The 56,943-nt window shown below is 30.2% G+C and overlaps 4 protein-coding genes and 1 long non-coding RNA gene across 6 annotated transcripts; 2 read left to right on the top strand and 3 right to left on the bottom strand.

Annotated features, from left to right (window-relative positions):
• Positions 1-16,270: 16,270 nt before the first annotated feature.
• On the top strand, positions 16,271-17,637 carry LOC112740664 (phospholipase A(1) DAD1, chloroplastic-like). The gene has a single exon (XM_025789262.3). The coding sequence runs from the start codon at positions 16,278-16,280 to the stop codon at positions 17,556-17,558; it is 1,281 nt and encodes a 426-aa protein (XP_025645047.2). The 5' UTR covers positions 16,271-16,277; the 3' UTR covers positions 17,559-17,637.
• A 679-nt stretch (positions 17,638-18,316) lies between these two features.
• LOC112743292 (SKP1-like protein 12) lies at positions 18,317-18,787 on the top strand. Its single transcript, XM_025792510.1, has one exon. The coding sequence runs from the start codon at positions 18,317-18,319 to the stop codon at positions 18,785-18,787; it is 471 nt and encodes a 156-aa protein (XP_025648295.1).
• Positions 18,788-27,718: 8,931 nt separating this feature from the next.
• On the bottom strand, positions 27,719-31,838 carry LOC112744399 (serine/threonine-protein kinase D6PKL1). Its single transcript, XM_025794011.3, has 3 exons — positions 31,270-31,838; positions 29,258-30,676; positions 27,719-28,826 (listed from the first exon to the last, which is right to left on the bottom strand). Exons 2-3 carry the CDS (start codon positions 30,619-30,621, stop codon positions 27,902-27,904), a joined length of 2,289 nt encoding a protein of 762 aa, XP_025649796.1. The 5' UTR covers positions 30,622-30,676; positions 31,270-31,838; the 3' UTR covers positions 27,719-27,901.
• An 834-nt stretch (positions 31,839-32,672) lies between these two features.
• Positions 32,673-39,188, bottom strand: LOC112744400 (succinate dehydrogenase [ubiquinone] iron-sulfur subunit 2, mitochondrial). Of its 2 annotated transcripts, XR_011871459.1 has the most exons (4): positions 36,675-37,248; positions 35,028-35,728; positions 34,311-34,428; positions 32,673-33,022 (listed from the first exon to the last, which is right to left on the bottom strand). XR_011871459.1 is itself a non-coding variant. In XM_025794012.2 (3 exons), the coding sequence occupies exons 2-3, from the start codon at positions 35,687-35,689 to the stop codon at positions 32,851-32,853; spliced, it is 834 nt and encodes a 277-aa protein (XP_025649797.1). In that variant the 5' UTR covers positions 35,690-35,728; positions 36,675-39,188; the 3' UTR covers positions 32,673-32,850. The 2 variants fall into 2 exon arrangements, 1 of the variants encoding a protein (XP_025649797.1); XM_025794012.2 differs by lacking the exon at positions 34,311-34,428 and having other exon boundaries at positions 36,675-39,188.
• Positions 39,189-39,399: 211 nt separating this feature from the next.
• Positions 39,400-47,621, bottom strand: LOC114925164 (uncharacterized). Its single transcript, XR_003813794.2, has 3 exons — positions 47,484-47,621; positions 47,047-47,138; positions 39,400-39,529 (listed from the first exon to the last, which is right to left on the bottom strand). It is a non-coding gene; the product is annotated as an uncharacterized lncRNA (long non-coding RNA).
• Between the last annotated feature and the right edge of the window lie 9,322 nt (positions 47,622-56,943).

Below are 56,943 nucleotides of genomic sequence, written 5' to 3' on the forward strand. Positions count from 1 at the left end.
ACTTGAACAACAGCTTGAAAATAATTTTTCCTAAACTTCTAATTATCTGGACTTAACGGGATACGTGACATATAATCCTCTTATATTTGGGTGATTAGGATTTTTGTGGCATATAAACTAGAATTGAACTTCATCCTCTAATTGGAATTAAGTGACCAAGGAATTGGCAGTTGATGAAAGTTAGAGTAGACTAAGAAGGTATAAGGAATTAGGGCTTAGTCATATATAGTTTTCCATGAATTGAATCTTGCATGATTAAAATAGTTAGTAAGAAAAGTCAATCCGGAAGATAGATATCTCTGAAATCTTAACTGTTTTCTCCATTTATATTTTACCTCAATTTACTGCTTGCTTTCTGAATTTTTGAATTTACTATTTATGTTTTTAAACTCTTAAAACATCATTCTCTGCTTGTCTAACTAAGTAAATTAATCAACCATTATTGCTTGGTTCATCAATCCTCGTGGGATCGACCCTCACTCACCTGAGGTATTACTTGGTACGACCCAGTGCACTTGCCGGTTAGTTTGTGGTTATAAATTCCGCACCAATCATCCTCCAGTATGACATAACCAATAGCAAAGAGAGAGTTAATAATGTTACGAATCTAAGCCAAATACTCAGATGCAGAGGCACCTTTCTTGATTGACCTCAATTGGGATTTTAGGGTTTGAACTCATCCATTTGATGCTCCTGTGAAGTAAGTATCAATCTTATCCCAAATTTCATAAAACCAGGCTGAACCAATTACTTTATTCTAAAAATTGACAGTCATCGATGCAACGATCCAAGAAGAGAGTGTTAGATCTTGGAGCTTCCAAGTCTTGAAAGATTCTGATTCAGCTTCTGTCTTCTTGGCTGGATGTGTAATGAATTGTTCTGGAACTTTGTCAGTATAGAGATGATCCTCCATGCTTATACTCTGAATAGTGAGAAGAGCCTGATATCTCCATGTTGTGTAGTCATTCTCGTTGAGCTTATCTAGGATAGGAGAAAATGCTTTCTTGTTGTTGGAATCTGATAAAGAAATTTTCATGATGGAAGAGAAAGAAATAGTGGTGATGGTGTGGGATGAAGGGAGGGATGAATTAGCCTTTAGATACCATATTAGATCTTGAAAGATCTATCACTATAAGAAAAATGCTGAGTACCATCGGATTTACCGTCAGACATTAGCAACGAGTTTTTCGTCGAATTTACCATCAGATTTGGCAATAAATTTGTCACCTTAAAATATTACTGTCAGAACAACAATTCCAACGGTAACGTCGACGGTAATATTTGGAGAAAAAAAAGAATTTTTGGCGCGCTTATTACCATTGGATTTATCATGCTGGTAGATCTAATCGTAACATTGTTTAGTGAAATATTGCGTTTTGGGCACACAATCTGATGGTAAATTTGGGGCTAAATTCAAAGGCAAAGCCATACTATGTTGGCCGGTTTGAGACCTCTAGGATATGAAAGGGAGCATAATTGGACTAAACAGAGTATATTTTAGGAGTTGTCTTATTGAAAAGATAACTTGGTTCGATATTGTCTTGATGTGATGTATATTAAAAAAAATGTGTTTGATAGCATCATGCACACAATAATGGATGATGAGCAAACAAAAGACAATGATAAGGTTAGGTTAGACATGATGGATATTTGCAGGTGGCCAGATCTAAACTTAAAGAGACTTGATTACAGGCGGTGGGATAAACCAAAGGCGGTGTTCTCTCTAACGAAGGAGCAGAGGCAAAATGTTTATAGGTGAATTAGAGGATTAAGATTTCCTGATGGTGACGCCTCTAACTTGGGCAGGTGTACAAATGTGTCAGAGGGTATGCTTACTAGGTTGAAGAGTCATGATTGTCATGTATTCATGGACTCTTTGCTTCCAGTCGCGTTCAGAGAACTTCTAACCAACATCTGGACACCCCTTACAGAAATAAGTGAGTTCTTTAGGGAGTTATGTGCTACCAAATTTAGTATTAATGACCTCATAGTCATAGACAAGAACATTCTCATCATACTTGTAAGCTAGAGAGGATATTCCCTACCTTCATCCTTTTTTGAGGTTATAGAACATTTAGCAGTCTACCTACTATACGAAGCAATACTATGTTGGCCGGTCCAATTTTGATGGATGTACCCATTTGAGAGGATGATTGATTTATTCAAACGCACCGTGAAGAACAAAGCTCAGATTGAGGGTAGCATCTACGAAGCATTCCTGGCTAAGGAAAGTTTCGCATTTTGCTCCTTCTATTTTCAGTCTCATGGTGAGTCACGTAGAACAAGGGTTTCAAGGAACGATAAGAAGGGAGAATCCTCGACAAGTGAAACAACATTCCCAATCTTTTTGTTAGAAGGAGCTGCAATGGGTACGGGTAGTGACTACTGGTTAGAGCAGAAGGAGATCGACGCCACACATCTGCATGTGTTGCTTAACTGTGACCAAATTTTATCCTACCTCAGGTGAGTTTTTTAAGTCTTTGTAAATATTGTAATAAGTAACATACTAGATTCTTATTTTAATTAAAACTTCGTAATACATTCTATCATATAGGTTATTCCGAGAGGTGAATTCGGAGATCTCATTGAATAATTTTTCACGTTGGTTTCGAGAATACGTCAGCGTTGTATCTAATTGACATAACAGATTCAAAATTTGGGACCCAATGAATAAGTTCATTAGCTACCCAATTTACAATGTTAACGGATATCGGTTCCATACCTCACGATGGTCAATTGGAAAGAAAACAGATAACACCAGAGTTTGGGTTCATGGAAATTCAGGCGAGATCCATTTTGATTGGTTTGGTGTGTTGCATAATATAATTGAATTACAGTATTTTTGTTGCACTACATACAAGGTGTGCGTGTTTAAATGTGAATGGTATGATCCAAGTTCGTGACAAGAAACATGAAAGTACAAGGACTATGATATCACTGAAGTTAATATAACCAGAAAATATAGGCACTACGATCCTTTTATACTATCTTAAAATGTATGATATATATACTATTTGCCTTATCTGGATTCATGCAAGTTTAGTTGGGTGATTGTAGTTAAGACTAAGCCAAGAGGCCGCATCGAGTCTGGTGATACGGTAGAGGGTCAGGAATCTTATAAGATTAACTCCTTCGAAAATGGTGCTTGATATCGGTGAGCTAATCTCCCTTAGGTCTGCTGTTATGGATGATGACATCATTGACCTTGGATTAGATACCGACGCACTTCCACCAGAGGACGATAATCTTCAAGAAGAAGATGGGGTGGATGGCAACGAAGAAGAGGAAGACGAGTTCGATGATAATCAGAAAAATACATCGGAAAATGAGGATGGTGAACCAGATGAAGAAGATGATGAATCTGATTAGGGTTAATAAAACATAGTTCTGTAATATATATTTCAATGACTGTAAACATAGTTCTGTGGATGTAAATTAAAATAGTTAGCATTGTTTCAGATATTTCAATTACCATCATTCGGTATTTGTAATTTATATTTTTCGTACTTCACATCAAGTTTAAAGCACTATTTCAATTGTTAATTATTAGGGTACACTAGAGATGGACGGGAAAAGATAATTTAAAAAAAATGAAAACGCTACCGTCAGAATTTTTCGACGGTAACATTTTAAAAAAAAATTCAAAAAAATATTTCCGTCGGCATTACCGTCGAATGAATCCGTTGGTAATATAGTGGAAAAACGAATAATGTGGCGCCAATGTTAACATAAAAAATTTTCGACAGTAACATCCGATACGATCCGTTTTCATGCCAGCTATATTCCGTCGCAGAATCTGACGATAATTACCATCGGACTAAAAAAATCTGACAGTAAACATTTACCAGTGAGGTTTATCCGATTGTTTTTGACGGTAAATCCAACGGTAATTAATTTATTATCGAATTTTTTTCTATTTTCTGACGATAAATCAAACGGTACTCAACATTTTTCTTGTAATGTATTTTAGAGTGCACAACAATAAACTTTGATGAACAAAGAGAAGTTAGTGTAAGTAAAAAAGAACCGAAGAGAGAAAAGAATTTCTTGTTTTGGACTCACAAGTGAAATTGTATATTTTCAATTCTATTATCTATTATACACACAGTAGAGATACATAATTACATAACCACCTGCAGTGTTAGTACTCCCAGTACTCCTAATAAACTAAAAATAAGTGAGAACTACTCAAATAAAGACACTTAAAACATCTTTTTTTAAAGATGTTTTTTAAAAATTAAAATTTAACATATGTAATCAATTAGATCATGTTATTTCTGTCATAATTAGATCGGACAAACTAATTTAGTCAAAAAATTAGTGAACCAAATCTTAAACCGATCTAAATTAATATTTTTTTTATAAAAGATAACTACAATATTCTTATTATAGAAAATAACTAAAATACTCATATATATATATATATATATATATATATATATATATATATATATATATATATATTAGAACATTAAATCTTAACTCTATGATGATGCAAAAAGAAGAAAAGGGTTAGAATTTAAGGTTCTCAAAAAAAAAATATATATATATATATATATATATATATATATATATATATATATATATATATATAATAAGAAGATTTTAGTTATTTTCTATAGTCATTTTCTATAAAAAAATTTTAATTTAGACCGATTTAAGATTTGGTTCATCGATTTTTTGGTCAAATTAATTTATTTGATAAAATTTTGACAAAAATAACACAGTTTAATCAGTTATATGTATTAAATTTTAATTACTAAAAAATATTTTTAAAAAAGATATTTTAGACATCTTTATTTGAGTGACTCCCAAAATAATTGTTATTAGAATTGAAATCGAGTGGATTTAACTCAATTCTAAAAGTTAATTCATAGGAGGAGGATTGTTTGATATTTATAAATTTTCTAAAAATCTTATTTTTGAGAAATGTGAAATTTATAATATATCACTTTCATACTTCGAAATGATTATTTGGAGTATAAATATTTACAGTCTAATAATATTGAATCGAATAGACTAATATAATAAAATTGAGATTGAATAGGTTTGACTTAATATTAAAAACTAATTTATAAAATAAAAGATATCTCATAGTTATTATAAACTTTTAAAATCTTATCCGTTAGAGTGGTAAGATTTGTAATATTTTGTAAATGAACAAAACTATAACTAGTAGTAAACCTACATATCCAAATCAGAACCCAAATAATTGAAGATAACAAACTATGTTAACCTTTTAGTTACTCTTCTTCAATTCTTATCGAAAGATTAGTGCATTCCAAAAGGTTAAAGTTAATTAATATGGATAACCTAATGATTGTTTTGGTCTGGATAACCTTATTATATTATAATTAGTTTCTATTATGCAATACATGCAGATAATTATAAGAATTTGATATGTAAATGAACTTTAATCTTTGCGCACTTTATCTCGTGTCAGAAAATATCCAACAAATCAAAATTCCAGTTGTACGATGTAATTAAATCTCAATAATCTGATAGTGCGTCCCACATCACACATGCATAATCTTTGGATAAGTGGCATCTTCATTAGCAGATAGATTAGCTTTATTAAATTATTAATACATTCAGCTGGCATCTAAATAATGATATTAATTTTGATTTTCATCATGTGCAACATGAACTATAAATTAGTGGTGACCGACCACAGCTTATAATTTAAATTACAGATGGAAACTTGATTTTCATCGTTAAGTAAAAATTTATCTTAATAGATATTGTTAAGGGTATCTCTAGTGAAAGGAAAGGCTAAAAGTGATTTTTCTTATGGTTAGTTATTGGTTGCTAGGCATTACTTTCCGATCCTTGTTTAGCATTGGTTTATTTTGCAGTTTTTTACTCTTCTTATACTTAAATTTTTCTTTATTTTAGATGAATGATAAGATGCTAATAATAAGAATCAAATTTTAAATTTTTTTAAAAACATTATTTATTCCAAAAATATGAATAATTATATATTATAAAATATGAATACGAACATTATTTCTGATACTGACACAACACATAGGTACATTAATTTTAATTTTTTGTTAGATATAATGATACGGTATATATAAAAATTATGAATATTTTTTTGATTGATTACGATAATATTAAATATTTTTTATTGATGTTAAAATAAAATTAGACACTAACAAAGATCATATTTGGATGTATCTATATATATTTAAAAAAATATTTTTTATTGTTTCTCTTATTATAAAGTTAGAACATAAAAAATAAACATGTCAAATAAATAAATATTTGACAAATATCATATCTAAAATGCATGCAACATATACATGAACACAGAACTTATTATTTAAGAAAGTATATGTGTCATACATTATATATGTAATAAGTTGCACAATCTTTCAATTTATATGTACATTGATGATGAGACACATTTTTTTTGGAATAAATTTTTTTTTGTTTCTATCTTTTTTCAATTTAGACAATAAATTGAAAATTTGCCTCCTATTTTTCCTTTTCGTTAGATGCATGAGCTCTTTTATAAAAATCTTTGATAAAAAATAACAAAAAATGCTTGCGTATGATATTAACTTGTATGATCTAGCATTCACCCGTCCTATATTTGATGATAATTATTTAATTGGGATTATTTATTGTTTATACAATCATCAAAATAATGTGATAAAGAAATAAAAGATAATAAAAAAGATAAGATTTCAAATTAAATAAAAAAAAGATACATTGAAATTGAAATAGAAATAAAAATGATAGATTGAAATTGAATACAAAGAGAATCAATCTACTTTCTACCCAATTTTTTGACGCAACAAGAAACGGACTCTTCAACCTAACTTGTCAATGCCATAGTTTGGAAATTGAATCGAAGGGACTCCTCAACCTTCTATCCAATTCCCCGATGCAACAAAAGAGGGACTCCTCAACCTCAATTGTCTACACCATGGTTTCATCACGAAATCAATGATACGTGTTTCAAATGTTCGAGATATGAAGAGTTCAAGTATTATTTAGAAGATATTAGTTTACATTTTTAGAATATTTTAATTTAATTTGATGTATTTTGATTTTTTTATTTAATTACTAAATTGAGTCTTATGTTTATGGGTTTTTCTATATTTTAACCTAATAAAAGGTTATAAATACCTCATAAATTAGGGTAGTTATAGTATAGAATGATTTAGAGATTTAAAACCCTTTTTTTGGTTTCGTGATGAAACCATAGTGTGGACAATTGAGGTTGAGGAGTCCCTCTTTTGTTGCATCGGGGAATTGGGTAGAAGGTTGAGAAGTCCCTTCGATTCAATTTTCAAACTATGGCGTTGACAAGTTAGGTTGAGGAGTCCTTTTCTTGTTGCGTCAAGAAATTGGGTAGAAAGTAAAGTGATTCTCTTTGTATTCAATTTCAACCTATCTTTTTGTTTTTATTTCAATTTCAATGTATCTTTTCTATTCAATTTCAATTCTTGTCTTATTTATCCTTTTATTTCTTTATCATTTGGTATCAGAGCAAGGTCGGTCCTTATGGCTTTCACTTTGCTTTAGTAGAATTTTATTTGATTTGTGGGTGCAGGTTTTTGGCGTGGATTCGTCAATAGAATCTTTTGGTGTGAATTCGTCAATGAGATCGTCTGCCGCCACGGGTCTGTAAAATTTTATCTGATTTGTGAGTGCGGGTCTTTGGTGTGGAGTCACCAATAGGATCTTTTGGTGTGGATTCATCAATGAGATTGATCATCTGATGTCACAAGTCTTTTCACGCAAGAGTTCTTTCAACCCAAGGAGAATGACGCAGGAACAAATAGAGTTAGTAGGTTAATTATATTAGTTAATTATAATAAGGGAATACAAGTCCCATATTATTTAGGATAGTGAATTTTGTGTTATGTATTAGTCCTACATCGTCCAAGTACCTTTTATTTATGAAATAGAGTTGAAGTTGATTTGAATATGAAATAAGCTGTGTGTTTATTTTCCTCTAGACTCTTTAAGAGTAAGAGGTGCAGGCTCTTTAAGAGTAAAAGGTGCATTCTTGGCTTGGCCAACCAAGGTGGGTTTATGGTGAAATATTGGTGAGCCCAAGTGACGTCCTGATGTCACAATGCTTCGGATAGATAATAACCATTTGATTGTGACATTGATTTGATGATTATGCATGAGCTAAATAGTCTCAATCGAATAGTTATTATTCACGTAGGTAGGACTGATGAAGGTTACATCATGCAAGTTACATCACATGTAGAGTCTCGCTAGGGAGACAATGGACTATTTGTACAATGTGAACAATGGAATATTGAGTTACAAAAGCTTAAACTGATTTTGGGGTTCACCCAAGGATTGAACTCTTGACCTTTTGGATCTAGCGCTCTAATACCATGTCATGATACCACTCATCCCAAAAGCTTCAGCTGATGGAAAAGGTAACACTAATGGTTATATCTCTAATACTCCATAAACCTTCATTGTACACATTGTATAAATATTCCATTAGCTCCTCATACTTTCTCTCACATGTAAGTATTTTTCATCATCTTTTGTCGAAAATTCTTACACAAGGGCACATGTATCTAATAAAAAGGAAGGATAAGGGCCCATGCGTCTAATAAAATGAAAAGATAAGGGACAGATTGTCATTTTCCAATCGTTAAGATACAAGTTGTGTAAATTAAAAAAGAAAAGATGCCAAAAAAAATTTTACTCATTTTTTTCATCAACTTCTCTCGTACTCTAGGAACTAAACATAATACATACACAATATATCTTTTATATCAAGCTTATCAAGAACAGAAATAGAATGGAAAGCTTGTTGCCAGAAGTTATGGGGAATAAGGAATAATTTCGACCATGAATCAGAGTTAAGCTCTTGATACTATATTGAAGTTCTTGAATTGATATGAAAAATTGAAATAGAACATAGAGAAGTGAAGAAATTGAGAGCAAATATGATTTCTTATAATGCAAGTAATATAGAGTTTTACACTATGATTGTTGTTTAATACACAAGTTAGGCTTTGGTATATATAGCAGTGAATGTAACTAATTCTATGGAAAGCCTAACTATCGTTAACTACCCTTGGCTATTCTAACTAATTCAATTAATTGGAGATGCATGGTTAGTTGTATCTCTCTTGTCAATATAAATATACTCATATATATACAATAATTAATTTGATGGCTGAATTTTAGTGTGTACATAGAGCATTTTGAATTACATATAGGAATTGTGTAATAGTTTAGTGTATAAACTTTAGTTCCTAATTCTTGGAATACCTTTTATCATATAGTAAAATGACAACTTAATCCTTAAAAAATTTTACAATGAACAAATAATTTATTTATAAAGAATGAAAATAATCAAAATAAATCTCTAATATTTATTTCTGTTGGATATATAATGTCTTTTAATTAAAAATTATATTATACTATAAGTATACATGGACTAATTTGTTTAATTTAAAGTTTTAAAAGACTACTTGTAGTAAAAACAGAAGCAGTTGTCATCAGCAGCAACTGTAAGACCAGTTAATACACTAGGATTGTAGTTGAACTGTTCTCAGTTGAGTGACTTTGAATATCAAACATTTTGGTGACAGATTAAATCTTCAAATTTTTTAAATTAGATAAATAGATTTTTCTCTGACGTCAAGTGATTTTTGACATAAGAATTTAACGTGTTTATCGAAAGTAAATATTAGAGACTTATTTAATCATTTTAATTATTTAATAACAATTTTTTTTACACAATTGATTAAGAATTAAATTGTTACTTTACTCTTTAACATATTATTTATAAGATTTAAACACAAAATCTATAAATTTACAATCTTAACTAATTAATTTCAGATTTGTTAAAATCATATTAAAAAGGTGGACACTAGTATTTTATTAAGATTATTGATGCCAGATCAGTTTAATTTTTGGATAAAAAGAAAATTAGTAATCAGGTAATCCAAGTTATCCTAATCCATTCCCCTGTAGGTCTAGTTGTCACACCCACCCACCTAAGCAAATCGAATTATCCAAATCTTAGTTGATTAGATTGCTTGATTCTCTTTCTTATTATTGATTACTTAATCATTAGAGAAGTCTAATTAATAATTATTCCAGATTCTAGAGATAGTAATGATGCTTGGAACCGTACAATGTTGACAAAGTTGCTTTGCTCATTCCTTTATGGAGGGCGTGATCGCCGAATAAGATACTTAGGAATCTAGATTTTCTTATACTGATGACGAAAGAATACAAAAGCTTTGGAAAACCACAAAAATAATAAAGTGGATTAGCACTTAGCATAAAAAGCCAATCAACAAAGTTTTACGCTAATAAAATAAGGTAAATTTTTTGGTATTTATAAATTAGTGTTTAATTTATTTTTTATGAAAAATTTTAAATATTTAATAATTATTTTTTTATATTCTAAAACTAAATATTAATTTTTAATTCTTTTTAATATGTTAGACAAATATTTTTAAATACTATAGCAATTACCTAAAATAAATAGAGATTAAAATTATATAGATATTTTTTAAATCATAATTGATTACACGAGTCTTCTTATACATTTCTATATAAATCAAATCTTATTTACACTATTTACATGTAATTGATTCGATCTACCATATATATATATTGTACTAGTAGTAAATCAAAGTTAAATTAATTTGATTTATATAAAAATGTTTAGGACATGACGTGTAACCAATTCTGATTTAAAATATTTGCGTAATTTTAAACTCTATTTATTTTATTAGTGTAAATTATCCAACAAAATATGTAATATCAAAAATAATTCTCCCATTAAATTGGTAATATCCTTTATCACTATTAATCTATTATTATTGATTGTTTCCTTTTCTTTTTCCCTTGATCATATTACATACCTTAAATTATGTTTAGTTTTGCTAGAGATTGGAATAAAACCTATTATATCAGGAAAAACGATATTAGAACAAGGGACTGACCGACTGAGGATGGATTTATTGAAAAAAAGGCCTAATATCTCATATCAATTTTTAAATTATTTTAGTTAGACAATTTAATCCTCAAACACATTTTAATTTTAATATATAACTAAATTAGCTTCTAACTTTTTATTCTGATAAAAAATTAGATAAATCAATTTATATATGTTGTTATTTGATAAAGAAACAATAATTTTTAAAAAAATTTAAAATTTTTGTATCAATCTCTGAATATAAACGAACAATTTGATGTAAAAATTGATTTGTTTACAAAATAAAATTTAGAGACTAATTTAGTGATTAAAATTTGTTAAAAAATTAAAATATTCGACCAAAAAATTTTTAGGAATTACTTTAGGTATTACTAAAAAATATTATACTCAATTTAATTAATTGAATTTATAATGGAGAATTTTTTAAATTAAAGAAACATGCAATTTTTTAAGGAACAATAATGAACGCAAAGGAAGATATTATTTGAACCGTCCTTCTCATTTTCTTTATATAATGATGCAGAATTTAGAATCGATTTCCACATTGAAAGAAACAGAGAATTGATGCTAATAAATAAATTATTATACTAAATGTTAGTCGGATTATTCTTCAATATCCAACAAATGCATGCTGACGCTAATTATTTTTATTAATTAATTAATACCTGTTCGTTTAAGAAAAGTAAAAAAGCAACGTGCTTTAATCCACAAATGTTATTCTTTATGGTGAACTTTAGTCCAAATAGGTAAGAAAAGAAAGACAGAAAAAAAAAAAAAAAAAAAGGAAACATTAAGGGTCTCAAAAATATAATTAAATAATACTCTAAAGTGTGTACTTGTTAACTAGTTGTTAGTGAATAAAGATATGATGAAGGATAAGAATGAATAGTAGTGGCAATAATATTGAACCATCTTGCCAGCCCAATTACGCATTATTGAATCTCTTTCTTTTTCCTTGTTTAGGATTTTCCTTTACTGTTTCTTTGACGGCTTTTCTTTTTTTCCATTTAAGAAAACGTAATCTTATTTCGATACAGTGATAGAATTACATAAGGTTACACAAAATGTCTATGATAATGAAACAGAAATATCATAGTGCTTATTTAACAACCCCACAAAACCCCGTATGCCCCAATTACACTTGCTCCACATTCATCGCACAAGTCACAAGATACGATTCATGAAGCTTTGTTTTAGAAGCAATTCCGTTATGGTTTAAAATAAAATGTAGTAATTATCTATCAGTGCAATTAGGTATTATTTAAAAATTGTTTATTATTCAATTTTTAGAAAAAAAATTAAAAAATAAGTAACTTTTTATAAAAAAAAATAAGTAACTTCCTAAAAAAATAGATATTTAAATTAATTAAATAATATTATTTTAAATTAAAAAATTGATTAAAACTAAAAATTTAAAAGACAAATAGCATTTCTCATCATCTATATGCACATTAACATTTTATACATTATTTTGACAATTTTTTTTTATATTTTTAAATTTTTGTGCAATTTTCCTCCGTCCAAGTTTTTATTGGTTTATTGAGTGTCTTAAACACTTTTGTTTTAAGAGTGGGCTAATTATTCGATTAATCTAGACTCGTTATAAACACTTATTTTTATGAGTATATAAATATTTTTTTTACATATTAATTTATTTTTCTCATTTTGAATAAAGTAAAATTTTATTATATCTTTTTTATTTTCAATATCAAAATAAAATTAATAATTTTTATTCTTCTTAATATATATAAATTTTTTTTAGACATAAATTAAAATTTTCTTTAAAATGTTCTTTAAATGTGTAAAAATTGAAATTTTTTTGTTGAAAAGATAAAAAAAATATTTTCAATTCATTAAAGACGCCCTTAAGACAGTATAAAACTTTATAAATTCAAAAGAAAATGATGAATATTCTACATTTTTTATTTTTAAAATTTTTAAATACTGTTTTATTTTTTTCTGTCTTTTAAAAATTAAAAGAATTATTAAACATATTATTGACATGTCCTCCTATCACCACTCAATTTAAATATGGTGAATACAAGTATGCAGTAAGTTTTAACCTTGACTCATTCAATTCTTCAGTTTGACCATTGACTGCTTTGACCTTTTCTCCCTTTAACGCGGACAAAGCCGAGTAGCACTGTATTAATTAGTGACTGAGAACTCAAATTCTATTTGTCATTAATTATTATCCATTAATTGATGTATTTTGTTTTGGTCCCACCATTTTCCTCGAAATTATTAGCCACATCTCCGGCTCACCCTTATGCCTTATACAGTTATATATGCCGCCACTAATAATTTTGGAACATTCTATTTATCATCTTTTATTTGGTTTTACAGATTTTTTTTTCACTAAATAGTGAATACTACGTACTTATTATTATTATTAAAAATGATTTTTAATAATTACTGTATAATTTACTACATAAATTAAACCAACATTTTCTTCCGGTGTTAACAATTAAATCAATAATTATTATTTTTTCTATGATATATCTCTAAATTCGTTGGACTAAAAATCAATTTATTCTATATATAGCTCTATTTAAAAATTTATCACTCGTCAATAGATTATTACATATATAAGACAGAATTTAAATTTTTAAAATTTATTTAAATAGATTAATAATAAACTAATTATTAGACTAACTCAAATTAATTTAAACCTACAACTTTGATTTAATAATATTTTTCTGTTTACAAATTATATGTCACCGTTACTAAGGATGTAACTTTATTTTTATTTTCTTTTTTATTTTTTGGCTGGACAAGTAAAATTAAGCAAGCTCAACATTTTTTTATAGTTTCACAAAATCGTATCATAATGCTCATTTGTATAAGAAGAAAATTATAAATAGTCTTATATGTTCTATTTATTTGCAGGAACCAAAGACAATAGAGCATGCAATGCTATTATGTCTATGGACTAGGATGGTATAGTTTGAATTCCGAGTTTAATATAGTCCAACGTTACAGACAATTACAAATTTTGGTGCATGAATGCTTAAACCGATAAAAAGAATTAGAGAAGAGGAGGGAGAAAGTTAAAATAGGCTCATCAGCAAACTAACTTTCCTAACATGGGAGATATGAAAATTAAGAAATCACGCAGTTCATTAAAATATCAGTATTAATCCAAAGACAACTATAATTTGAACTAGGCTTATGGAACAGGACTTCACAGATAAGGAAGAACAACAAAGAATAAAATCACATAGGACTAAAAAGAATAGGGCTAGGAGGATTGCCTAGAGACCACCACCATTAAATTGAGTCAAGATTAATGTTGATGCAGCATATAACAAGAGTTTTAGAAGTGGAGCAATATCGACAGTAGTCAGGAATCACAGGGGGAAGATGATTACAGGTTTTGCAATGAGGATCAAGGCTAGTTCTGCATTAGCAGCAGAGGCAATGACAGTTAGAAATGTTCTGATAATATCAAAAAATTTGCAAATAGAAAATGTAACCATTGAGACTGATTCACCTACCATAACACAAGCTGTTAAATCCAGAGATAATATAGGTAAAATACAATCTATACTCCAGGATATTAAATTATTGATGGAGAACTCTGATAAATGTGGTATGACGTGGGTACCCAAAGAAGGTAATGTCTTAACCCATTATTCCATAGAAAAATTAGCTGCAGCGAATAATCTAGGGTCTCGATGAGATTTCAAACCACCAGGAAGAGTCAGCATGGTTTTAAATAGAGGCAATGAGAATAAGTCGAAGTCATGAAGAGCAGACCACAAGCATAAATGTATGCAATTTGGACACTGAAGATGACAGAAGAGGTGATAGCAAAGGAGGAAGCCAATCCCCAGTTAGGAGAGGAAGAAACAGCAACCAAAATTTATAGCGGTGCGACGTCGAATCTTATTATCAGACTCAAAACAATATGCAACAGCATCACCATCAAGAACTGTCAATGGTGGGCAAACTTAATGAAAATAGAGGAGAGAAAATTCTGCAAGACGGAAGAGATTGGAGGGTCATGAGCATCGACGACGAGGGAAGGTGGTTGTGGTTGAGAAACACTAGTGCAGGCAGCAAGAGTACTCATCGGCAGCATCAGGAAGATGACATCCAACTATGCATGCCAAGAAGTATAGGAGAAATTGAAGTAAACCCAGAAAATCCGATTAGAGAGAAGTCAAGAATTCTTCGCCATGGCCAGGATGGAATTGTAGCAAGTGGCGGTGAAGAAAACATGGTGATGATTTTCAACGATGACGGTGGTTCGCATTGCGACAACGCACATAATTAGTCGATACAGTGATGATGAGGTATGAGAGCTGCTTCTTCTTTGCATGGGGGAGGCGACATTGCGGAGTCAATTTGATAGAAGCTTCGGCCATGGAAATGGAGTGGAGTTGCAGCTAGCCAATTTTGGAGAAGAAGGGAGATCGATCAAGTTCGAGTCGAGTTGGGGGTATGGGTTTAATGTTCTGGTATGGGCTTTTTGGGTACTAGACACTGACCAAAATAAACTTAAGTGCGACAAATATGCAAATAAAATTAACAATTTTTTTAATTAAGTTGAGTTAGTCTGGTGGTTAACTCATTAGTTTACTTAAGTAAGTGTTGAAAGTTCAAATTCTACACTCCGTGAAAAATGAAAAAATTAATACTCAAATATATTGTTTAACATATCAGTATAAAACTCTTTTATATAAATAATTATAGTGAGTACTAATGTGTTTTGAAAAAAATAAAAAATATAATGTTTCTTAAAAAATAACTAATTATTAGAAATGTCAATTAACACATTATTTTTTTTAGATTTGAATTATTCATATAAAATATAAAGAATAAGATACTAAAAATTATTTAATTAGCAAAAAATATAATATTTTTATTTAATAAAAAATGTTTGAAGATGAACCATAATTACAAATGCTTTAAAAAAAAAAACTATAATGCTCAGTATATATATACGTAGTATTTTAATTAGTATGAGTGTATGACATGTCATGTAAAAAGCCAAGGGGGGAAAAAGATTCTATTTAAATCGAGCACAAATATATCGTCACTAAGTAGTAAGTACGAACCTCATCTCACTCGCTTATTCCCTCTCACTTTTTCTCGCTCTCGTCCACCACCGTCCACTTTGATCACTTTACTCATATAAATGCCATGCAATGCAAAACACCATAAGATAGCAATTTGTGTGTGATTATAAGGCACTACCAAAGATACATCCTAATCACAAATAGCAAAAAAGACTCTCTCTCTCTCTCTATATATATATATAATGAGGCTACTTGCATCTCTACCTACTCATCATCAACCAAACTCTACTATCCCCTTTTATTCTTCTATGTCTAAAGCCAAATGCAACCCAAATTTCCAAAATAATAATGCTACTATCACTAGCGACACCACTTCTACTAGTTTGTCATTCAACAAATCTAAGCTCTCATGGGGTCGTCTCAAGAGTCAATTTGAGCAATGCCACTCTCCCAAACTTGGCCATAAGTGGATGCAATACCAAGGAATCAACCATTGGGAAGGCTTGCTTGATCCTCTTGATGATAACCTAAGATGGGAGATTCTAAGATACGGCCAATTTGTTGAAGCTGCTTACCATTCCTTTGACTTTGACCCCTCTTCTCCCACTTACGCCACGTGTCGTTTCCCCAAGACCTCACTCTTATCTAGATGCGGTCTAAATAACTCCGGATACAAGATAACCAAGAATTTGCGCGCCACTTGTGGGATTCGGTTACCAAAATGGATTAATAAGATGTATGAACTGCCACGCAATCAGTCTAGCTGGATTGGTTACGTGGCAGTTTGTCAAGATAAAGAAGAAATCGCACGTCTTGGCCGACGCGACGTGGTGATTGCTCTCCGAGGAACATCCACCTGTTTAGAGTGGTTGGAAAACTTACGCGCTACGTTAACAAAATTACCTAATCATATGAGTAAGGATAACAATGTTGATGACAACAACTCCGGTGGTGATAATAATTCTGCTAGGGCAATGGTGGAAAATGGATTTTTGAGTCTTTATGTGTCTAAAACAGCTACAAATCCAAGTTTACAAGACATGATAAGGGAAGAAATTGCAAGAATAATCCAATCTTATGGTGATGAGCCACTTAGTTTAACTATAACTGGTCATAGCCTTGGAGCTGCACTCGCCATCCTTGGCGCGTATGATATAACCGCCACCTTAAAAAATGCACCAATGGTTACCGTGGTTTCTTTTGGTGGGCCCAGGGTGGGAAATGACGTGTTCCGGAACCAACTGGAACAAAGTGGGACCAGAATTCTGAGAATCGTTAACTCTGATGATGTCATCACAAGGGTTCCAGGTTTTGTGGTGAAGAATGATGACGTGGCAAGAATCGGGGATGTCCACGTGGCACGCTTGCAGAGCTGGTTTCATAAGCGCGTGGAGGACATGCAATTGGTGTATGCTGACGTAGGACAAGAGCTGAGGCTTAGTAGCAAGGAATCACCGTACCTCAAGAAAGGAGATGTTGCCACGTGTCATGATCTAAAGACGTATCTACGTTTGGTAAATGGCTTTGTGAGCTCTTCATGTCCGTACATGAATGAAGTGACAGAGTATCAATCAGAAGCTTTGCTTTGATCCGTTCTCATTAGATTTGGACCAAAGCTTATACAACCTAATCATAATTCTAATAATTGTTTCGTTAGTTGTAAATGAAGATGAGGCTGTGCTAATTATGAAGCGATTATTGTAAGAATATTAATCACTTCATTTTATATAGTGTAAGATGACATTTATTTGACTATAAAATGTACATTCATATTTTGATGTTCAATTATATAGATCAAACTGTTGGCAAAAAGAGATTTTTGCATTACTAATTATTTCATTTATTTGTTAACATGTTCATTATTCAAAAGATTGTAAAATTGACAAATAAAGAATCAATTATAATAAGTATTACATTTTTGAAACTCCAAAATGATAAATATTATTCAACTATACAAAGTATATACTAAAATTAGTTATTAGTATAAAATATATATTAAAATATAAAATACACATTAAAAATAAGTTAAACAATATTATTAAACTACTCTTCTACTTTAGTCCTAACAACAATAAAAAAGTCTTATGACCCACAAATTCAGTCCAACAGAATTCATAAATTCAGTTTTAATTTTAGCTTTTATCGTCTTATCTTATCTTTATGTTACCTTTTTATCTTATCTTTACTTTTATCTTTCGTAAATAATACTCTATATATATTTAGTTTTACTCTTATAATTCAATCAATCAAAAAATACACCATACACGCATAGTCCTTGAACTCCAAACACTTTTGGTTTTCTGATTAATCAAACAGTTGAAGCAATACATTATTATTATTGTTAGTGATGGGTTCGCCGTTGAAGAAGATCATGCTATGCAGTTCGGAAAAGGAGATTTTCAGTGTGGAAGAACAAGTGATGGTGCAACATTCGGTGATCATAAACAACATGATCGAAGATGGGTCGTACAACTATGAAGAGAGCAAGATTCCATTGGATTGCGTTGACTCCAAGACTCTCAAGAAGGTCATCGATTATTGTACATACCACACTCACCACCACAACGACAACCAAGAAGATCTTGAGGCTTGGGATGCTCAATTTCTCAATGTTGATTCTAACGGCCTTTATGATTTGTTGATGGCAGCAAATTATCTTGAGATTAGAAATCTCTTGGATCTGATATACAGAACTATAAAAAATATGATAAAGGGAAAGAAAATAGATGAGATACGCAGAATCTTGAACATTAAAGATCATGGCTTCACTCCTGAAGAGGAAGAACAAAATCGCAAGGAGTACCCACATTTTTATTAGAACAAATCTTGTCTACTCTTTAATTTTATTTGTTTTAATTTTTTTTTCTATATGATGATCAACACCTAGTATTCAACGTGGGGATGTTAGAGAGTGTTTTGGCTCTTTTGATATCGTACAATTTTCTTTTTAACTGTATATTTAGTTAAATCTTTTTTTATTGTTGTCCTGGGTTAAGGTGAAAGAGTAGTTTAATAAATATAGTATTTATATATAAATATATGATGATTGATTTTAGTGTATAAATAATATTTTTAAATATTATTAGATTAAAATTTTCATTCTAAAAGATAGTTACATATTGACAAATTTTAGAGAGTAATAAAAAAATTGCTCTAATTTAAAGACAATCATTAATATTAAAACTTTAAAAGAATCGGTAGTTTTAAATTCTTTTCTATTGTTCAATATTTTTACATTAAAACCTATATATATAATAAAAAAACACCCGTTAAGATTTTTTTTTTAAGGAAAAAAAAACATAAGGAGAAAAAGAGAGAAAAAAAAGGCCATTTTGACAATGAAACGCTGAGTAATGAGATATTAGAATTAGATATACCCGATAAGATTCTAATGTATATACGAATTGAAGGGATCTTGAAAAAAATATATATGACACAGTTTTTACAGAGCAATAACTATATATTATTGTTATTCATGTGAAGATAATAGTTATAAAATGTGAGTATATATTATTTTTATATTATATCAAATAATTTAATTAAATATATTAAATTATTTAATAATCTTTTTAATTATTATTTTTATATAAAAATATGTTCATGTGAATAAAAGTCTACATTTGTTTGTTTATTTTCTTTTACAAATAAAAATTTCATCATTTGAATATATATCTCTCATACATTCTCTCATTTAAGAGTTTTTTATTTTTTTTTAGTTTGGATGATTTTTTTATAGAAATTTTTTTTTCTTTTTATATACATGATAAATTCATCAATTTGGGATATCCTAATCCTAAACTTGCATTGCTCTTGTTTTTGTCGAGTTGTCAATATATATAGTGCTTTTATATTTTATTAAATTCTTTGTTGTTTAACCGATTTGGGTTGATTGAATAGTTATTTTATTCTTCTTAATTAAATATCAAGAATTTAAATTTTGCCTTGTATATATAATAATTTATTGACTAATAATAAAATAAATAAAACTCAAATTTACAATAAATTAATCCTAAACATATTGAGTTGGGCAATACTATAAGAAATAGCTAATAAGTTATAGCTCAAATAGCATAGTCTTTCTATACTCATCTAAGAAGTCGCGGATTCGAGTCTCCCTATCTTTAATAAAAAAAAATATACCATAAAAATAAAAAAAATCCGTTGTTGTTTAAGATATATATGAAAACCCTAAAGCTAGCATATACAGCAGTTTGGACCAAACAAATTAAAAGAAGATATTTAGACTTTTAAAGTCTACTAATATATATTGGAGATCTGGAAATTTTGAACCCAGCACATTTCCGTTAGAGTATAAAACACTTAAAATTTTAATTGAATTTTTATTTGTTATTGTATTACACATTTTTAATGAATAAACACATTTAAAAAGACACGTTACTGCTGCTAATACATTAATGTGTGGATGAAAAAGTTTAGGCGTCTTTATAAGGGATATATATTATTTCCAAACGCACGCATAAATACCAGAGAAATTTAGATATTTTAATTATGGGAAAAAGAAACATGAAAAGGTTGGTGGAATGAATACTGCTGGTGTCTTTTTGGAAGTTATAAGAAAAACTAACATTTGATTCACGATGGTTTTTGCAGGGAAAGGAATAAAGGTGTTTTAAGTGTGCCAAAAATTAAGGTGTTTATTAATTAAAATATATATATATATATAAATTAATGGCTAAAATTAATGAAATGATTTAATTCCACCTATTTGAAATGGTTTCTATAGTATCAATATAATTTTTATTCTATAATTCTGTGTTGAGCTACACAGAATGACGTGGTTGTGATCCTGTGGGAGACTGATGGTAGCACTGGAGTTGCCAGAAAATTAAGGTGTTTATTAATTAAAATATATATATATATATATATATATATATATATAAATTAATGGCTAAAATTAATGAAATAATTTAATTCCACCTATCTGAAATGGTTTCTATAGTATCAATATAATTTTTATTCTATAATTCTGTGTTGAGCTACACAGAATGACGTGGTTCTGATATTTTTATTCTATAATTGTTTGTAGCTTTTTATGTTACTTTTTTTCTTTTGTATGTTCTATTTTAATGTGTTGAGCTTTTTTGTTTCAAATTTTTTTTTTAAGAAGTGCTCATATAGAAACAAAAAAAAAAATTTCCTCGAGTGTTTTGAGTTTCTCCTGAAACAACTTACACTCTGTTAAAGCACAGATTTAATTTGAGTCACGTTCGACATTATTATTTATTTTTAAAAAGAAGAACTTGAATTTTTTTTTTTAGGATTTAATATTTATGAAAAAGAGCAATGCTAGGGGACCAGCAACTTTTGTGATTGGTAGCCATCAAATAGCCATCAATGATAATTTAATGGTGTGAGATTGGTATGAGATTTCATCTAAGACCATCTCCAGTAGGGAACTCATTTCAGTCCCTATTTATGGCCCACCTGTCATAAAAAGTAACTCCACATCAGATTTTGCGTCATAACCAATAAATAGAAACTCAAAGAATCTCTCTCTTCTCCATTAGAAGGAACTAACTTTATCTTAAATTTGATTAGTATTTTAAATTTTATAAATAAAAATAAATAATTCAACTAAAAATTATTTTATAATATATAAAAATTAAATTTATTTTTTATGTAAAATAAATTTAATTAATTATGATTTAATATAACAATATAAATAATATTTAATATTAATTTAACATAATTTTTTATATTAATTATAATTTAATATAACTAATTATTAAATAATTAATATAAATAATTAATTAAATAGATATATAAGTATTTAATATATATATTTAATATATTTATTATTTTTTTTATTAACTTATCACATGGCATAATTTTATTGGTTGTTGCAAGTCCCTGTTTAGAGGGACTCTCAACCTTGATCCCCGTGAAGAGTCCTCTTTCCCTTTTCACTCCAATGGTAATTGAGTCCCCATATGTCAGAAGAGGAACTCTATTTCTTAGCATTGGAGTTGCTCTAATGACTCACCTTTCTCTGCTGGTTACATGCTGGCCAAAATTCAATAAAATTGCTGGTCCCCTAGACTTTTCCTATGAAAAATGTTAGAAGATCAACATAAAATTTATTATTTTTGGCAGGTGATTAGTTAGCAATATTTGAAAATATGGTTTAAAAATATATTAATAAATTGTTAGATTAAAAAATTGGACTAATAACTAAAAATATTAAATTATGCTGACCCTTAAATTTTTCTCTTTGCATAATTTAAAATTTAAATTACAATTAAAAAATAAATAGTGCTTATTTCATTTCATAATAATTTTCCTAAAAAAAAAATACAAATAAAGAAAAATAAAAATAAATATTTTAGTAATAGTAGAAAATTTACATTATTTGAATAAATACAATCTTTTTTTTGTATAAAAGATAAATTTTAATTAATATTTCACTTATTGTTTGTCTGTAAATTGAAAAATCATTAGAAAAATTTGAGCAATTTATCATAAGAATTGTACAGGAAAGCATCATCAAAAAGAAAAGGGAGAACACTAGGAGTTTATAAACACAATACTTTAAAAGATACAGGCTAAGGAATTTATCGCAAATGATCAGAAATATTGAGTTTATATTGACAAATCCCAATAAATTTTCGTTGATTGAGAATTGAAGACAAGTAATAAAAGATGGTGATAAATTTTGTATGATTTAGTATAACTGATGATGATATGTTGTATATAATCTAGTAGTTATAATTATATATATATATAAATTAATGAAATAGTTATGTGGTTTGATTGAAGGAGAGTGTCTTTTAAGTAATTAAATATAATTAGTATTTAGGAATAGTCTTTTTGATATTATGTGTTGGTTGTAACTTGTTTAAATAATTCTCCGTCTCGGATCAAAATTCTTAACCATAATTGAAAAAAAAATTGTCATAATCAAAAGAGGCACATTATGAATTATTACTTTGGTGCTTTTATTAGAGGACCTTTTATCTGAGAAAAAAAAAGATAATTCATTGGGATATCAAGATACACATATTAAACATCCAAATTTTTTTACCAATTTTTTTCACTTTAAACACCCAAATTCAAGATATAACATACACATATATAACACATGTGGATATCTATTGCATATTTTTGTGGTAAAAGAATCTTAGAAAAGCTGGTGCAATGAACGTTACTTATTTCTTTTTGTAAAATGAATTATAATAATAAATAAAAATCACAATTTTGAGGGGCCCCTTAAAATGGGGGTCAACTACTAGTGAAGTCTCCAACAGCCGAAAATGGCAAATTAACTCCCAAAATAAAAGTTCGTTGTAACTGTAACAGATAACATAAACATTTTAATTTCCAAACGCGGATACATATGTATGTTTGAAAAAAGAAAGAAACAAAAGGGAGGATTGATTATACGTGTGTATCAAAGGCCATTATGAGACGAAATCTTGGCACAAGTTTTTGATGTTGCACCATAGAAGGACAACATTCAATTTCAACTCATTGTAATAATTCAACAACATAGGGAGAGGAATATATATAAGAAACATATTGAAGAAAATAATAAAAGCAACAATGTGGAGCATGCCACTATTGATATTGATATATAGATAGATACATATATATATGACTTTGAAAAAGAAGTGGCTCATTTTTTGCCTTTGCCCACAAAAAGAGTTTACTTTGTTTATAGCGTGGCCATTGTACGTACAATATTCCAAATTGTGTCACATTCTTCACTTCAACCATCATTTCAAATGAGAGAGAGAGGAGAGAATATTTCTATATATATGTGCTTGTTACTAGTAGAGAATATTAGGTAGTTTTATTGTTTGGATTAATTAAAACATTACCATGCTTTACTTTCATATTGTAATATGCGTAATTTATAAATACATATGAAACGTGTGCAAATAATAATGGTTAGTAATACAAGAAAAATCACAACAGTAAATGGTCAAATTAGTCTTTGAAAAATTATTCGTTTTTTAAATTGAACTCCGAAAGATTTTTTTAATCAAATTCGTCTCAATAAATTCATTTTTTAAAGATTTTAAATTAATTATGTTAGTCATTTCGTCACTTTGTTTGTTGATAGTGTCAAAATTTGCTAATATAATACATTAGGTGACACCCCAACATATATCTAGTGTCTTAATTGACCATTAACATGATTAGTTTATGAAATTAGATCAAATTAATTTCAAATTGAGATATTTCAATGCTTCAAGTTCTTCTCTGAATTATATTTTGATTTGATTTAATTTCATAAACTTATTATGTTAATAATTAATTAAAATTTTTAGATGTGTGTGGAATATCACTTAATATGTTAAATTAACAAATTTTGACACTATAAATAAACAAAATGATAGAAGGACTAGCATATGACTAATTTAAAATCTTTAAAGGACGAATTTGATTAAAACAATTTTTCGAAAACCAATTTAAAAAATAAGTGATCTTTTAAGTAGCGTTTGTTTTGAGATACTGAGACAGAGACTGGGAGACTGAGACTCAGTATCATGTTTATTGGTTCAGAGACTGGTATTAAAATTTCTGTCTCTGTCTCCAAAATTTCAGTATTCAATACCTCCAAAAAATGGAGACACAGGAGACTAAAATTTTTAGAGATGGAGACCGAAACTTTAATAATATTTTATACCTAAAATACCTTCATTTCAATTAATTAATTCTAATTTTACTCTTTGTACAAATTAAATTAGAATTTCATTCTTGTTTTAATTTCTGTCTCCCACTTTACACCAAATAGAATACTGAGATTTATTTCAATCTCTATCTCTTAATTTTTATCTCTCAATCTCAGTTTTTTCGTCTCTATTTCTCTACCAAACATTACCTTAAAGACTAATTTAATCATTTATTCAAAATAAAAAAGAAAGAATGGTGCGTGAATGTAGCAAAAACAATGAACCCGGGTATAGAAATAGGTATATGTGAATATATGCACGCTTATTCGAGAAATTAAAATGAGCCAAACAAAATTGGCAAAACGATAATCAAATCTCTCACCACTAATTAAAGTGATATATAGATAGAGTGACCCATTTGGTGGCACACGTCAAAACTCATCACAAGCAGAACCAATGAGAGATCGCGCATGTACAGAAAATAGGGCAACAAACATCATTATGATTATAACGCCATTTTTATAAGCTCACTATTGAAATACTAAATAATTTAATCTAATATATATTAATTTTTTAATTATTATTTTTATATAAAAACGTATTTATATGAGTAATTTTTTTTTATAAATTTGGTTTTTTTTTTAAGAAAATAATTATAATGAAATTAAACATATAGAATAAAGAAGTACAATTTTTTTTAATACAAAGTAATATAAATATCTAATCTAGGCTATTGAACAGCAATTTATTACTAGATTGTATGGTTCACAATACTAAATTAATTTCTAAACAACATTTTTAATTATTATCATACGAACTTAATTAGTTTAATTTGTTAATAAGCGTTTATTTTAAAATGATTTGAATATTAAAATTAGTTATCATCATTTAAAAATTAGATTAGCATGTTAATCCTTCAAAAGACCTAATTTAGTGTCTCAAAGGTCTTTCAAGGACTAAAAATATAGGTAGTACGTATAACAAATTTAAAATCGGAATTCAATAGAGTCCATCATAAAATATATTTGAGTAGTAGAGAAAATCATTTAATGGTTTTTGAAGCATACCATTTTGGCATTTCCTTTCTTTTTAATAAAAAAATGTTATTTATATAATATTTACAATTGAATTTTGTCTATTAAGTAATTGTTGCACCGGCCAAATATGGCATCTGAAGTGCGATTTGAGGGTGGTCCTTTATTAATACAACAAAAGTATGTATCATAAGTAAATCTCTAGTTTAATTTTGTTGAAGTAATAACCTTGTAGGATTATTGTTCTTGAGGATCCCTCTATTACTTTTTTTTTTTCTTTTAATTGGGTGTTTGTATTAATTTTTTTTTAATTGAGTCCCGATACAATTAAACCAATTACGGTCAAAAGGGACCTAATTGAAAAAAAAATTGATGCAGAGACTCAACTACAAGAAAAAAAGTGTAAGGACTTAATTGAAAATTTTGCAAAACTATAAAAATCAACAGAGTAATTAAACCTTTAAAATTTTCACCACTTATCTTTCTAATTTATAGTTTTACTTTTCTTATTTCAAATATTTATTACATGTAGTTTGGAGAAAATACTAATATTATGTTTAATAATTAGAATCAAGATTCAATTATTTTAAAAAAAATAATTTTGAGTTAATTTTATAATTATGAATATAATTTTTTTTATACTAATATCTAATTATATTTTTATGTACATAGACAAAAAAATATTTTTAAATAACAAGCATGAAAATTAATTATTTTTATTTGAATCAAATATAAAAGTATACAAATTAAATTTTTTAATTTCAAGTTTTAGATAATGAATGCTAAATTAATTATTAGGTAAAAATTCAACTCTTTTACGTGAAAATAATAACTAAAAAACTTATTATTTTGATCTTTTTAATCTAAGGCTACGACCTTCTTATAAAAGTAGTTTGACTCTATAAATTTTGTGTTATAATCTATAATGTCAGAATAAAATCGACATAATTTTAAAAAAATTATATTCTCATAATATTATTATGGATAAAAATACTAATTTGCTTATAAAGTATAGCCATACAAAAACAAATACAATAATTCTGATGATTTTTCCTAGTATCTGTGGTTACAAGTGAAAATAAAGGGCAAAATTAACAAAAAAAATAAATTTCTCTAATTATTTCTCTAATTATGATCATTAAATGCAAAAGTTACCATTTATTATTTTTGGTGAACGAAAATTCAAACGTAAAATCATATTTGCGTCAAATGTGCGTTCAAGATTGTTGAACGTGCTTTCATGATTGCCATCTTGTAAAACCTTTGCTTCTTTTATGGTTTTTTTAGATAGATTGAACAACTCTCAATCTGAAGTATTACAACACCACAACATATTTATATTACATATTCATTCATACAACACTAAAAGATTCATAATCAACCATCAACACTAAAGGCATATGTTGTTTTATTTTAAATTTTGTTTTTGATCATTGTCAAGGCCGGGTAACCCCGCACAAGTGGGGATATTTCTTTATTGTTTTGAAGCTTTTCACTTTTCATTTAGTTCACGCACTACATGGGCCTCATCATCTTTCACTTATATCCTCATAAGGCCCAATTGTCCCAGGGGAGGATCGCTATCAAAAAGTTGGCCAACAAAATAGGTTGATCATGATATAAAAATACCCAAAACATACCCGACAACAAATTAAAGACCAAAAATATAAAGGAAGAATTGAAGAATTCATATATAAAAATTAAAATCTGAAAAAATAAAGAAAATATAAAAATTAATTTTTAATTAGTTAATATTAGCAAATTTTAGTGTTTAGTTTTATGGTTTAGAATTTAAGTTATAGATTTATTATTTAAGACGTAAAATTTTAGATAAATAAAATAAATTTTAAAAGAATTAACTGATGTTAATTAAAAAAAATTAGTTACGTAATATTGCACGGAAAAAAAATATTCCTAAGAAAACTATTTATATGTTTCTGCCTATTAACTTATATTTTTGAGAGAAGTAATTTTATGATAGTTTCAATAAATAAATTATATGGAATATATTTCAATCAAATGAAAAGTATGCAAAAAAATTCTCATTCACAAAAAATGAAAAAAAAAAAAAAAAAAAACTGAGAAAATAATGTGGAACTCTGCAATTTATGTTAACCAACAAGGGGATACAATCCTACCCTAAACTAGAACTCTAGAAGTATATCATTTCCAATTGAAATGGAATACAATTCTACAATGTGACTAAAACAACATGATTGAAATACAATAATACAAGGCAGATTGAGGAATCCAAATTCCAAACTAAAAGAACTCAAAATCCAGATATTTACCCCCAGACTTCATCTCATTTTTATTATTATTATTATTATTATCATTATTATCATTACTATTATTACCTACCATCCTCTTACTATTGTTGCCAACCCCAACTGTATTAACGGCTTCAAACTTTGTTGCCGGTAGCTCGGCTTCGACCGGTCTTGGCACTTCCGGCGGCGTGCTACACCTAATCAAAGCCCAATTCACGCCTTCAAAGAAAGGGTGCTGCTTGATCTCAGTGGCACCCCTCTTCACCCCGAGCCGGTGCTGTGGTTCCTTGACCAGCAAGCCACGGATAAGATCCCGGCTTGCATAGCTAGTGGCCGGCGATTCGGGGAACTTGAGCTGCTGACCAACCACATTGAACAATGTAGCACGGTTTCCTGAGCCTTTAAAAGGTGTCTTCCCATATAACAACTCATGCAAAAAAATTCCAAATGTCCACCAATCAACTGCGCTTCCATGGCCTTCTCCTTTGATGATTTCAGGGGCGAGGTATTCGTGAGTGCCGACGAAGGACATAGACCGAGCTTGAGTAGGCTCGGCAACGAGCTCTGGAAGCGTGTTGGCAGGAAGCCCCAGATCAGCTCTAGCCTTCCTTGATTTCTTGTTTTTCTGTGGGAAGAGCCGAGGCATGAAACAGGACGGTTGGATGCATACTGAAGTAGGCTCAATACAAGCCGGCTGGACACAGAACGCGCCACCACCGGCACGTTTTGAAGGCTCGCTATCATGGGATGTTCTGATAAGTGTAGGGGACACAGCACATCTAAGAGAAAGATCAAAGTCTGACAGCATAATGTGGCCATCGTCGCGAACCAGCACGTTTTCTGGTTTAAGGTCGCGATACACTACTCCAAGCATGTGAAGATACTCAAGTGCCAAAAGAACCTCGGCAGCATAAAATCTACATACAAAGAGTTTGGAAGATTTTAGTTCATTCATGGAAGAAAAAGAATCTACATATAAAGAAGTAATTTTCATGCTTTCCTTGATCTCTAAGTAATGCAATTGCAACCACCAATCTGTGTATATTCTCTTCAAGTTTAAGACTCAAAGCTAACTTACAACTAAGCCTAGAAGACAATGCAAAAACTGCCAAAGAATGCTAGAATCACAAAACCTTTGCTGTATAATATCAGTGACTTAATAACAATTTGGAATGAAAAATGTGTCTAAAGCTATGTATAAGTGAAAAATAGATAAGGAACAAACAGATTGTGGATCACAAATCATTTTGTTCTGAGTATGTGCTCTCTCTGTGGTCTCACTTTAATTATTCTATTAGAGTTTCTCTGTAATAATAAGAAGAAAAAGATTGTAGAGCACAAATCATACCGTGCAGCATACTCAGAGAAATGTTTCCCTGGTTGGCGTTGTCTTAAAGTGTGTAGATCGCCCCCGGGACAGTATTCCATTACCAAACACGAGAATCTATCAGTCTCAAAATGTGTATACAAAGTTGGCAAGAATGGATGATCCAGCAGCTGCAGTATCTCCCTTTCTGTCTGTGCCCTGTTCAGCTTCTTTCTGCTCTCTAATGATGCCTTGTCCATCACCTTCATGGCAAAATAACACCGAGTCGCGCTCAGCTCGGAGAGATACACGCTTCCAATATCACCACAACCAAGCCTTTTCAACAGCCTAAAGTGACTCATTCCCAAGATTCCATCGCGCGCTCGGATAGCAAGTATGGCATTCCACCTTGGATCATTTCCTTTGTGAGGCTTATTGGCACCACCAGTGATGTTACTCCAGCTGCTGTCATCGCTTAGACCACTGCTATCACTCACTCGACTCGGGCTGGTTTTCGCACTCTCGAGAGATTCTCCTCTTACACTCACACTTCCCTTAGTACTATCACAATTCCTGTCTAAACTAATCATGCCATCGCTTGTGAATGCATCACTCCGGTAAGTACTCGCGCAACTATTCGCAATGCTCATTGCTCTTACAACACTAATACTATCAATACTACTATGTGGACTAATATTACCACTTGGAGTTGGAGGCAAAGAAGAATCCCAAACACATTCTTTCTCCTCAGAATCTGGGGGAGGGATAGAGTGTTCAGTATTCTGAGGCGAGGACAAGTTCTCTGTGCCATTTGATTCTTCAACCATGTTTTCTGCAGGGGAAAGAACGGTCAGGGTTGGTTTCTTAGTAGCAACACAAATGGTTAGATCTTCTAGGAAAGGACCCTGCAAGGACATGTTTTTTGTTAAGCTCGCATCCTCAGCTTTGCTATGACCAATTGGTACATAAACAGTTCTCATAAGATCAGTATCAACTGGCTCTGGGGGGTGACTAGCGCCGGCGAATGAACTCGGAGCACTTTCTAAAGAAGATGCCTTAAGTCCTTCTTCTGATTCTGGCAAAGAGACCTTTCCTTTCAATGTTCTTGTAGGTGCAGGGGAGATTGGTTCTTGAAATCCCATGTCTTCTCTTACCAAAACAACTCTTGCATTTGATAATTGAGCAACTTCTTTGATGGATGCCAACCTTGTCACAGGGCTTTCCCTTGCCATAGAAAATTGATTCATCACATTCACTTCTCTTGATGAAATTCCTCGCAAATTCGGAAACTCACTTCCATTTAGTCTCTGACTAGCTTCACTTATTGTCCCCTTGTGTCCATTAGAAACCTCAACCAACACTGGCATGGTTCTAGGAAGCACCTTTGGCTCCGCGACTCGCTCCATATCCGAATATCACATATAATCATCACATATGAAGATTTCTAAGTTAAGATAAACCCTGTGAATAGAATAGAACAAAGGGCTAATTCAATAGGAGCTTCACTAAGTTTGAATCAAGTTATAACCATTCAAAAGATGTGCTTCAATTAAGCATAAGCTTAAGATTCTGAAATGACAAGGGAAATCAGCAACCATAGACACAAAGCTTTAATATATAACATCTATTTCCCATTACTGACTAGCTCTAAATTACTCAAGTTAGAAAAAGTGCAAATTGATTTGAATTGGGGAAAATAAACTAAAATGGGGGAATGTAATTAAGCTTGTGTATTCATATTAGAACATATAATCACTCAAAGCATTATTAACCCATGAATCAAACGACCACAAAGTATAAATCTTTTACAAAAAATAACCTGCATGGTGACAAAAAATACCAAAAAATTGCAAAAGCTTCTAACATTATCTTAAATTTCCATGGCAAAACTACCACTTTTAAACACCATATTATATATAACCATAAAAACAAAATCAAAGACAGACAGATTCTGAAATTAAATGGAATTAAAAAAATGAAAGAAAGAAGAGAGATCTAGCAGCTAAAAGAAAGAACAATAAAAATGAAGCAAAACAGGGAAAAGTGACACCTACCACCATTGATTTGAAATGAAGAAAAACAATAAGAATGGGAAAAATTCCTTGGTTTTAGCCTCTTGTTCTTCCAAAGCTCAAAAACACAGTCTTCACTTCACTGATAAACTATAAACATTGTTGAAGGTGTGAAAAACAGGGAGTACAATGAGGAAAAAAGAAAAAGGGAAGAAGATGAAGCCAAAAGACAAAAGCTTGAAGAGTTTAGTTTCTTTCTTTTTCTTGTGTGTATCTAGGGAAGAGGCTGGTTGTGTTGTGCCTGCTAACTCTGAAACTAAAGTGCTGTTGGAGAAGTTAGCTTTTTCTTTCACTTCTTTTATTCATTTTTTGAAAAAAAAAACTCTTATTATGATTATTCATTATTGTTTTTCTTAGAATGGGAAGAAGCTATTGATAGGTAGGTGTAGTACTTTGGTTTGTTGTGAACACTTTGTTTAGAAAGAAGGTGATGAGAGAGAGAGAGAGTGGGGACCACATATGTTGGATCTTTGAGGTACAATGCTTTTCAAAGGTGGGGACTCAAAAATGAAATCAAACAAACAAAAGTGAATGGCCAACTCCTCCTACCCAATTTCATTATTGTTCTTATTATTTATTAGGTCAAAAAAAATTGATGGATAAAAATTTGGTGCAAAGACTATTTGGTCCTTTAAATTTAATTTGATTTTTCAAATTTATGTTAATTTATTTAGTCTTTTAAATTTGAAATCATGAATAAAGTTAGTCTCTTGATATATTTTCATCACTACTTTATTAGTAGGATGATAATCTTGACTAGAGTGTTACTGTGTTATAAGATAAAAATGTAGAACACGAAAAATGTATACATAAAATTTTACACGAAACTAGTACAACTAAAATTTATGGTTACTTTATCTCTCAACTAAAAATACACTAAAGAATAAATATACACCTAAAATGTTAAAAAATAAAATAAAAAGAAAGATAGAAATAGCATAGTTTATCCAAACAAAAGATGTGAAGTGGAGTCCACCAGAATATTGGCATGATAATATGCATTTTGTGTGTATAATAATGAATCCATGAGGCTGCTGACAAACGACTACGATGCATGTAAATCAGATAGAAGGCCGTTTTCTCCCACTTTATTTCAATGCAAGAGAAAGTAAGGGTGTACATGGCCGGACCCGGTCCGAAAATCCGGTTCGAACCCAAATATTTTAGGAACTAATTTAGTGTGATTTTAACGGATTTTCGATCGAACCGGCCGGATCGAACTGGATTTGATAACTATGTCACTTTCTTGCATTTGGAAATGAAACTTACCGTAACAAACTAATCATGTTTCCTCGTCTAGCACTATGAAATCTCCAAAATTGGCTCCAGCAACAAGCAGAAGGGGGATATTCTCTGCAGCATGTTAAATAAGATGCTACAACCAATTTGGTGTCCAATTGGCTATTGATATTTATTCCAAAACAACAAACACAAGTTTTACAAAAGGTGGGCTCAGCTTTTTATTAAGAGAAAAGCTATTTCATCCCCGCATATGAAGGAAAAACAAAACCCCAGCATCAATGATCAAATGCAAACGCCATCATGCCTCTAAAAATTAGAATCTCAAGCTTTGGGCTGAAGTGACTTGATATGTTGGATTTGCTTTCCGGGGTTCAAACCCTTTGGGCAGGCGCGAGCACAATTCAATATGGTGTGGCAGCGATAGAGCTTGAATTCATCATTAATGGCCTCCAATCTCTCCTTAGTGTACTCGTCACGACTGTCACTTATCCACCTGTAAATTTCATCACAGACAATGTTTTAGGTTTAAACAAGACTAAAGTACCAAAACTGACCATGAAAGATTATGACGCTGACCAATCCGACCATAAAAGAATTAAAACTAACTTGTAACCATAAAAAATGAGGTTCGACAGACAAAATTACCCGAACCCTAAAAAACTAATAAAAATTCCTAAATTGCCCTTCTACCCTAATATAATCATTCTCAAACTCTAACCCTACCACATCCCCATTCTCCAATCCTCTTCACCTTCCTCCACAATGGAAGCCCCCTCCTTCAGATGCTCGAAATTGAAATAATACCAAAAATCCTTCCCTTCCTCATCCTTATGGCTAGGATTATATGTTGCAGCTAAGCAAACACTCAAATCCATCGCAAAAGTCCTATTCAAAAACATAGCCTCACCCAATCCACACAAGAAACTCCACATATAATGATTCATTCCTTTGCAATAATCCCCATTCCTTGAATAATACAAATACTTGCCATTCCTAAAGTTAATTGCCAATCCCAAAGTAGGAATAGTATCATTAATCTCATCATCACGGTTTGAAATTTTCGGCAAAGCCTTATCCTTATCGTTGGCACCACTGTAAGCACCTTCATTTTGCGGACGGATGGGTTCCGCTGCGCATTGCTACCTGAATGCCATCGGCTGGCATGCACAGTACTTACAATGTCGGTGAGCTAGAGCTTGAACCGCCGGAAGTCGCGGTACTTCTGCCAAGATTTCTCCCTCTTGTTCCGGAACCGCCACGCGACATCGCCCTTGTCGGCTGCAGAGCCGTTCACCGGAGTCTGGTCATCAAAAAGAGATTGGGAAATTGGGGGTGGTGAAGAGGATTGGAGAATGGGGATGTGGTAGGGTTAGAGTTTGAGAGTAATTATGTTGGGGTAGAAGAGTAATTTAGGAATTTTTATTAGTTTTTTAGGGTTTAGATAATTTTGTTTGTCTGTCGACCCTCATTTTTTATGATTACAAGTTAGTTTTAATTCTTTTATGGTCAGATTTGCCAGCATCATAATCTTTCATAATCAGTTTTAGTACTTTAGTCTTTAAACAACAAACAAATCAAATGACTAGTAATAAAGCTAACAAAATACACAAGATACAGCACAATGAACTAAATGTAAAATAAACATCTTCTAACAATTATAAACCAGCAAGTAAAATGGAGATATAAATTTATCCATTCCTAATAAAGCATGATTTATTTTTAAATCTTTGTTCATCTGTCACATTGTTTGTTAACTAGAACTACTGTAGAACCTACCATACCTCTTATACAAACGAGAAGAAAAGCAGGGAGCTAATAATTCGTGGGGCATGACGATAAGTTTGTGCATGCATTATGTGCAATTCTCATACCAAAACTCATGATAAAATATGTACAGCACTGCATAAACATAACATGAGTGACTAAAAACAGAAACAACATTATGCTAAACTACCATACGAAATGTCAAATAAATATCAAAAGTAAACAAAACGAATATAGGGAAAACAAAGGAAAGGTGCATTGGCCACCTACAACTACAATATCATATTCATTTACAGAAACTCCTAACTCTTTCGCCTCGATCATTTTCATCAAGAACTAACCAAAACTCGGACATACTTGCTCAATAACAAACCTCACAGCAGCAACAGATAACCTAACTACAAAACAAATTAAAGCATGCACAACAGAAACATAAATTGAGAAGCAACCATTGAACTACATACTTGCTCAATAACAAACCCCACAGCAGAACAAAAAACCTAACTACATAACAAATCAAAGCATGCTGCATGCACAACAGAAATATATATTGGGAAGCAATCGCTGAACCTAGAAACTACTGATTATTTTAAAGGCCACATAACCATAATTTCTTTCTCAATGAAAAAGTATGTTCTTGTTACCTCAAAAATTTCTCTGATCAACAACAACAACAACCATACAATCATAACAACAAACACTTTACAAGCAAGAAAACATACTTAAGGTGTTACCTGTTAGCGTGGAGCAACGCAGCAGGTCCCAAATAAGATTCAGGGTTCCACCAGTAACTAGGGCAGGATGTGCTACAGCAGGCACACAGTATACACTCATACATCCCATCAAGCTTGGAGCGGTCCTTCTTGCTCTGAAGGATCTCCTTCCCGGGCACCGTCGGTGGGTTCTTCCTCTTCAGCCACGGCTCAATGCTCTTGTACTGGTTATAGAAATTAGTCATATCTACCACCAAATCCTTTATCACGAACATATGCGGCAGCGGCGTGATTGTCGACACGTTGGACGAAGGGATCTTCGTCAGGCATGCGAGGCCGTTGCAACCGTCGATGTTCATTGCGCAAGAACCACAGATCCCCTCCCGGCACGACCTGCGGAACGTGAGGGTTGGGTCAATCTCGTTCTTGATTTTGATGAGGGCGTCGAGCACCATGGGCCCGCACTCCTTCAGGTTGATTTCGTAGTTCTTCAGCTCCGGCTTCGACGGGCTGTCCGGATTCCAACGGTAGATTTGGAACGTCTTCATCGTGGAGGTGCCGCGGGCCTTGGCATCGACCTGCTGGGCTTCAGGCTCCGATGCGTGAGCCCGAATTAGGGCCAGCTTGGAAGCCGGGGATGACGGAACCCTAGACAGGGATCTCCTCAGCAGCCCGGTTGCCATAGTTGTTGAGAAAGGATCAGGACAGAACAATGGGGGAGACTGGGAAATGAGAAATGGAAACGTCACTAGTTATCAGAACCGAACTAGTAATTGACCCGGTCGGGGTCACTGGATCACTGGTTCAACCGGTGGATCGCTAATTCACCCGGTTGACCCAGTCATAATTAAATAAAAATATAAAATTATAAAAATAAAATTAAAACTTAAAATATATGTCTTCATAAATATATTAATAACAATCAACTATCAATTCTTAGACATAACAAATGATGCAAAAAAAAAAATAATAAACTAGTCAATAGTACAAAATACTTTCTCAATTTAAAGAACAAGAAAAAACAAATTTGAAAGTCGACATCTATATCTTCATAAAACAAATTTGAAGCTTGACCAACATTTCCTTCATTTTGATTTGCATCTATATCTACATTTGTGTGTCTTTCACAAATCAATACCAAAAATAATTCATAATAATACAAACAGAAAGTATGGGACAACAATTTATCTGAACAATTGCATAGAGCATGAACCTCATTTTCAACAACAAATTCAACTATAATAATTTTTAGCAACAAAAAATTTATCTCGAGATGATCTTATATATTTACAACAATAAAAAATTTAGATAGGTGATTATTTCAGCAAGACAACAATAGATTCAATCTTCAGTGAGGATAATAAGTAACAAATTCAACATGATTTAACAGATTTACAACAATAAAAAATTTAACTAAGTGATTATTCAGCAAAACAGCACCAAATTCAAGGTTCAATAAACTCATAGATTTTCGGCAACGAACAAACTTAATCTAAGTCAAGCTAAGTGATTATTTTGGCAAGTCAACAACAAATTCAAGGTTCAGGATAATCGGTAACAAATTTCAGCAACACATTCAACTTTCAGTAACAAATTATTTTCAGCAACAAAATCAAAGTGCAGTTATGCAGCAACAAAATTGAAACAGAAAGAACAGGGGGAACTCACCAAATCGGGTTGCACGAAGGAAGCTGACGGCGAAGGAGGAGCTGATGGCGAGGGAGAAGCTGACGGCAAGGCTCGAAGCAAGAAGACGACAACCAAGACCAGCCGACCGGGATCTGTTGCCTCTGCTACCGGCGACGAAGGGCGCAGGAAAGGGAGAGATCGAGACCAGGTGCGAGACAGAGACTGTGAGAAGCAAGAAGATGACCACCACCACCACCCGAGGAACCAGATGCGGTTCCGTTTGCTTATGCCGCCGGCGAAGCGAGTGCAGGGAAGGGAGAGCCTGACGAGAGCTTGAGCTCGTGGGAGAGAGTGACTAGAAACTGAGAAAGAGAGTCGAGAGAGGAGATAGCGTTGGTTGGGGGGGGGGGGGTGATCTTCACCAATTAGGGATTCAGAGGGGGAAAGGGAGAAAAAGGGGGGGAGGGGATGGAACGACGCCGTTCATTAAAAAAAAAAAAAACCATGACTCGGTCCGGGTCAAATAAACCGGTCGTGCCTCCGGTTTGCTGAAAATCGGACGGGTCAACCCGACCGGAGCTCAAAAATGAAAAAAAAAAACAAAAAAACAAAAGTGAATGGCCAACTCCTCCTACCCAATTTCATTATTGTTCTTATTATTTATTAGGTCAAAATAAATTGATGGATAAAATTTTGGTGCGAAGACTATTTGGTCCTTTAAATTTAATTTGATTTTTCAAATTTATGTTAATTTATTTAGTCTTTTAAATTTGAAATCATGAATAAAGTTAGTCTCTTGATATATTTTTATCACTACTTTATTAGTAGGATGATAATCTTGACTAAAGAGTGTTATAAGATAAAAATGTAAAACACGAAAAATGTGATGTACATAAAATTTTACACGAGACTAGTATAACTAAAATTTATGGTTACTTTATCTCTCAAATAAAAATACACTAAAGAATAAATATACACCTAAAATGTTAAAAAACAAGATAAAAAGAAAGATAGAAATAGTATAGTTTATCCAAACAAAGGATGTGAAGTGGAGTCCACCAGAATATTGGCATGATAATATGCATTTTGTGTGTACCTTCTTTGAGAAATTGTTGCTTGGCACACAATAAATGTGGCCTAATTACTTTGACCGTATTCTCATTTGGTATAATAAAAATAAGGAAACCGAAAATTAACCAAAATTTTTTATAATTTATTTTATTTATATAATTTAATAATAATTTTATTTTTTATCTTATCTTTCTATCAATCTACTTATCATATTCTTATCAGTCTCATTTATTAATGACTTTAATTATAATATTATATTTCTTATTATTAGGTATTCTTGTAATCAATACTTAATATTTTTTTATAATTTAATTTTTATATTTAAGAATACAATAAAGACTAATAATAATTATAAAGAACGGTAATGATAATTTGTATTAAATGAGTTAATTGTAATTGATTTTTTATTTTTGTTAAATAATTTATCATCGTTCAATGGAGATACAAAACCTGAAAGCTATCCTAATATGGTTTTGTTTCCATTAATTCAATTATTTTTATTCAAAATTCACAACTCTAATACCATTGCAAGCACAATTAGAAATTTAGAATAGGCCAAAAAATTTTACAAGAAGTCATCTTTATCATTGCAAATAGTATGGCAATTGAATTCGACCTTAATACAGTACTTACAGTAGAAGGTGCTGACGAAGAATTTGAACAACAGAGTGAGCTATGTTCATAAACCATTTTTTTTATGTGTATTTTTAACTATATTGTACTACTATGTTCATACACAGGTCAAGGACTAATCCGTCGCGGATCTGAGCTTCATTTAAGGGTCTGCCGTTGGCCAATGGGTTGTTGCATACACAAGGCGGGATTCGAACTCCCGACACTTGTTTAAGTGGACGAGTGAGCTGACCACTCGACCAACTCAAGTTGGTTGTTTATTAGATATTACATCCATACACGTATCATTTTTTAGTTATTGCATAAGTAACTATAAAGTTAACACAAATGTTTTTAAATTTTATCATAATTGAATTTAAAAAAATGTCAAATTCTTAAATTAATTTATTCAATTGATAAATTTACTCATAACATCCATAAATTTATACACATAATATTCATAATTTCATATTAATAACATCCATAATTTATATTTATAATATTTATAATTTCATACCTATGATATCTATAATTAATAAATTTTTATAATTAATATTATCAAATTTTAAACTATACATCTTATTGTATTCTTCAAATTATCCCATATGTGCACTAGTAGGTCATAATTTTAATTATTTTAATATTTTTATTTAATATTCATATGTATGTTTATTTATTGATTTTAATATGACGAGTTAATAATTATTTTTTAAAAATTATTTTTAAATTTTTGTTTATATTTTATATTTTATTTTTTATTTTTTAATAGTCTATATGTAAAATATAAGTTGTATAGTAAAAGTTGTTAAAATTTTTTAATTTAACTTTCATAATTTTTGCAGAAAATTATTGCATTTAATGGATAATAATGTGATTGAGAGATGTTAGGAATTTGATTGAGAGAAAGTGAAATTAATTTTGGAAAGAACATTAATGACTCTAAACATGCAGTAAAATGGTAGGTAATAAAGATGATAAATAATAAAAAAATATATGTCACTTACTTATCAAAAAAAACAAAAATTTTTACATAACATTTTTATATTATAATTATTCTTTAACTATCTAGCATCACTCCATATTAATGAATCCATGAGGCTGCTGACAAATGACTACGATGCATGTAAATCAGACAGATGGCCGTTTTCTCCCACTTTATTTCAATGCAAGAGAAAGTAACGGTGTACATGGTCGGGTTTGATTCGCCGATCCTCAAAAAAAGAAATAAGCAAAGTTCCGTCGTTAAGTCAAAAATGATAAATTCATGAAAAGTTAGAATTACTACCGCGTAATAATGCATCTACACGTCTTCATCGACGTTGTTTTTTGACCGGAAGACCAAGAGCAAATTATCGGGATTTTGGGTTATCTGGACACATACTTCGTGAAATGGTTAATGCATCTTTGTTGCCTGGTGCAACAAGATCGAGTTGGTAAGGGTAGGTTGAAAAAAGCGGTGAAATTGAAAAACACAAATTTGATGTTAAAAGAATTTCAAAAACGACAAAAATTGAGCAAAAAAAAAAAGATATCTTCGAATCCAAAGACCCGATTTGAATCTAAATATTTTAAGAATTAATTTCATATAATTTTATTAGATTTAGAGTTGGATAAAAATCTTAAAAATAAATTTGATCATTATTTAGGGTTGGATTCAGGTCAAGGCGAATTTGATTTTATTCGACTTATGTGTACTTTAAGAGAACTAAAAAATGTATATATGTTTTAAATTAATTCCACTATTATGTTATATTAAGGATTAAGTATGATTTTGGTCCTTAAGGTATAGACTGAAAAATTTTTTCGTCCCAAACCTTTTTTGCATACAAAATCGTCCGTACGATTTAACTTAGTTTAAAAATCGTCCTTACCTTAGGGACCAAAATCGTATGGAGGTGGCGGCATAAGTGGAGGCAGAGGTGGATTGTAGATAGCTGCTTCTTCTTCTTCCCTTCCCCCTTCTTCTTCCCTTTCCCATTCGCATAAGCAGAAACACTCTATTTCTCTTTTTTTTTTTTTACTTTATAATTTTTTTTGTTATGGATAATTTGGTCCAAAATTATAATATTAAGTAAAAAAAAACTATTTTAAAAGTTAGTTTTAAACGTTAGGGACGATTTTATATGAAAAAAAAAGTTGGGGACGAAAGAAAATTTCAGCCTATACCTTAAGGACCAAAATCATACTTAACCCCTATATTAATTATAAGCTTATTGTTTTATTTTTAATCACGCTTGTTGAATTAGAACATGGATCAAAGAAACATCAAATTAGAATTTATGAATACATTTAAGTTCAAATATGGATATCAATTTCTCGATAACACGTTTCTTCTTTATAAATAAGTGCATCATAAATGAGTTTCTTTATAAATAAATTTCTTTATAAATTATTGTTAAAACTTTCAAGGTCCGATTTTTACCCCGTTTGAATCTAGTATAATTGTGACCCAAAAATGTTTAGGTTTTATCGGGTTTGAGACCGGATTAGAATAAAAAAAAATTTAGTGTATATTTAGGATCGAATCTGAATCAGGACAAATCCAATTTCACCCCACTCATATACACTGTTAAGAGAAAGTTCACATGATGGGGAAAATCAAAATTATTCTCTTATTGCTCAACACAAAAAAAATGTAGTAAATAATCTCGGAAAAAATGATATTGTGGTTTTAAAAAATTAAAAACTCTTAAATATGTACTATTACTTTTTAAGTGGTTTAGTTAAATAATCCAGCTACACATTCAAGTCTTTTTGATAACCAAATCCAATCAAATTTACCTAAACTCAACAAAAACTATTTTCATTACACCAACGTATACACACGCGCGCTTCATTAACGCAATATATATATATATATATATATCCTTCTTCATCTTTGCATTCCTCCTCCTTCTTCTTCTTCTTTGCATTCTTCCTTCTTCTTCTTCTTTGCATTCATCCTTTTTCTTCGTCGAGTTCCTTATTCTTCTTCGCGTGTTTTCTCTCAATCGTCGTTCTTTTATTGCTACTATTGTTGCTACATTTTTTCTCCTCCTTTTAATTAAGGTTCATTTGGATCCAGGAATGAATTCAATGTATTTTTGTTAATGATTGAGTCTTTTTAACTGCTTGTTCAAAACTGAACTAATTTCGGTTCATTTATGTGTTAACTGAGGTTTACTTGATGCTGCTGATAAGTATTGACCAAATTTTTTATTCCTTAAGTAATTTCGGTTCATTTCTTAGTTTAATTGAGATTCATTTAGATCCATAAATGAATTGGATATGTTTTTGTCGATGATTGAGTCTTTTTGACTACTTGTTCAAAACTGAACTAATTTCGGTTTATTTGTATGTTAATTAAGGTTCATTTGATGCTGCTGTAAGTATTGACCAAATTTTTTATTTCTTAAGTAATTTTGATTCGTTTCTTAGTTTATTTGAGGTTCATTTGGATCCAAAAATGAATTCGATGTATTTTCATTGATGATTGAGTCTTTTTTACTGTTTTTCAAAACTAAATTAATAGAATGGAGTGGAGTGGAATCTAATGCAATTGAATAAAGTGATCATAAATAATTTCATTCTTCTTTGCTAAAAAATTTTGTCAATACTTATCCACTGTATCAAGTGGACATCAATTAACACACAAATGAACCGAAATTAGTTCAATTTTGAACAAGTAGTCAAAAAGATTAAATCATCAATAAAAACACATCGAATTCATTTTTGGATTCAAATAAATCTCAATTAAACTAAGAAATGAAATAAAATTACTTAAGGAATAAAAAAATTGGTCAATGCTTATCAGCAGTATCAAATGAACCTCAATTAACACACAAATGAACTGAAATAAACTAAGAAATAAATTGAAATTATTTAATGAATAAAGATGTTAGCAAAATGTTGGTGTTGTTGGTGATAACGATAACGAAAAAGGAAAAGAAGAAGAAGACACAACATCAAAGGAGGAGGAGAAGAAAACGGAGAAAGAGAATGAGAAGGAGAATGCGCGTGATTTGAAAAGCGGTTATAATAATTTGGTTAGACTTGATTAAGTATTTTGCTTGAATGTAGAGTTTTATTCTTAGTTAAAACTATATGTTAAAGTTATTATTAGTAAAATTAAAAATAATCTTTTAATAAATATATTAAAAATTTAAGTTTTATTATTTTTTTTATAAAAAAAATTTCAATCGATAACCTTAAGACACGCATTTTAGCTCAACTCTTTGATTATTCAAATTCTTTTTGAAAATTTTTGGATAATTATTTAAGAGATACATGCAAAAAATTAAGAAAAAAAAATTAAGTTTTTATTTTTTAATTTTCGGTCATTTGAAATAAAAAAATCACAAAAGGTCCAATTCATAAAATCACTAAATTTGAAAATTTGAAACATAAAAAAAATAAAAAAAAAAATCAAGTGATTGATCTTTAAAATCTTTTTTAGAGTATGACCCTCACACTTAGGATATACGTCTGATTGAATCGTCATAATGGAAACCATTCTATCAAAAACTAAATATTATTATGTTGACAAAATGGCAATTTATTTCAATTCACCTAAACTGTATTGTCTTAAAAGTTAAAACTTAAAAAATTCCCACCAAACTCTATGTACATCTTTAATGAATGAAGCAATGCATGCTACACGCAGTGTGTGTAGATTAGTAAGAAAATATGGCGACATAAAATGTGTCACTATTTAGCAGGTAATTAGTATTTATACACGTAATAATATTATTACTAAACTATTTACTTTTTTATTTATTTGATTTTTATTATTTTATTAAATTTGCCAATATTTAATATTACATTAAAGTTTATTATGACACCTTGATAGTAATTTTACAATTTTTAACAAACAATTAAATGATTTCTTAATTAAATTAGATAAATCATGAATGAAAAAACAAAATTAAAGAAAGATTATGATGTAAGATATTTTAGACCTTTTAAATTAAATGATGAATATTTTTTAAAGATATTTTTAAAAGTGAATAACTTTCTATAAACTTTTAAATCTTTAAGATGAAAATCTTTAAAATATCTTTGATAAATCAATTATATATATGAAATTTAGAATTATATTAATTACAAGTCATATCTTAATATAATTAAGGGATGCGGTTTCGAGTGAAGTAGAAGACGAGCTTCGCGGGGAAGGGGGTGGTTGCGAGCAGATCAAATAAGGAAGAGAGTAGACATAAACAAACCAAATGACAACTTATCAATTTCAACAAAAATAACGGTTAGATTGGATAAAGCTAAGAATCCAACTCCAATCAAACTATTAAAAGGATTGTCAAACTTGTCAGTTAGGGAAGAAGGGAGGCAAAAGGGGAGAGAAGAATAAAAAGATCAGAGTGCAATAAATCTAGGAGTACTAAGAAGAGAAGACTCAACATCAAAGGAGGTTGATTCTATTGAAAATGCATCAAACAACTTCAATATTGATGGTGTAGCACATGCAGAAGGTGGTCAAAAGGCTGGTCAGCAACTACAATTCACCTTTTCCAGCAAGGGAGGGAAGGAGAACCACCTAACAGTGAAGAAACCGAAGCTAAAACAGATGGCTAGAAAAAGGTCTACTCACATGGATTGATTTCAGGTGCAAAAAGGAGATCGGAGGAGGAGGGAGAAGGATCGAAGAAGAAGACATTGTCTACACAGAGGAAACTCAAGTGAAATTGGAAGAGGGTGCCACCCAATACTTGGCACCCAAAGGTCCATAAAGATGTTGATGTAGAATTGTCGAAGTTTGGAAAAATCTCTGACAATTCACAACATGAAAGGGTTGATGAAAACCCATTTTTCCGAGGTAGTGTTTCTATGTGAAACAAAGAACACTACCCCAAATGTGGAGAGAATTGTTTTAAGTTTTGGGTTTGAGTATGTTCACTGTGTGCGTGTGGCGCCAAGAGGATTATCTGGTGGTTTAGTTGTGACATGGAAGGGAAGGAGTAACATTCAAATAGTCTAACAAAAAGATTACTACATCCATTTTAGGTGGGAGGAACCATCACTGTAGCAAATATAGGAGATAGTTGGGGTTCATTTGCACACAAAAGAGAGGTCTCGGGAAGCACAATTTGATAGAATCTTGAGTATTATTACAAGCATCTGACGGGATCACTGTCTTGTAATTGATGACTTTAATGCTATAACGGCTTACCATGAAAAGAAGGGAGGGAGGATGAAGTCAAGCTCTTTCATTCAACAATTCAATGATTTTATTAATAGAGGAAGATTGGTGGATGTTGGTTTTAAAGAGAGAAAATTTACATGGAGCAACAGACAATTTAATGGCAACTACATCAGGGAGAGATTGAATAGAGGTCTCATTTCAGCAACTCTAAGAGAATCTTACCTGAGGGATATATTGTCCCACTTGGAGGATATCGGATCAGACCATAAACCAATTTTTTTTAATTCTGATTCTGGTCCTAAACCTAAAAGGAGATTTAAGTTTCAAGAACGCTGATATGATAAGGAGGAGGCAAGAGAGATTGTCAAGGCAGGGAAGGAGGTGGAGGATTCACCAATGTTCCAACTGCATCAAAAGCTAACATGGTGCAGACACGCCCTGATGGACTAGCAAAAGACTAGTAGTTATGGTTCTGACACTAAAATTCAGATCTTTAACCTCAATAACATGTTAGTGGAAGAACAGAATCGGAGCCCCGATACAAATGGAGAGGTTATAAGGCATATTGAGGCTAAATTGGAGGATGCGTATGAAATGAAAGAGATGTATTGGAAGGAGAAATTTGAGTTAATTGGCTGCAATGGGGACAACAATACTAAGTTTTTTCATTCCAAAGTGCAAACAAGGAATCGGAAAAATAAGATCTCAAGGTTGGAAGATGAAGATGGAGAATTTAAAACAGATTCAACGGGTATTGTCACCATTGCTCAGTTGTATTTTGAAGCCCTCTTTAGCACCTCTAATCCTAAAGACTCTACAGATGATTTGGAGGATATGCCATGAAAGATAGATGCTAATAGCCTAATACGAACAAAATGTTAACCAGACCAGTCACAGAGAAAAAAATTAAATTGGTTACATTTTCTATCAACCATTTCTCTGCCCCAAGTGAGGATAGATTTACAGCTAATTTTTTTAATTCTTTTGAAAAATAATTAAAGATGATGTTAATAGAGCAGCGGCCAATTTTTTCTTTGGAGGTCATATGCTATGGTTTTTTAACCACACTAATATTTGTCTTGTCCCTAAAGTACCAAATGCGAGATATATAAAATAAATTAGACAAATCAGACTCGGTGTGTTTTACAAGATTGTGTCTAAAATATTGATTCACCGTATACAACATGTGATGAACAAGATAATTAGCTCTAATCAAAGTACATTAATTAAAGGCAGCCTTATTAGTGACAATATTTTAATTGCTCGTAAATATATGTGATGAACAAGATAATTAGCTCTAATCAAAGTGCATTAATTAAAGGCATGCTTATTAGTGACAACATTTTAATTGCTCATGAATATATGCATTATTTGAAGAATAAACATTATGATAATTAAGACTTAGCACTGAAGTTGGATATAAGTAAAGTATATGATAGGGTGGAATGGAGTTTTGTGTGAACTATAGTGGAGAAAATGAGATTTAGTAAGAAATGGATAGACTGGATGAAGAAATGTGTGATAATAGTCTCATATTCTGTTATTGTGGAAGGTCAACCTCATAGTTTTTTTTCAAATCATGTAGAGGGTTTCGTCTCTTTTTATTTATTTTTGCTTTGTGCAGAGGGACTCTCCCATCTGCTCCACAGAGGAGAACAAAGACGCAAAATTGTGGGTTTGAGACTCAATCGTAAGTGTTCTACTATCAGTCATTTATTTTTTGTTGATAATTCTATTTTATTTAGCAAGGCTTCACAAAAGAACTGTGTTAATATACTTAATGTGCTAAATAATTATAGTTAACTAAGTGAAAAAGTGGTGAATTTGGATAAATCTTCAATTTTCTTTAGCCATAACACCCTAATGGTTACTAGAGAATATTTATCTGGTATTCTATAGGTTCTTCATGTTTGGAACTAAGACATGTACCTGGGCCTTATAGTAGTTATTCACAGATCAAAGAAGTCTACTTTTAATTTTATCAAAGACAAAGTGGTAAAGAAGTTACAACATTAGAAGAGATCTATACTTTCGGCTAGTAGAAGAAATCCAGAGAACGATTATGTAATTATGGTGGGGACAAAATGATGAGGAAAGAAGGATGCACAGGGTGAATTTGAGTATTATTTGCAGACCGAAAAATAAAGAGGCCTAAACTTCAAAGACTTAAAAAGTTTTTAATTTAGCTATGCTGAGGAAACAAGGATGACGACTACTAACGAAACCTAATTCTCTGATTTACAAATTTTGCAAGAGTAAGTACTTCAGACACTCGAATATCGTATCACACAAAGACAGACAGGAACCCCTCTTGGGGTTGGAGAAGTTTGTTAGAAGGGCAAAAGATACTAGAGAAAGGAATCTTTTGGAAGATTGGCAGAGGACACTGAGTTAGAATCACATAAGATCATTAGATTAAAGATCACTACCCACCAATTACCTTCAGTAACCCCAATTCCAACTCGAAATTAATTTGGATCTCTCAATTGATTACAGCTAATGGGCAGTGAAATTAACAACTACTTTCAGATAATTTTAGTGCAGAACAATATCAAATAATCATGCAGACACAAATAGATGGAGATGAAGTCACACCTGTTTGGAGAAAGGAAAAACACGATCAGTACTCAGTCTCTTCCGAATATGCTCTACCTTTCCATTTCCTTCACTCCCCAATAGAGCTACTCCTAGAACGATGTCGCCAGGAGAAATTATAGTCTTCTATTTAGGAATTGAAATGCCAAGCTAAAATAAAAAATTTTCTATCGAAAATAATGCATGCCAGTTAGACAGAGATTGAACTAAAGAATCTCTTCAATCCCACCCATATGCAGTAGATGCTTTCAAAATGATGAAAATATTTTACACTGATTGATCAATTGTCCTTAATTCTCAGTAATTTGGTAGCATTTTGGACTCACAATCCCTAACTTGAATTAAGATACAGACCTACGAAAATAGTGGTTGACCCTAATTGAAAATTTCAAACTTTAGAGACATAAAAAAATAAAAAGATTTCGTAAGCGGCTTACTTTTTATGGAACATATGAAAAACTAGAAATACTCATATTTTTTAAAGGTAAGATGGAGCTTCCTGTGCTGATTGTTGAGGAAGCATGGAAGTTAGAAGAAGATTTAAAAAAAAAAAGAAGATAAAAAAGAAGTTGTTTCTGTTTTTTGTCTTGGTTGTATGTGCATTTGAGATTATGTTAAGACATGAGAAATTTGGTGGATATTCCATAAATAATGATGATGTATGAGACCCATATTTGGATCCAATTTTTTCATTTCAATAAAATTTTCTATCTTAGTTAAGAAAAATATAGAAAGAAAATCAAATAAATAATTGAAATTCCGGTTTGATATTTCCTGATAACGAAAATATTATATACACTTTTAATTTAATTAGGATAAAAGCCAATGAAATAAAATATAAAAAAATCAAGTCATATTATTTTAGTTAACATTTTCTTTATAAGCATCTTATTTATTATTAAGTGAAAGAGTTTAATTTTTTCCTATCATTAATTATTCTAACATGTATTATTTAAAATATGAAGGATTTTAATTGATTTATATAATTTTAATTTATAATGATATATTCAGTTAAGTGCTATTACGCAAACAAACATAATTAACTTTCATGCTCATTATCTTAAAAAATATTTTATATAAAACAATAAATATTTAATAATATTATGGAAACATTTTGACTTTCTCATTTATTTATATTTTTTTATTATGAATTTATTAGTATATATGCCGGTCAGAGGTTTATAGATTTATTTAAATTATATTCTTTATTATATTTTTTTAAATTTCAAACTATTTTCAAAAAAAAAAAAGAAAAATAAAAATGAAAAACACTCCAAATCAGGTAAGGAAAACCAGGGCAAAACATCATAAATGAAATGAATTGTAATTTAACATAGTTGAATTATCCTATTAGTAATAATAATAAATTCACGGATAAAAGAATAAAAAATTCTTAAAATAAGAGTAAAAGATCGTTTTTGTCTTTAACGTTTGGGATAAGTTTTAAAGTTGTCCCTAACGTTTCAATCGTCCTATTTAAGTACCTAACGTTTCAAAACTGACTCAATGTTGTTCTGCCGTTAGGGATCCGTTAACAGAATTGACGGCGGGACAAAATTGAGACGATTTTAAAACGTTAGGGACTCAAATAGGACGAAAACGTTGGAGACAAAAATGATACATATGAATAAATTTTAATTTTATCCTTCAATAATATCAATTTTTATTATAAATAATATTCAATTATTTTTTAATCACATCTAAGTAAATTACACTTAATCATATTACTTTCATTTTAAATAAATAATTTTTTTTTATAATTTTACTCTTAAAGATTTTTAGTTATCATGAAATATTTGTAGAATGACTAGTATATAAACTTGTAGAAAAGAAAAAAATATATATATACAATAAAATATAAATTATACCTTTTGTTTCTAATGTATCAAAATTCTTTAAAATTATCAGAAAATAAAGTTATTTAAAAAGAAAGTAATGTGATTAAGTGTAATTTATTTAGATGTAATTAAAAAATAATTGAATACTATGTACAGTAAAAAAATTAATATTATTGAAAGATAAAATCAAATTAAAATTTATTTTTATGTATCGTTTTTATCCCTAACGTTTTCGTCCTATTTAAGTCCCTAACGTTTCAAATCGTCTCAATTTTGTCCCACCGTCAATTCTGTTAACAGATTCCTAATGGCAGACAACATTGAGTCAATTTTGAAACGTTAGAGACTTAAATAGGACGATTAAAACGTTAGGGACAACGTTGAGACTTACCCCAAATGTTGAGGACAAAAACGATACTTTACTCTAAGAATAATAGTAAACAACTAGCAGAAATTTTATTAAAAAACTAGTTTCCTTGTTTTAAAAAAAAAAAAAAAAAACAGCAAAGAAATATTTCTCATTTATCCGTTGCAAATAATTTAACGAATCTCTCCAATGTGTTTGCAACGGTTAAAAGCGTGTGTTGTCTTGGTATAGCGAGCAACTATTTTCTCAATAAATTCATCACTAAATGATGCCAATAATGGTTAAAATGAATTAGCAAAAGTAGTTATAATAGTTGATATAACCCTAGCAATAATTTCTCATTGATTTATCGAAAGAAAGAATTTTCTCTCCAGAGGGAGATGGAGAATATAGACAAAATTTGCAGGTGCATACAGAAATATTTATTAATGAATATAGAGAAACGATAAATGAGAAATTGGTAGTGAAAGAAGACGAGGAAGAAGCCAATGAATGAAGTGTTTGTGGGCAGCTTCTTCACACTGTCCCCATGCTGTAGCCGCTTCAAGACAATTTTATTTCTCTAGTACTTTTTCTCATCTCATCACTATCTATCCAAGAAACCAACAACTTTTTTTATTTTCTTGTTTCTATTGGAGAATATATATATATATATATATAAGGTAAATAAAAAAAATTATGCAAAAATTTAGGAAAAAAAATTTTACGTAAAGAGACATGTTAAACGAAAGAAAAAGTATGGTAAATTAATTTTTAATCAACTAATTTTAAACAACTGCAATTAATATATATTGATTTTATATTTTTTAAAAAAATTAATTAATTACTAATTAATAATAATTTAAAAAATCAAAATTATTAATTAATAATAAATTAACTGGTAATTAGCTGGTTGAGTGTTGGTTACCTATCAAAATTCTAAACAAAATTACTTAAAAGAAAATACTAAAAAATTACAATCTTTTATTAGAATTTTGTAATCAAATAAGGTATATATTTTCGTTCTTAATTAGTTTTTAGATTAAAAAAATGAATTTCAACACTGATTGTTTAATTATACATGAGCAATTTTAAATAGAATATAGTGAATCAAGTTAGTTAATATACACTAGTTAATTTTTTTTTTTTAATTTTAACAATTCTCATTTTTAGAGAATTTAAGATTTATAATTTAAATTTTAAAGTTAATGATTTATGATTCATTGTCTATAATTTTAAATAAATAAAATAATTTTAGTTATTGTTCATAGAATTATATAATTCCATGCATAAACCTAGCCACTCCTATACAATAATTAGTAGATTTCCCCAGAGCTAACACCATATTAATGAGAAATTAACATTAACCAAGAAATTAAAATTAAATTAATAATTATTTTTCACATACAAATCATTTACACATACTCTACATACAAATTATTTATCTATATAAGTCTATATAAGTCATTCATATTCACGCACCCTGCATCTCTTTCTTCGTTATTTTTCTCTTTTGTTATTGTCGTCACCACCACCACCACCTCCTCCTCCTCCTTCTTTTCTTGTTGGACTTTTTTCTCCTTCTTCTTTTTCCTCCTTCTCCTCCATCATCTTCATAATCATGATCATCATCGCCGTTATAGTATCGTCGTCTTCTTCTTATACGTATCGTCGTTATCGTTGTTGTCGTTATTCTTATCGTAGAAATTTTGCCATATTGATGACGTTACCTGATCCAAAATTTTTGCCATAGAATTTTCTCAATTTGTGTAGTTGCAGCAAAATTTGGGGTAAAACTATTTTTTGTGTTGTTGCAGCAACTTTCGGGGTAAAAATAAGACATTTAAGTGTATTATTTAAGAATTTTCAATATATTTGTATTGATAAATTCTGCATAATTTAAAATTCTTCATCTTCTTCCTCTTTATTTTTTGCTGTTTCTTATTCATATTTTTTTTCTTGTTTTACCTTCTAAAACAATATATAGTATTGCAAAATCAATAGAAAGAGGATGAGAAAAAAAGTGCAACAACAACAGCAGCAATAAAAAGAACGACGAAGAGGATGAAATACGTAAAGAAGAAGAAGGAATACGAAAGAAAATTAAAAGAAAGAAGAATACAAAGAAAAAGGAGAAGAAAGAAGAGGAAGAGGAGAAATGCGGGATAAACATTAGAGGAAAAAGGTCGTGATTTCATGCGCACATTATGAAAGTAGATTTTGTTGAATTATAGTTAACTTATATAAATTTATATGTCAAAAAAATTTGTATATGTAACAGATCTCGTATAAAGAGTCAAACCGATATCATATACATATGTATATAGATTGGATCAATAATATTGAAGTGTCACCTTTCGAAGATTAGTGCAAAACTTTTCCTGTGAGTAATGAAATGAAATGAAAGTGACTTATCATGCATGCATGCTGATTTTTCTCATCAAGAATGTGGATTGGAATTTCTTACCTATAAGACAAAAACGCTGTAATTAGAAAAGCAACCTAAGATAGATACATTGTCGCACAAATGGTGTAACATTTGGCGGCAAATCCAAGATTTTAAGTTGGGGTGTCATACCCTAATATATATAATAGCATCTTTATTTGGACTATAGTCTAGTCTCTATACTACAAAGATCAAGCATGTAATAGTAGTGAATTTTGTATTTAACAATCACGTGACATGATTCTCACCATAAAGTGAAAAAAGATAAATTGAAGCCGAATAGAGAGAATTATTTTATTTTTTATTTAATTTTTTTTATATAATATTAACAAAGAATTCATATTTTATTTGATTAGTTCATATTATAGTTTTATCATAAATTTTTTTTTTATTTATCTGATTTCTGCAAATTAATATAATTTAGGAGGTACTTATATTTTTTTTATATTAGATTAAAGAAGTATCTAAATCCACTTACAAAAGTTTAATCTACTAATTAAATTAAATATTCTAACAACTTAAAATTATAAACTAATAAATTATTAAATAATACTTATAATGTTTTATTTTTATTATAACAAAATTATGACTATTTTTCTCATGTCATAAAATAAAGGTTTAATTACTCTGTCAGTTTATACAGTTTCATCAAATTTTCAATTAGGTGTCTATATTTTTTTTTTAATTAAGTACCTATATCATATCAGATTTTGTAATAACTAAGTCTCTATTATGACAAAAACGTTAAAATTAACAGAATATTTCATTGAATTATACAGAATATTCAGTCAAGTGTTATGCATATTCGTTTTGCTTAACAGAATATTCCGTTAATTCCAGCGTTTTTATCACGATAGGGACTTAATTACAAAATCTGATATGATATAGGGACTTAATCAAAAGGAAAAAAAATATAGAGACCTAATTAAAAATTTAATAAAACTTTAAGAACTCACAGAGTAATTAAACCTAAAATAAACTCAAAGCTAAGCTTCAGTACCAGTCAAAATTAACTATAGTGACATGTCTTAAAATTTATTGTTGAAGTATTTATTTTGTCTTCTAAAGCACATATCACGACAGACTAATAATATTTGTTTTCATGATTTCATTTTTTTTATCTTTTTATTTCTTTTGTTTTAATATTTTAAAAATTTTATTGGAAGAAATTAACAGTAGAAAAGAAAAAGGAGAAATATAATTTAAGTATTTTAACTATTTTCTTAAAATTTCATACTACATCTCTTAATTTGTTCCTTTTTCAATGCTTTTAGTCATGGAAATTAAATAGAAAAAAGTTGTTCTAAAACAAGTAATCTCAATTTCTATAGTTGAATTATTAATAAGGGAATTTAAATACCACTAATAAATTTTTTTTTTAAACAAAAGTCTTAAAGCATGGTGAAATTAAACATGTTATAGCGAAAACTATATCTTCTACAGTTCTACCTCTCCAAAAGTCTGGTCCGTTTAGGATTATTAGGTCAAAATACATCATCACATAGGTAGTTAATTAGCATCTTCCCCTCCCATAATTATATTTGTTTCATCTTTTATGATCAATTCAAAACAACAAGGAGTGGCCTTTATTTGATTGTTTTTATATACAATAATAGATAGTTAGAGAAGAGACAAGTCCATTGACCTATAATTATAGGTCAAAATCGACAAAATCATTAGAGAATATATAGTTAATAATGAAAGCTAAGGTATAGTATATATATATATATATATATAAAAAAATCCAGGTTGAAAGTGGCACAAATGTTGATGGATGCATGATACTAAATCATCAAATATCGGTTATTGGTTATCTTTTGTGGCGCGCATAATATACGCTTTTTAATTTGTACATGTAAGTCTAGTTGGTGTTGCACTCGGTTATGGGAAGGAGTGAGACTTTACATTGGTGTGGTGTCAGGGTGGAATGGAAATCGGATCCTGCGATTTCATAATCCATTTCATAAAAAAATTACACACTATTAACAACACGGAGGTTCGATTACCACCTTTCGAAAATTCAAAATTTTACCAGCTCCAAATCGGACCTTCCGATTTGTGGAGCCAAATTTGAAATTCAATGAACTCGCACGGTTCGAGTTCTAGGATCTGACACTAACAAAAAATCTGCCCCATAGATTGGTCTGGTACCCCATAACTCTATATCTAAGAAAGACACGCACACGCCTTCTATATCGAAAAATTTGAGCCCATAATATATACATTTCTATAATATAATTAATTAGCTAGACCTATAGAAAGAAAAATTATTCAAATCCATGAAGATGATTATTACGTATACTCATTGTAATTTACTATAGAAGCTCTTTTCCTCACATTTTATGAAAGACAAATAATACAGATTTTGTGGGGTTTTTTTTTTTTTTTCTTTTTTTTTTTTAAAAACAAAACATTTGTGGTTTTGCATTGCACTTTGTTGCTCCTTGCTTTTGGAAAAGTTGCAAAATTTTGATAAAGTAGTGAGGGGGGATGGGGTTATTGGAATTAGTAAAAGGAGGAAGAATAAGAGATTCAAAGCCGAAGGTATTGGTTTCTTTAATTTCTTGTAGGACATTGAATTTTCTCCACAACGTACATAAAACCTTTTCTCATAGGTTGTGTTATACTGTTATGTCATTAACTAGTTAGTGGCACTTTAATAATGTAATAAGATAGGCCACTTAGCTTATTTTGTATTGGGTAAAGTATACTTTTTGTTCTTGAAGTTTGACAAAAGTTTTAAAAATATCCATAAGTTTTATTTTGTTTCAATTTTGTCCCAAAAGTTTTCGATTTGCATCAAATATACCTTCGACAACTAAATTTTCAAAAAATTTAAGACCAATCTAACAATAATGCATGAAAATTATGCTTGATTTGCTTGTGTTGAAAGTTGTTCTTATGAAATTGTTGTTGAATTGATTTTAAATTTTTTGAAAAATTAGCTATCAGGGGTATATTTGATGCAAATCGAAAATTTTTGGAACAAAATTGAAACAAAATAAAACTTAGGGGTATTTTTGAAACTTTTGTCAAACTTTAGAGATAAAAAATATACTTTACCCTTTTGTATTTTATTTTTGAGTTTTGTTTTTGAGACATGAGAATTTCGAATTTAGTTTTTCTTCCGGTAGATTTAGTATGTGAGAAAAAGGATTTATTGTTGTCATTATGCAATATTTATTTGAACCGTTAATTATCTGTACACAAAGTAATCACTCTATATACTATTTAGATTTCTCAAAAGTAGATCAATTATTGCAATGATTTTTAACAACTCAAGCAACAATTGTTTTGAGGGTTTATTCATCTTGTGTTTTTATTTTATGTTATTTTGGTAAAACAACAATCCACAACCATTTTTATATCCATGACTTGAATTTGAAACTATTATGAAATCACTTATCTTAAAAAGGAAATTTTTTTTTCTTTTTGGATTTATATGTTTGTCTTATGCTAAATTTTTTTAGATAATAAAAATTAAATTATAGATTTTTAAGTTATAAAAATTCTAATGGAATATAATAAAATTATTTATTTTAAAAATTTAAATAAAAAAAATATATAAATAATTATATCTTTAACAGAAATTAATAATAAAAAATAAAAGAATATCTATTATTTCAGAAGACCATGTGTTGCTAAGTTTTTTTTTTTTTGGAAAAAAAATTGTTTGGTGTGTTATTGTAAGGTTTGTTCATCTTAAGCTAAATTTTTGGTGTGGCCTGTTATTTTGGGCTTTCAAGTGTGAATATCTAAAAGGAAAATATTCCATTGCACATCTGTAGTGGACAGAGACCTAGATATTCTAATGGGCCATAAAAGGCAAAGTTATAGCCCAACCCACTTCATTTAAAGAGCTGAATTAGCTTCTCCATTAAAAAGGTGAAAATCAGTTTGGGGACAAAGGAAAATGGGTAAGGATTGAAACAAGCAATTGGGTCAAGAAAACCTAACACTAAACGGGGCAAACAATTTTGTACAAGAGTTTTCAAGGAACTAGGCTGCACACGGATCGGATCGGATCGGATATAGTCTAAAATTCTATTCGATCTACATTGCACTCATCGGATCGGATCGGATACGATATCCGCTTTTTTCCAGGCTGGATCCGATCCAATCCGATCCGCATACTTGCAGATCGGATATCGGGTATATCCGCATAATTCAAAAAAACAATTTTAAGATTTTGTTTGGCTGTTTTTACAAAAAAAAAAATCCAGAAAATTCATTTTTCACCTGTTTAAGCCTATTTACTTCTAAAATATTATTAATAAAAGTTCTCTTAAATAACAAAAACAAAATAATAACACAAGATTTAAGTTTAATTATTCTAAGTTGAAGTACAACATAAAAAATTAAAAACAAGATATCATAAAATTCATAAAATAACACACTAAAATTCATATCACATTAGGGTTTACTTTCTTAAACTATGCTATTTATATGAGATGTGCGGATATGCGGATTTGCGAATCGGATCCGTGGATATCACTGCCAAATCCGCAATCCGATCCTATTATAGTGCGGATCGAATAATATCCACAAAATTCAGATCGGATGCAGATAATTACAGCGGATATGCGGATATTATCCGATTCATGTGCAGTCCTACAAAGAACCATAAAATAATGTTATTTTAAATCTATAAAGCCATTATTAAATAAAGCAGCAAGCCCAAAATAAATAAATAAAGCAATGAATCAAGTTGGGTTAGACAATTAGTTTACTAGTCTGCTTAAATAAACATTGGAGGTTCGAATCTTGTGTATACCAACTTATTGGCAAGTGCAAAAATGTAATAAGAAGCAATTAATTTAAGAAGTATCGCTAAGGCATTCATTTTTGAAACCCAACGTGAAGATGAGTGAAAGGGTTGGCAGTTTCCAAAAGGCTATTGAGTGGGTGATAAGAGGGGCATATATATTACCATTCTTCCACATGCCATGTGCTTTGTGGAATTTCCTCTTCAAGTTTCAACTTCAATTATCCTCCATCTATTTCTTGTCCACATTAGCTGTCACCCTCAATCCCCACACCATTTTTCTTTTTCTTGAAATGAAGATAAAAATTGATAGTCCTAAAATCATCACAGGACCAATCTAGAGACTAGTTTTATCATTTAATTTTATATGATCTTGAATTACCAAGAAAGATGTTGACATAGTAAGAAAGACAAAAGTACTTGAATTTTACTTCTACTTCTAGAAAGAACACCTGTTTGAAGAACAAGCCACTTGCAAAACAAGTTAGTTAACTTCTCAAAC

The sequence above is a fragment of the Arachis hypogaea genome, chromosome 14, assembly GCF_003086295.3.
Source record: "Arachis hypogaea cultivar Tifrunner chromosome 14, arahy.Tifrunner.gnm2.J5K5, whole genome shotgun sequence".
Lineage (NCBI taxonomy): Eukaryota > Viridiplantae > Streptophyta > Magnoliopsida > Fabales > Fabaceae > Arachis > Arachis hypogaea.

Coding starts and splice junctions, on each gene's coding strand:
- LOC112740664 (XM_025789262.3), top strand. CDS start 16,278: ATGTCTAAAGCCAAATGCAACCCAAATTTCCAAAATAATAATGCTACT.
- LOC112744400 (XM_025794012.2), bottom strand. CDS start 35,689: ATGGCAACCGGGCTGCTGAGGAGATCCCTGTCTAGGGTTCCGTCATCC. Junction 33,023..35,027: donor GCGTTGCTCCACGCTAACAG/GTAACACCTTAA, acceptor TGAAATTTACAG/GTGGATAAGTGACAGTCGTG.
- LOC112743292 (XM_025792510.1), top strand. CDS start 18,317: ATGGGTTCGCCGTTGAAGAAGATCATGCTATGCAGTTCGGAAAAGGAG.
- LOC112744399 (XM_025794011.3), bottom strand. CDS start 30,621: ATGGAGCGAGTCGCGGAGCCAAAGGTGCTTCCTAGAACCATGCCAGTG. Junction 28,827..29,257: donor TTCTCTGAGTATGCTGCACG/GTATGATTTGTG, acceptor CTTTGTATGTAG/ATTTTATGCTGCCGAGGTTC.